Source organism: Chenopodium album, chromosome 6, assembly GCF_948465745.1.
Source record: "Chenopodium album chromosome 6, dcCheAlbu1.1, whole genome shotgun sequence".
Lineage (NCBI taxonomy): Eukaryota > Viridiplantae > Streptophyta > Magnoliopsida > Caryophyllales > Amaranthaceae > Chenopodium > Chenopodium album.
Window position 1 is genome coordinate 30520764 of NC_137839.1, and position 72089 is coordinate 30592852.

The 72089-nt window shown below is 34.7% G+C and overlaps 1 protein-coding gene across 2 annotated transcripts; it reads left to right on the forward strand.

The window, feature by feature from the left end:
* The first annotated feature begins 8553 nt into the window (after positions 1-8553).
* LOC145635997 (obg-like ATPase 1) lies at positions 8554-49600 on the forward strand. Of its 2 annotated transcripts, none has more exons than XM_081687428.1 (13): positions 8554-8685; positions 8893-9008; positions 9596-9763; positions 18375-18498; positions 20655-20746; positions 27505-27603; positions 28053-28166; positions 29073-29137; positions 34571-34687; positions 40434-40509; positions 46954-47046; positions 48256-48306; positions 49189-49600. In XM_081687428.1, the coding sequence occupies exons 2-13, from the start codon at positions 8922-8924 to the stop codon at positions 49285-49287; spliced, it is 1185 nt and encodes a 394-aa protein (XP_081543554.1). In that variant the 5' UTR covers positions 8554-8685; positions 8893-8921; the 3' UTR covers positions 49288-49600. The 2 variants fall into 2 exon arrangements, with proteins under 2 accessions (XP_081543554.1, XP_081543553.1); XM_081687427.1 differs by having other exon boundaries at positions 8900-9008.
* The last annotated feature ends 22489 nt before the right edge of the window (positions 49601-72089 follow it).

The window sequence follows — 72089 nt, forward strand, 5'->3', positions numbered from 1 at the left end:
GGATTTTAATTCCGTCGGAAATTAAATATTCCGACGGAATTTTCCGTCGGAAAGTGTATTTATACCGACAGATTTTTGTTTCGTCGTAAATTTCCGACGGAATGTTAAAATCCGTCGGAAATAAACGACGGAATAAAAATCCGTCGAAAATTCCGAAGTTTACGACGGAATTTCGTGTCCGTCGGAACAATTCCGTCGGAAATCAGCCTTTTTCTAGTAGTGAGTGTGAGCCTTATTTGACCAAGAGTAGAAGGCTCCTTTGCTCTTGACCTCAGTGAGGTCCAAATCATCAACCAAACTATGGAAATCTCTAGTCTCATAATCAGTAACATCAGTACCATGAAGCCTGTCTGAAGTATTAAGAACAGAGTTAAAGTCACCAGCATAGAGCCATGGAGAATGCTGAATAGAGATGTTCCTAATCCCTTCCCACATAGGAAGCCTATCATGAATAGAATGAAGCCCATAGATAAAAGTGAGATGAATTTGAGTAGAAAGATCCTTAGATGTATAAACTGCTCATGAATCTTTAAGACATTGACAGTTACTCTATCTGCATTCCAACCAAGCCAAATCCTCCCTTTAGGAGAATGATCATAATTCCACACCCAAAGCCAAGAAGAACCAAACTTCTTTTGGTAATTGAAAACATTTTTTTATTTGACTTTTGTTTCAAGTAGGCCAATAACATCAACTGAATGAGAATGAAGCAACCTCTTTACAGAGGCAACTTTGCCAGGGTCATTCAGGCCCCTGACATTGCAGATAGAGTAAATCATGACACCAAAGGGGGATTAACCTCACCCCCGCTTGGATTTATAGTGAAACCACCTGCACCATCCATTTCATTTGCAAATAAAGCAACAAAAGCATTAGAGGTAGAAGCAGGCTGATTAACCCTAGTTTGCTGACTTTTGGTCTTCCTTCCAACTATTCTCCACCCCTCATCTGAGTTTTGAGAAGTATGAACCTGTGGAGTGATAACAGATTGCCCATGAACAGAAGCGTCAACATCAACAACAGGAGCAGGAGCCTGACTAGGCTTAGCAACCCAGACTTGCTGCTGAGGAGCTGTAGTCACTGACTGCTTAGGAGCTGCAGTCACTGATTGCTTAGGAACTGTTGGAGATTTGACAGAACAGTCATGGACCAATTTATTGCACTTAGAGCAAAAGGGTGGGGTCCATTCATAAACTACCTTAAGTTCCAGAGTTTCCTTCGAGGGGCTTTCCACAAATACAGATTTAGGCAATGGCTTGGTAACATCAATTTCTATTAGAACTCTAGCAAAGGAAACTCTTAGTTGTCTTGTAGTACATTCATCAGAACAAATTGGTATACCAAGCAAGCTACCAATACGACTAAGAGTTTCAGGACCCCAGCAATTTAAAGGTAAGTTTGGGAACTTAACCCATAATGGAACAGTTCTCAAAATCTCACCACCAAAATCAAATTTAGAACTCCAAGGCTTAATGATTGTTGGTTTCCCCGTGAACATATGTGGACCAGAGTAAAGAATAGTATCCTTATCACTAACTGAGCAACAATTAATGATAAAATACCCATCGTCATGCCAAAATATGTCTAGTTTTTTCACATCATTCCATTGTTGAGCTATAAAACGATGAACAGCAACAATAGTAGGATAATGACCAACAACATAGAAAACTAAAGCATTAGACCATTTCTTATTACCTTCCATAAGTTCAGAATCCTGCAGCTGAGCTACCTATTTCCCATTTTGAACCACCGGGGCAACATAGGACAGGGGAGCTCCCTTAGCAGTCAACTTCCCAGAGAATGAACTAGGTCGATCTTCACCATCCTTGTGTAAGTTCTGTTTCGGGGGAGGTATAGAGTGAGAATCGGGAACAGTTGGTTCAGATCGATGAGCAGCAGCTCCAGCATCCAATGGAACAGTAAACCCAGAAACCCTAGGTACTGTTTTATTGGAAATCGAAGATGCTGGTCTAGAAATGGCTTCAGCAAATAGTGCAATAGTTTCAGCATCACTCCGGGGAATAGAACCACAAGATGGATTGACCAGTGCCGGCGACGGAGTGACAAGCTCATCTACCTCCTGAATCGGGCTTGGAACAAAAGTAGAACCTGAGTTTCGCAAATTCTGCAAAATTGTATCTAAAACTGGATCAGTAGAATTCCTATGTTGTACTAATTGAGGTGTAGAATTGTTCTGCTTCTTCTTCTTAGCCATCGGAGATCAAGATTGATGAAGAAACTGATCAAAATCGAAGAACCATGGAGAAGAGAGAGAAGGGAGAAAGTCAACGAAAGTCAAACCTCCTTTTCGAATCAAAAACCTTTATTCGAATGATTCAAATTGAAGGTTTTGCTTTTGGGTGTTAAGACTAATGTAATAACTATATAGTATGCTATATATGTAAATAGGTAGCAATCTACAATATCAAATATTAGTTATATGAAAAATCAGCAACTATGTATATATTATGCTTGAAGATGTAACCGATGTTTTTAGTTATATAAAAATATATAATCGGATTATAGTATATCATTTTCCACTTGAAATAAATATATGTATCATGTAGTTATTCAGATGTGTGGAACAAAAAAGAAAAGTAAAATCCACCAAAAACAATTTATAACCATTATTATATATATATATATAAAAGGGAAACCTAACAACAACAAGGCCTTATTTTAAATTGGTCATTTCATAGGTTTACATTGAAACTAAATCAATGTCAAACACAATAGGGATTCCTATTCTATATTTAATCAAAGCACCTACATCTACTTGAACATTATAGAAATCAATGAACTGACTAACACCATTTCTAATGGAACATTTACTGATAGCTCTTTGTTTCTTCAAGACTTTCAGCTGCACATTGAAATGTGTATCGGCAAGCTAAAGAATGACATCGGTAGTCTCAGGGAAATCAATGAAATGCCATTTAGCAAAATCGAATGGAACATTTTGTCGATGAAAATAAAACACAAAGTCAAATAATTATGCTGAGAGAAAGAAGAATAGAATGAAAAAAAAATACAAAACAAACTTGAAGATAGTTAACAAAAATCATACTATAATTCCTTGATCAACATAAGCTTTGGTAAAAGTGAATAAGAAATGATGTTCACGACAAGCAGCTACAAGCTTGGCAAGGCAAGCATTAGTTTCGACCATTTTAGATGAGAGCCTTTCAATAGCAGGTTTCCTCCCACGCCTTTTACCTGAAGTACCCGAACTTCCACCATATCCATTTTCCTCAGCTCTCTTACTTCCCCTAGGTCTGCGGATTTCAACATAAAATGAGCTATCCCCTAAATAAGTAAATATTAAAGCATCACCAGCATATATACCATTATCCTCTATAAAATCAGACCACGCAGCATTAAGATATGTTCCCCATCCACTACCACACTCTTCATGCACTAAAGTAACAAACATGACTTGTCATTATCATCCACTGACAACTCTATGTTAAAAAAAAACCATCATCCAGGACATCCCTGAAGCCATCTAGAATACGTTATTTAGAAGCACACAAGAAACACACACCACAATACAAGCACAAAATCAAAATCCAAAATCAAAATTCCAAAAACTAATCATCAACAAAAAAGAATTAAATAGCACAAATTAGCAATAACAATACAACTACAAAAAAAACAAAAACAGAAACAAGAATGCATACCAATTTTTCATGTTGCTGAATATCATTTTCATATAGAATGGTAAACGAAAGAGAGATTTTGTCCATGGAAATTTCTAATGTCAGAATACTTAGAACTCGAAACAAATGAATTAAAATGTAAGTATATGTAATAGCTTAACTTAAAATACTTCATACCCTTCACAAAATTATTCAATATATAAGCTAAGTCAAAACTTTGAAACTACAACACCATTAATTAAATTCAAGTCTGAACTAAAACTAACACTTCTACAAGTAACCTTCACAATACAAACGTAACTTCAAATTCCATTTCACCAATAATAACAACAATAAAAACATAAAGTCAAGTAAATGCCATAATAGTCAACTAAATTTTCATTTAACTTTCAATAATATAAATAAATGCCATAATCTGTATTCATGGACAAATTGTGATGTGAGATAGAATTAAATAGCAATTACAACATTCATACAGAGAAGAGCAGAAAGACTTCTTGTCAGCACATTCACACAAAACAATCTAAACCAATATTATCTTCTAAAACTAAGAGTTCTGCACCCGAATTAGAAATCAAGGGCTACCAAAATCAACTCTTTTAAATTATCTACACACTCATCAAACCACTGATGTGTAAAGCAAATTAACTTTACAAATTTGGATCCTTTTTCAAACAGTCTCTTGCATTGATTAGGCCTCACACTCTAATTATCAAGCATTCATTTTTAGCATTACCTATCAACAAAACTTTTCATTAAGCTTAACACTCTAAACTCCTTGTCTAACTTATAGCTTCTGACTACTGCAATCAGACAACGGAAAGAGGAGCCTAAGTTGAAGATATTGACACCTTTGACAAGTTATTTTAAAGACAACTAAACAGTAATGTTTTAAATGTCATAAAAACAACCTAAATGTTTGAAATGCTTTTAATATTTCACTAAGTTTTTTTTCCTGATTTGTGCATGAATTTAGATTACTGTCCTATATGTGATTTTACTCATATTTTCTAGCCTTAAACTCTGAAAACTAGCAAACTAACAAGCCACAGTATATACCATTCAAACATAAATTTTCTGATATTATACTCTCTAAACACCTTGATATTCAGCACTTCCAAGTTATTACTCGTCACTAACCAACTCTGCCATCTATCTTCCCCTAGATATCTTAATTGCATTCTAAATTATCACTATATCCCTCCCTCTCTCTATCTTAGAACCTCTTTTTTCTCTTAAATCATCACTACATCCCTCCCTTACTTTATCTCACAACCTTTTTTTCCCTCCTTTATACATTTCTTTTTCTTTAAATCACTATATTATACATTTCTTTCTTTGTAGATCTCAAAAAACTCAATATGGACAGAAAGACAAATACATCAATATAGGTAGTGAAAATTTTTAAAATGAAATATTTGATTAATAAATGTAGAAAAATCTCAAACAAAACTAAAAACAATAAACATCAAGTCATGTAAAACTTAAGCTTTACAAAACTATATAAACAAAAATACCAAAATCATTAAAAATCTTAAATTTATTAAATCATCAGATATAACAAGTTCAACACTCATGCCTACAATATTAATACATCAAGAATCAGTACTCAGTTGTAAATTTATATATAAAACAATAGGATTCCGCTGCAAAAGCTCAATTACAGCACCTTCATCAATCTGAACTTCGTACTCATCGATCATTGCATCAACTCTATCCTTAATAAAACATTGCACCATTCTTCCATCGTAAGTCTTTATCTTCAATTTGGCTTTGAACTCTGTATGATAAAGTCGCGTCACAACATCAGTCGTTTTCCTAAGTCTACGAAAATGCTCTCTAGCAAAATCTAATGGAACATTCTGCATCACACAAACGTGTCATTGAAAAAAAAAATATGATTGACTAAAACATAAGCAAACTACATTATAAATTCAATTGTCCAAACAACACATACAATAATTCCATTTGAATGGTAGCACTCGGAAAATACAAAATGAAAATCTGCCCCTTCACAGCTAACTGACATACTATTTGCCCAAGCATTCACCTCAATCATCGAAGACGACGAACCTTGAATCAGAGGCTTTCGCCCACGTTTTTTTTACCATCCTTACCCAAAAAGACCACAAGACCAGAAAAAATATATAGAAGTATTCAATTTATATCCAAAATTTCAACTAACAATACAAGAGTTTAAGCATGAGTCAAACATGCAATTAATTATAATAACATCTCCAACATAATTATTTGACTTATGAACTCATGGAACCTGATCACACTCATCTAAAGGCATAAATGTAAGAGTTTTTGATTCAAACTTTGTAGATTGATATGAAACTTAATCAAAAGACCTGAAATTTAGAAAAAGACCCATTTTTTTCAAAGGCTGACATTCTATACCTAGCATCAAGTTCCATGGATCCAGCATTAAAAGTCAGACAAAAACATGCTACAAATATTAACCTTTCAAAGCTTTTATAACTTAGTTTCTCTAAAAGCATGTATAGCATTAGACAACCTTTGAATTGTGTCACCACTAAAATTTCTGATCCAATACTTAAGAGTGCTCAAATAGTCTAAAACTATTAAAGCTTCTACCACTCCGCCACAATAGTTAAGTTAGACCTCATTTTTTATTCCCTCGACACTCTCATCAGTATTTTCAAGATAGTTAATCACAACATAAATTTGCTTGAAATGCAAAATGATCCTAATAAGCCATACAAGTTCAAAACAACAAATCTTTTGGAAGAAAAACAATAGCATTCCATGACAAAACCAATAACACATCTCAAAATACTATCACAGCACACAATGTTACAAAAGATACATATATTATTTTTAAAACAAAGAAACAGAACAAAACAGAACTCCAAAAACAATAATCTGAATATTAACCATATTTCATTTACTTAGAATTTTCAATTACAACCTACTACCTAATAAAGCTATATAGATTTACATCTAATAAACTAAAAAGATACTAACAACTTCAAACTAATACAAAAAACTATAATCTAAACTTCAAAAGCTTGCCAAAAAAAACCCCTAAACAAACTACTACCCGAACTACTAGGGCGAGGGAAACTTGAATACTTTCGAGTCTACATCGGAATCCCCGGGAGAGTAATGATATATGTTATCTCCAAAATCATCCTCGGAATCTACATTAAACTCCCCAGGATCCACTTCTTGTCCCTCATCATCATCATCCCCTGCCTCTTCTTCAAACACTTCCCCTTGAACCTGCTCTTCTTGAGGCTCACCCTCCTCGTCCTCTTCATCTTCTTCTTCCTCGTCTTGTGCCTCATCCTCATCTCCTTCCTCATCTTCCTCCTCCTCATCTTCCTCATCTTCTTCCTGTTGCTCTTCTACTTCAGGCCGAACTTCCTCATGAACCACTGGTGGTTCCTGTGGTTCCTGATGAACCACCAAAGCAGCCTGATCAGCACCTTCCCCTTGCACCTCCTCAGAAACTCGACAAGGAACCTCTGCAATAAACTGAACATCCTCATCATCCGAGGAAATCTCTATGTCAACAACCCCACCCTCGACATTAACCACCACACCAGACGTCTCTCCTGCGACACCCACGAACCTAGACGCCTTTGACTTAGAACCAAGTTCCACCTCACCATCACTACCACTAACAACTTCTATAACACCAACACAGTCACTATCAACCCTAACCCTCTTATGCCCTGATCTTTTTTTTTTTTTTCAAAATCCTTAAGCTGAGACATCTCAGCCTCCAACTCAGCCAACTCCCGCCGTAAAATATCACATCTCTTGATCAACCTCTGTACGGACATGCAAAATCATGGCTAAGGAATCTTCGAGTTCAGCTTTCCTCCGCAAACGACTTGAAATACGAATTCTCATGTTCGCTTGAAACATCAGGAAACTTTGACGAGGAACCACCATTAAAATCAACCATTTTCAGAGGAACTCAAAGGGTGTCTCTTTGAGATTGTTTTTAGGAAGAAGAATTTCACAAAGAAAACCGCTTAAAAAAAGAAATAAATAGCAAAATGAAACCCTTATGTCAATTTCGTGTCTCTTCATCTGCAATTTGCAACAGTGAATTAGTGCCATTGAAAATCGTAATGCATGTTTCTTCTTATTCTGTTTGTAATAACACTGCAAACGTACTACACAATAATAAGAATGAGAGCATTCTAAAAATATATGTACAATCTAATTAGTACAAAATTAGCGTACTACAAAAATATCGTGCCGAAAAATCACTCGGTAACATAGACTTCTAAGTTTGAATGGTTCACTCAAAATTTTAAACTTTTTTCGTCTTTAAAAAAAAGGCACGAAAGTTTCCACTTACAACTAGCAAAACATTTACACACACTTTAAAATCACTCGATTTTTTTTTGTTTTTTTGATTTTTATTAAAGTAATCATAACTGATACGCACAACTTACTTACACAATACAAAGTATATATTTAACCAATACATCAAAATATCAGTATTGTAAGATTGTAATACCACTTATTTTTATAAAAAAACATACTTTATTTCATTATACAATACAAATTATTCCTACGTTTAAAGGAAAACACTAAATTCTCAAAGTATATACATAAATTAAAACTAAGAAAAACGATCAACAATATCAACACCCGATATTAACACTATCGCGTGCCTTGCGCGCGATGGGACAACTAGTATACTAAAAACTTGTAGGGGCCAATCAACAAAATAAGGGCCGCTGGTTTGGGCTACAGGGGTCGGGTTTCCGCCAGCCCCCCTTTAGCTCCGCCCCTGATTTTAAATGTTTATCCAACGTCTCGAGGGCGTTCGTTAACAAACTTAAAAATATAGTTTTATCACTAAAATACGATTTAATTCAATTTGGTTAGGATTCGAATCAAGCTGTACAGCCCTAGTTTTAGGGGTTTAAAGCATCATAAAACATTCACATTCTGCAGCTTAAACGTTTTTCACTCTCTACCCTCCATTATACTCTTAGCGCCTCCGACGAACCAATCTACATTCTGCAACTTCGAGGTTATTCACTCCCTCCCCTCTTCTTCTTCTTCTCTCTTGCTCTATGTTGAAATCACTTTTGGTGTATCGATTAGTCAAAGCGATAACATATGAAGTTTACTCTGGTCACAAATTCGATATTGCTTTAACTTGACAAAATTATACGCACAAAATCATATTTGACAAATATATTATACTATCGTTATATATTGAATAGGTTGCTCTTAGTTTTCAGTTGCTATCCCATTGGAAGGAAGATGCCTCCAAAGTCCGCCAAATCGAAAGATGCCCCAGCCGAGCGACCCATTCTTGGCCGATTTTCTTCTCACCTTAAGATGGGAATTGTGAGACTTTTTTTTTCGTGTTCTTTATCGCCATTTTTTAACTTGCTTATTAATTATCTTCAATTGCATCTCTGATTCTCTTCTTGCTGTATTCGATTCATTCCTGATGCTTCTTATTATTCTTTTTATTTTCAATGAAGTTTTTTATTTTTTTTATTTTTTTTATTTTTTATTCTTTTATATGTTCTCGCTGTTGTTAATCTTTTCCACTGTAATTATGCTGTTTTTATTTTAAGGATTTTGATGCCCTTTTCAGATTTTATTAGCTGATTTTTAGTATTAATGTGACTTTGTATATAAAAACTAATTTCTTAAATTCTGAATTAAAGGATTTTCTGGATGGTTTCAAAATACTTAATGTAATTGATGGTGATTTAGTCGGCTGATGCAATGGTTTAAGTTCATGCGAAAATATAAGATATTTATCACCAAGATTCCCCTGCTGAGTTAGAACTGCTGATAGAGTTCGCTTTAATCTGATTTCGTAACATTGTATACTTTATAGATCTTTATGTCATTGTATGCTGGTTAGTTATTATCTTTTCATGGTTGTATTGCTGATGATATTGTTGATTTATTGTTTTTAGGTTGGGCTGCCAAATGTTGGCAAGTCGACTCTTTTCAATACGCTTACAAAACTGGCAATTCCAGCCGAAAATTTTCCATTTTGTACCATTGAACCTAATGAAGCCCGTGTTAATATTCCCGATGAACGATTTGATTGGCTTGTGCAATTGTTCAAGCCTAAGAGTGAGGTTTGTGGATAAAATGCTGTTCCCTGTAGGTTTTATTTTATGTTATGACCTTATTTATTGCTCTTTTTTATTCTTTTGACGTTTTTTATGATAATTTGCAATAATGGCCTATATGGTAAGAAGCCACATCAGGGTTGGATGTGTGAAGTTTCTCCTTGTGCTATTATGGGCAAGTTTACAAACATTATACCATACTGAGTTACTTGTTAGGGCATTTTTTGATCACGGGTAATACATTAAGGGAGTTTAAAAAGTCAAATTAAAAAAATGTAGGTGTGTCGAGGTGGTGATTAAGGGGATGAGGTTGTGGCCTAGGGAATAAGGTAGTGTTAGTATGTAGGAGAGGGAAGGAAGTTAGTAATTATTAGGGTAATAGTTTTCCATTCTCTTCTTTCTCATTACACTTTCATTACTCCATCCTCCTTACAATCAGATCTTATGACCTTTATTATATTTTGTTTGAAAATTTTCAACTTATAATACATTATCTTTAATCCCAGCAAACCTTTATATTTAGTTGAGTGATCCATATACCCTTGGTCAATTGTTAAGGCTTTTTAATTTTCAATTTTTTTTCCTCTCATTTTAAGAATTACCAAGTTCCATCATTAATGTAAAGTTAACTAATTTAATGTCTCTAAGATGTATCTTAGCAAATCTTTTATGCGGTCATTTTTGTTTATTCTTTTTAAAATCATGACTTTAACTTTTACCTCCTTTAAAGCACAATTTTGATTCAACTACTTTAAATAATTATTTATTTTATTTACCACCTTAAAAAATGGAAACTTTTGATTTTGCCACCTGGTAACATCTTCATGGTAACATCTTCATGGACGGAAAATGTTAATTGGTGGTAAAAACAAATGGTTTAAGGTAGTAATAACATTTAAAACATGTAAAGAGAGGGAGAAAGTATGACAAGGAGTAATTATTGTGGAGCTGGAGGGTAAAGATTTTATAAGAGATGTCGTAAATAAAATAAAACAAAGTGTGTAGAACATGAAAGAATGGCCTAAAACAAAAAGAATGTAGGGAGCACTACCTTAACTATTTTTCTTTGAATTTGCCACCACTTTATAGTTTATTAGACAAATTGTAAGTAGTGACAATATCTTAACTTTACTCTCTCTTGACACATTCCCCATTTTTGCTCGTCCTACAATACTTGAAACATTACTAAAAATGGAATGAGACCACTAATAAAAAATATTTTCCCACATTTTCTTTCTCCTCTCCTACTCCACTCCCACTCCACTCCCTCTCCACTTTGTTGTTTTCTTACTATATAAAAATACAAAAGAGAATCTTTTATACAATAAATAAATATATTAAATGGATCCACTTGTAGTTTTCTTAAACTAAGTGTCCACCCCAATGTCCCTATTATTATGAGACGGACGTAGTATCATTTTTAAGGTGGTAAAATACAAAAATATTTATAATAATAATAATGGGTAATAACACATCAAAAATTATAATAATAACTAGTTTTGTGCCCCGGCGATGCCCGGGTTGTTTATTGAATTGTAAGATAAATTTTTATTCTATATGTCAAATTTTAAAATATATCATTGATACAAAATTAGTTACAAAATGTTCAATTTAATACATTAAAAAAAATAGCAAAAAATAAATAAAATAAAATAAAATAAATGTTCAAAGCACGTTGGGTTGACCCGAACCCAAAACTTTGGGGAAGGGTTGAACATTTTTTGATTCGTAATCTGATTTGACCTAATCTGAGATGACTCATGACTCGACCCTAATTGTCAGGTCTACAGAGTAATAAAATTCTACTTCGTATTAGATTGTAAAGTATATTATTTTATCATAAAATTCTATCCAAATAGAATTCTAAGCTAATTTTTTTATTTTACAAAATCTATTTAAATCTATGTAACGTGGCACGACACTTGGCAAAAAGTTGAAACGCCAAGTGTCGTTGTCCCGTGACGTGGCTAAAAGTTTAGCTTTATATATCAGTTATATGATTTGTACCTCTGAAATATTGGTATTTTATTGAAAATAAAACTCTAAACTAACAATTCTATCCTAAAATTCTATCCAAATAGAATCCTAAACTAATTTTTTATTGATGAACTCTATTTAAATCTATTCAACGTAGCGCGACACTTTGCGAAAAGTTAGAACGTGAAGTGTCGCTGCCTCTTGTCCCGGCTAAAAGTTTAGCTTTATATATTTCTTTATGTAAACTATCCAACGTGACACGACACTTGGCTAAATTTAGAACGCCAAGTGTCGCTATCTCGGACTGGCTAAAAGTTTAGCTTTATATATTTAACGACACTAACTTACACTAAGAAGATAGCTTTATAAAATCATTGATTCAAAATCTCGTTGGGTTGACCCGAACACAAAACTTTGGGTAAGGGTTGAATATTTCTTGGCCCATAACCTAAAGTGACCCGATCCTAATTGATAGGTTTACATAGTAATGATTATTAAGTATATTATTTTAAATAATTAGTATATCTATTACCTCCAATTTTTTTTAGTTGCAACTTTAAAATTATTTATAGCTCACAAATAATACCCCAAAGTTGCAACTTAAAAAAAATTGGAGGTAGTATTATAAATGGATGTTTTACATGTTGAACTACTTCTTTTGCTCCAAAAAATATTATGATATTAAAAATAAATTTATATAATAATTTTGAGAGTTATAATCTAAATTAACATATTTTTTGAATAAAATTATAATTCAATTTGCACATCTTAAATATTGGTATTTATGGAAAATAAAAGTCTAAATTAACAATTTTATCCTAAAATTCTATCCCAATTTGATTGAATAGAATTCTAAACTTATTTATTTATTTTTTATCTTAGGAAATCTATCTAAATCTATACAACGTGGCGCGACACTTAGCGAAAAGTTGGAATGCTAAGTGTCACTGTCTCATGGCCCGGCGAAAAGTTACAAAATATATTTTTCAAATGTATGGAATATATTCCTAATTTAATACGAATAGTGAAAGTTTTCTAATTTTCATTTGTTGAATTATAAATAGGAAAATATGTAATGAATGAGAAGTGCATATATCAATAAAATTAGTGATAATTGTGGAGAAAATAGGAAGAGAAATTAGTACTATTTATTGCTTTACCCAAAATACCAATCACTTTTTAAGAATTACCAAAAATTCTATTGATAAAAATTGCATATTTGAAAACTAAAGATCAAGACAAAATGACTATGTATTAAAAAATTACTCTTAGACTCCATTTCCATTAGAAATCTCTAAAGATTTTAAATGAGACAATTCAGGCAAACAAAAGAAAATAGAGAAAGTATAACTATTTGCATAAACTCTAAAATGTACCAATATTATTATTAGCCATTTACATGCCCACTATATAATTTAAATTGTCCCAAAAGTTGATCAATTTCTAACTAATTTTGTATTAGAGATATATTTTGAAATTTGACGTATAGATTTAAAATTTATCTCAAAATCTAATAAACAACCTGGACATCGCACGATCCTTACTGTTTGTATGATTTCACTATAGCTAATTTTTTTTTAATTTTCTTATCAATCATGTACAAATCTGTAAGCGTTTTAGAAACATCACTTTTTTTTTCAAAGAGATAAGAAATCTTGGCCCGAGTAAACCATGTTCAACAAAGAACTTATAATTATCTTTAATATATTTCAACCAAACACTCTGAACACCAGCATGTTCATTACATCACACAGTCTCTGAATATTGCCCCAATCAGTACTAATGTCAATATATAAATTGTTTATGTTACTTGAACTTAACAGGGTGCGATGCCCGGGTTGTTTATTGAATTTTAAGATAAATTTTTAATCTATATATAAATTTTTAAAATAATATATCATTGATACAAAATTAGTTAGGAATTGATGTGATTTTGTTACGATTTGCTATCTAGTAGGCATGTAATGACTAATATTCTAATAATAATGTTGACGAAAATGTTCGATTTAATTTAATACAATTAAAAAAAATAAAAAATTGAACTTGGCTCTTTACATAGTAATAAAATTCTATTAGATTGTGAAGTATATTATTTTAACCGATGAGTATAGATTATAAATGTATGTATTTCGCATTAAATTACTTCTTTCACTCCAAAAAATATAATGATATAAAAAATAAATTTATATGATAATTTAATCTTCAAATGTTTGACTTTAACATCATAATAGTTTTGTGCCCTCGGAGATGCTCGGTTGTTTATTAAGTTTTAAGATAATTTTTTTAATCTATATATCAATTTAAAAATATATCATTGACACAAAATTAGTTAGCAATTGATATGCTTTTGTGACGATTTGCTATCTAGTAGGCATGTAATGAATAATAATAATGTTGGTGAAAATGTTCGATTAAATACATGAAAAAAAAATAACAAAAAAATAAATGTTCAAAGCCCTTTGGATTGACCCAAACCCAAAGCTGTAACCTGAAGTGATCGGATTAGAGATGACTTATAATCCGACTCTAATTCTACAAAGTAATAAAATTCTATTAGATTGTGATGTATATTATTTTAACCGATTAGTATATATTATAAATGTATGTTTTACGCTTTGAACTTCTTCTTTCGCTCCAAAAAATATTATGATATAAAAAATAAATTTTAATGATAATTTTTAGAAATTATAATCTAATAATTCTTTAAATAAAATTATATTCAATTTGTATATGTGCAATATTGTATTTTATGTAAAATAAAACTCTAAAATAACAATTTTATCTTAAAATTCTATCCATATAGAATTCTATACTAACTTTTTTTAATCTTATAAAGTCTATTTAAATTTATCCAACGTGGCGTGACACTTGCGAAAAGTTAGAACGTCAAGTGTCGCTGTCTCGTGACCTGACTAAAAGTTTAGCTTTATATATTAGTTATATGATAATAGTTTATTATATCACTTTATACTTTGATAGCTAAATGTTATAATTTTAATTAACCACTAGATAATATTTTAGTACACGGGTCTGCTTATCTATCAATCGTACTACATCATAATAATCTCGTAAATAGGTCTTTTATCAGTCAATTATAGAATACTTTATATGATCTTATTTTTATGGATAATACTTTCGTACATAGGTCGTCCATTGGTCAATCAATCATAGAATTGTTAATTTGATCTTATTTTTATGGATAATACTTTCGTACATAGGTCGTCTATTGGTCAATCAATCATAGAGTAGTTAATTTGATTTTATTCTTTAGGGATAATATTGTCGTACATAGGTCGTATAATGAAAAAAATCATTCACAGAATAGTTAATTTGATCTAATTCCTTAAAGATTATACTTTATTATCGTGTGGAGCTCATCTATTAATCAATCAATCATATAATATATACTACGTAGTTAATTTGATTTTATTCTTTAGGGATAATATTATCGTACATAGATCGTATAATGAACAATCATTCATAGAATAGTTAATTTGATCTAATTCCTTAGTGATTATACTTTATTATCGTACGGAGGTCATCTATTAATCAATCAATCATATGATATATAGTTGATTTGATTTTTATTCTTTACGGATAATAATTTTGTACTTAAGTCATCAATTGATCAATCAATCATAAAATAGTTAATTTGATCTTATTCTTTAGAGATAACACTCAACTTTCGTTCATAGTCGTCTAGTGATCAATCAATGATAGAATAGTTAATTTGATTTTATTCTGCATAATACTTTACTTTCGTATGTACATAAGTCGTCTATTGATCAATTAATCATAGGGTATAATAATATTTAATTTATATATACTTTGATCTTATTCTTTAGGGATCATAATTTAAAACTTTGTATTTTGATAGTCGGTTTAGGATTTAAATGTAACTTCTAACAAGTTTGATTTAGAGTTTAGGGTATAGGGTTTCTAACTTAATTCTTTATTAATTATGATTCATAACTATACTCCCATACTGTGATGCTAGTTTCTTATAATATTTGATACTTCAATAAGTGTGCTTATGTTTATATTTTGATTAATTATAGAGCGATTTCCATGAATAATGTAAGAAGATAACAAAATTTCATAAATACGCTACATTTTAATAAAATTCCCGACGTACCGTCCACGTCAGTAAGTGTAATTATTATTATTATTATTTTGCCAAATTAATAACAAAACAACTAATTGAATTAACGGTTTCACGTAATGTAAAACCGCTAATTAATTTAGTGGTTTATGTACTGTAATATTGATTGGCTTGCTCGAGTAAGTGGGTGAAAAAATAACCCGCTAATTTAATTAGAGGTTTCAAGCTGTTAATTTTTTTTTTAAAAAAAATCATGTTTACAAAAGATGACGTGGACCAGTGTTACCCGGAACGCGGGACGATAGCGCGTTCCCCGTACCGGAACGTCCGTACCCAAACGCGGTACTGACGCTTTCCAGTTCGCGGTGGTTCGCGATCTAGTTCGTCGACGACGGAGAACCCAGTTGTATTACGATCTAAGTTGTAGTCTAAGAGTGACAATTGGGTTGTCATTTGTTTATAATTTCGGGTATAATTGGAAGTTTAAAAGACTTTCAAGGTTTCATCAATGGAGGAAGGAGATGAAGAATCGTGGAATGGAAGAGTGATAAGACTAATAACTGATAAGAAAACAAGTCTAATAAAGATTGTGGACCCCTATGTCCTAATGTCCCCTTCTCTTATTTTTTTTTTTCTTTTTTAATTGTCTACACAAGTACACGGTAACTTTTTTTGTACTGTACTACAAGGCCTACAGTCGTATAGCCATGGGAATTGAGCAATACATTAAATGCAATTTCCAGCTTTATCTTTTTTTTATTTTTTTATTTTTATTTTTTTTAATGTATATATAATTAATTTATGGTAAATAGTGGAGAGTATCAATTATAAAATTATAAATTACAAAGCACTTATAAAACAAATGACCATACGTTCCGGGAACTCTAAAGGCTACATTCCACGTTCTTGCATCTGCACCAAGTTCCGGAACGTCCCGCATTCCATGTAACATTGACGTGGACAGTAAGTCGGGAATTTTATTTAAATGTATCGTATTTATGGAATTTTATTCTTTTCTAACATTATCTAGGGAAATCACTCTTAATTATTTATTCATCTTCATACATAATTAATTAATAGAGAAAATTGATCAATAATTCTTTATCAAGTATTATTATTGTAGTATGTATTTTATCTTCGTAATATTTACTACTATAGTATTAGCTTTAATTTGTATATTCCTAAAAAAATATTAATTTGTAAGACTACACAATTATCCATGCCTTCTTTCCCAATGACGCAACCAAATACTATAAAAAAGTAAAGCTACAAGCTTAGAGCTGTACACACTAGTACATTGCACAAAGCCAATTTATGTACGATGTTTGGTATTCGACTATTCAATAGTACAAGTTACATTACTAAAGTACAGACTATTAAGTATTAAAATTACTAATCTCTTAAAAAAAGTAGTACCACTACTACCATTACATAACATTATTCTTTCAAAAAAAAAAAAAAACATTAAACAATTAAATATAACAAGAAAAGATAAAAAGATAGGGTCCACACTCCACAATTTTTTTCCCGTGCATGTACCTTTTCATCTTCTTCCTTCTATCCTTTCTTATCTTCCTCCATTAATATAAATCTTAAAAGCTTCGATTAAACTTGAAATTGTAGACAAAATACAGTTGCTAGTCCTTGCTACTCAAGAAAATTGAAGTTTCTTGCACCCACAAACGGGTACTCCATCAACGACGTTCCAGATCGCGCACCACAACGAACCGGGAAGAGTCCGTACCGCGTTTTGGGACATACGACCTGGTACGGGGAACGCGCTCTGCTGTCCCGCGTTCCGTGTAACGTTGGTCTAGGGACTAGGGATGAATAATTATAGTTCTGAAAAGCCATATTAGAACCGACTATATGATGTGAGCAAGCATTGCCAACTCAACAATAATTTATTGTTCCACCATAGTTGCATCAAATTGATGAAAAACCCATAACAAAAATAAAAGTATAGGAGGAGGAGGATCTTGTTGGTGTTAAATCCTTATAATTAGGTATAACCTCATTCCATTTACTAATATTCTTCCTCTGTTTTTTTTTGTTGGCACGTTTAGCTCTTGGCACTATTCACATATTCTACTTTTACTAGCTTTAGTGATTTATATGTATGTTTAATATAGTCATTTGAAAACTTGTAGAATTGTCTCAATGTATATTTTTATAGCATCAAATTTTTAATTTTTTTACTTATTAAATGAAATATTAATTGTTGAACTCATTTGTTGGTAAATGTGAATTAAGAAATGAGGAAGTACTTCAGGAGTGCTTTTTAAACTAGATTTTAATCAATCATTGAGAAATTATATTATCTCTTTTGATTTAGTAGCTATAATACTTGATTATTTCTTTAGGAATTTGGCATTTAGCTATATTCATTGTTTGTTTTCTCTCTTTTCTCTTGCTCTCTATCTCACACACACACGCAATTTCACTTCGTAATGATTAGCTTAAAATTTTATACATTTGTTTCTTTTTCTTTTTTCCCTTTTATTGTGTTTCAATGTTCCCTATTTTGGTGTTGTTTAGGTATCAGCATTTTTGGAAATTCATGACATAGCCGGACTTGTTCGAGGTGCCCATCAAGGAGAAGGGTTGGGAAACAATTTCTTATCCCATATTCGTGCGGTGGATGGAATTTTTCATGTTCTACGTAAGATGTTAAGATTTTACACCTATATATGGAACAAGCATTGTGATGCTAGTATGAAGTCAAAGAGTATTTATGTATATATATATATATATATATATATATATATATATATATATATTCCAACGATGTTAGGTTATGCGTTATCCCTATATTGAACTAGCGCTCTAGAACGTACTATATATCATCATGATATAGGGAATTTATCCTTTTGCTTCTGTTTTAGGTATTTGTCAGTCAAAATACTCTAAAGGGTGATTTGTTGCTTTATAAGATGCATCTGTAACCGTGATCCCTGTAATAAAATATGGCTCCCATATTGTTTCCACACTTTCCAGTACATGTTGCTGACTGTTCCTTCCCATGATATATGATGTCCTGTGAGCACCCAAAAAAAAAAAAAAAGAAGTCATCACTTAAGTGCTAAAAACACTTGAAACTCTTTCTGAGACAGCCTTTGGATGCTTTGGAGGTGATTTCCAGTTTCCCATTGCCCTCCTTATTTCTTAAGTAAGGCCTTTTATGGACGTGATTTATTCGACTAAAATGGGGTTCCTAGTTTTTGGGGTTGTAATCCTCGTCTTGGAGAATTGGCTTTGGCTGTTTTATTGCGAAGTTTGGTCTGAGCTATATGATCTTCATAGGAATTATCAGTACACTGTTGGCAGAACCTGTTGCTTCCTACAGGATTCCAATCTTGTCCCTAGTTAGTTCTCTAAGTGGGTATCTAAGAGAAAAATGCCTTTTTAACTCCTTTTTAAAAGAACAGATCGATTGTTATTTTGATTTCTACCCCTAAAGGCCCTAACTAATGTAACCATCTACCCTTAATCATGTGACTGTTTGGTAGTTTTTCTTTTTTCTTTTGTTCGGGAATATTTGTTTTAGGGAAAATATCCTTGACTTCCTTGGGAATTTAGTTTTTATGGATTATTGACCTTCTCATTCCGTAACTTCTCTGACGTGAGAGTATGAGTGGAAGTTAATACCTCCAGTGTTTTTTCTTGTAGATCCTTCTGATAAACCTGTAAAGCTTCATGTCTTCCTCGCTTTCTTTATCCTTTATTTGATTAGAAGGCTTAAACTATAATGAACATTTAGGTTTTGTTTGGATTGCCGCATTGGATAAGCTGAAACCATTTGACTGGTTCATCTGACATATTCTCTTGTATCTCCTCCGTTAGATCCTTATTAATGTTGCATATTGTATTCTTATTATTAGCAGCTGGGTTGTGAAGAAGGCTAGAACCTTAAAGTAGGCCAAGGGTTCTGTTTTTAACGTTATGATTTTTGCACTTTATTAGCTAGAATAGTAAAATCTTGCAAAACTACAATCCTTCGAAGGCACTATGATGTATATAGAGTTTTTGCATTGTTTAAGGTATTATTTTACGTTAGAGGCGAATTTCTTTTTAATCCATCAAACATGCTTTTCTGCCTCCAGATTCTCTGCCCAGTTAGGTGGTAGTAAGGATCAGAAGTTTGGTGGTAGTAAGGATCAGAAGACTGTATAAGACTATAATTATGTTTGATGGGGATATAACAAATTAACAAGGCATGCCCACATAGTTAACTATAGAGCCATCGGGTAGGCTCTCATATCTCCTGTGGGATTGCATGTTCATCCTATGATCACATCCTTCACATGTTAAAAGTTATCTTGTATTTTCTTGTTCGGATTAGCAGCAGGATTAGGATGGTGTTCTTATCCTCTTTTTGCTACGCTTATACTTTCTCCATTTGTTTTTAGTTGATATATTTCCTTAGTCACATTTACCAATCCATAAATTCAATCATTACTCTTTAATAACAAAGATTGAAAAAGTTGATATTTTGAAATTATTTATCAAGGTGAATCTAACAAGACCTCGTGTGACTATGCTTTTCATTCTGAAGTCACAACCGTCTCAACTAAAGCAACAAAAAAAGTATATAATTACCAAGTGTATTCATTTCCCTAAGTACAAAATTATTTTTAGTTTAGTTCAAAATAATGAAGCTTTGTAGTGACCAATTATACCTACTTATAAATGCAAGTTTATGATATATGAATACTAATCAATCTTCAGTATGTGGAGAGAGATTATAGAGGCATCAAACCTATAGTAGGGTGCCAAACTCAATTTCCTAACTGGTTGTTGGTTTTATTTTGTTGTTAGGTGCATTCGATGATCCTGATATAATTCATGTTGATGATATTGTGGATCCTGTGAGAGACTTGGAGACCATAAGCGAAGAACTAAGGCTGAAGGTATATTTTCTCAATCTTATCCGTCTTTTGTTGGTATTTTTGTTTGCTTTTGATTAAATTGGTTTTTGAGCTTCAAAGCTTCAATTCAATGCTTTTTAGGCATTTGGAAGCACTTTGCTTTTTATTACTGCATCTTATGTGAATTTTTTATGCATGCACTTTCTTGTTTTTGTTGCCTTTAAAAGAATGATGTCAAATCTAACTGTTGTGTACTATAGAAATATGAGCTATAATTTTTAACTCAGGAAGGGGAAGGATGTTATTCTCTAATAATATTTGATGTTGGCTGTTATGGATTTGTTTGAGCTATTGAACATGTATGCATTGGTAAACATATGGTTATGCCTAAACAGAGAGGATGAAAATGAGTCAATGGAATATTGGTCGATGGAATGTAAAGTTAATCATAAATAATTAACACAATATTTAATACTCTAAATATATGAGATCTCTTTAACTCAACTTGGGGTATCTCTTTTGCAATATGGAACGGAGGGAGTATAATTAAAGATGTCAATGGTATAAAATGTACATTGGCTAGCATGAAAACTCCAATGTCGCAATTTAAAAAAAAAAGGGATCAGACTAGCAGACCATATAATATTAGTTAGCTAAGATCAATATATATTGTAGATATAATATTCTAATTATTTGGCAAATCTGAGCATATATATTTTTTATTTTTTATTTGCTTTAGTTTATTTGTTTTTATTTGTAACATGACTTGCCTATTTGTGTTGAAGATTTTGGGCTTCGATTGTAATTTTTTGTGGACAATTTAGGAATTTTAGATGGACATTACTCCCTTCCCCCCTTCATTTATACTTCTTTTATTGATATTAGTTGTATTAATTCTCATTTCTCTAATCTTTAATTTCAATCACGTAATTCTTATTAATAAATATGTTTGAAATTTATTGATTTGATATTCTGAAAGAGTATACACATAGAAGAATTAACTATGCGTTTCTTTAATCAAGCCAGGCTATATGAACCAAAAGTGATTATTCTGTAGTCATTCACAAAAATCTTCCTCCTCTATCCCTTACAATCTAATATTTCATTTTCATGCAAATTCATATGCTTCATATCCTTCCTAACTTCTTCCAATCAAGTTAATTTCGGTCTCCCTCTACCATCTGTAACCTCTCCGTGATCCCACTCTTTCACTCTTTGTACCAGTACACCCAACACAAGCAATTTTGTACCAGTACACCCAACACACTACTTTCTTGCGAATAACTTCGTTTCTAATTCTATCTCTTAGAAAAAACCACACATCCACCTTACTTCATCTACATCTTTTAAATGTGCTTCTTAGAAGCTCACATTTTGTACCATAACATTGGTTTTATAGTATTTTCCTTCATTTGTAAAGGAATGCTTTGGTCACATAACACACCTTAATCCTTAATCCTGACGGCCACGTCTTGATCAATGTCACCATTCTTCTATCGACCCAAGTTATTTAAAAGTTACTCATGGTCAAATCCTTTCGGTCCAACTTCACTACCTCATCTCTTGTACCCCTCTTAAAGTATGAATCATTATTTTTTTTTTTTTTTGTTTTTTGTCTAAATAGTGTAAAAGTTAAATTGTTACAACTATTATAAACTTAGATATTATTATAGAGATTATAGTAATTGCAATTGTAAGTGACGTTGTTACATTTTTGTGTCTATTTGTTACTCATTTTGTTTGTGGATACTTGCAATAGTTGCCTCTTTTGTCCATTTCTAAATACTTACAAAACTACCTTTTTTGCATGTACTACTATTGTTTTTATTGTTTCTCTCACTAACCCTCACATGCATTACTTTTTTATATTCACTTCTCCAAAAACAATTAAAAATACCCCCATTAACCTTGCATGCACAATTCATTATTCATATTCATAATATACCTACGATTCTTCTTGACATTGTGTGTACACTCAAGTGTTGGCTAGTATTCAAGAATGGGGAGTAGAGATGGCAATGGATCGGATTTGGATCGGGTTCACCCGCATCCATCCATTATCCTAATTGCTCCATCCACATCCATCCGTCATCCGCTTCACCCACCATCCATATCCGTCCGTCCATCATCCGCGGATGAAACGGGTGGAGCGGATGACAAATGGATGAGTACTAAAATGAAAAAAAACTCACATAAACTTTAATTTTCGGTTATTTATATAATAATTTTTTTAATTTATTAATAAAAAAGAAACAATAACAACATATTGTTTGAAAAATTAATTTGCAACAAAAAAAGACCAGTAATTTTCTTGCACATTCTATATTTTATTAGTAAAATTCTTTGATTAAAAATTTAATATATGTTAAACGTATGGGTGGATGGTTAGTGGGTGAAAAAAATATCATCCACATCCAATCCGATCCATCATCCGCTTCATCCGCACGCGCTTCTCATCCATTTAATTCGGGTTTTCGTCCATTTATTTTAAGCGGGTTAGCGGATATCCACTTAATATTGCCATCTCTAATGGGGAGTGTATGATGTAATGTGTAGGACTATCGATTGGGGACATTTTATGATTTATAATTGTTTGAACACATTTATGCTGTGTTAAATTAAGGGAAATGCGCATGTTAAGGTGGATGTGTGGAAACACTTTAAGAGATAGAATCAGAAATGAGGTTATTCGCAAGAAAGTAGGTGTGGCGGGCATTGTAGATAAATTAAGGGAAAATCGTCTGCGTTGGTTTGGACATGTAAGACGGAGACCCGAGGGTGCACCGGTGCGAAGAGTGGAAGAGTGGGACCATGGAGGGATTAAACGAGGAAGAGGGAGACCAAAGATGACTTGGTTGGAAGGAGTGAGGAAGGATATGAAGTGCATGGATTTACGTGAGGATGAAGTTTTGGATCGTAAGGGATGGAGGAGAAAGATTTATGTTGATGACTACACGGAATAATCAAATTTGGTTCATGTTAGCCGACCCCACTTTTGGGATTAAGGCTTTGATTGATTGATTGATTGATTGATTGATATCCTGACACTCTCCTCCACTAAGAGTATCGCGTGTCGAATTGACATGACGCTCGATACGCTTGGGTTGAGGCGTCGACTCGCGTACCGTAGAAGTGTCTTTGGAGTGTCAGGATCCTTATAAAAATCGACTTAGATAAAAGTTCAATGTTGAAGATGAATTGAAAAATCTAACGGAATACTTTGTTTATTTATTTTATTTTTATAAATGGGGTACTGTAGTTGGGTGTGGTGTGTGACAACTGGACTTCACTTTTATTTGAAGTCAATCGAACCCCACCAGCTACTCAACATTTTTTTTTTTTTTTTTTTTTTTTTTTTTTTTTTTTTTTTTTTTTTTTGTTTGTTTTGTTTGTTTCACGCGACTCCACACTTTTTTCCCCCTTTTCAATTACTAGCACAAAGAACCAGAGGAAGGTTAATATCAAAAAATTGGATAGTTTAACTTTTTTTTTTCATGTCATTTTTTTATAATACTAGAATTTTTTTTCAAAAATTTTCCATACTTTATATACAAGCCGTGTCTAAAAAATTAGTCAAGACGCTTGTTTTTGACCATATCCCCGTATCTGCTATTTTTGGATCCATAAGTTCTTAGTGTTCCTTAATTTTAACAACCTTTTTCTTCTTTTTTTTTTTTTGTTGTGGTTTTTGTTGGGAGCATTTAAAGCCCATAAATGTTTGATTGTTTTTTTTCCTTAAGAAACATACACGTTGATGTGAATTTAAATCCCTTAACCCAATAAAGAATCTAAAATCATACGCGTAACACAAACCTTCCGAATTCCCTTAGAAAATCGAACAAGTTAAGAACAACGAACCGGATGACTTGTAATCCGACCACTCTTGGAACGAATTGAAGACTACTCAAATTACTTTAACTACTCCTAGAACTAAGTTATTTGATGAACAAATCTTTGACTACTCCTAGAACTAAGTATTTTGATGAACAAATCTTAGACTACTCCTAGAACTAAGAATTGCACGTTCTAATTATCAAAACAACTCCTTGAATTGAAAACTGGCAAAGAAAAGTTTAAACACCCCCTCCTAGGAGGGGACCGATGATCGGCCACCTGTGGGACCGACTCCCGACCAGGAAGAACCAAAAAGACTGAGCTGAGGGAAGCCCCATAAGTCACTGAAACGACGGCAGGCAATGAAGGGCTGAGCCCGGATCTCATTAGCTTGTCCCAACCGGAGGGACTAGAAGGGGGAAATAAATAGCCAGGCGCCAGAGAACCAAGCTCGCTCTCACTACTTATGGATAGACGTGGGTAGGATAATAGGCTGGCCTCCCGTTGAAGAAAAAACACTCTTGACGAGCCTTGACCGGGCCCTCGCCCCCCCCGGGGCCCAGATAAAGAATAGCGAGCTCGTACATTCAAAGTTTAAAAAGCTTTAAATTCAAGGAATTCAAAGAAACTGTTTAACAAAACCTTGAATTTAAAGAAACCTTCCTTATCGAAGGAGGCAGGAAAGGAACGTTTCCCCCCAAAACCCCCTCGGGGGGATGTTTACGAGGAATCATTAAGTTGATTTACAAAATGTCTTAAGATTAGGATTTTGTAAATTAACTAAGAGACCATAGAAACGAAGCGTACTTCCCTTGAGGATAACCCTCCACACTATCTAAACGGAAGTTTTAGTGCAGGAGACATGTAAGCCGCCCAAAAGGCGGTTCCTCGGGTTGGTGGAGGACAGGCTAGGCTAGGCTGTGGAATCGCCAGGGCCTCTAGTAAAATAGTGGCGAAACTTAACCGTTTCGTCAGTTCGACCGGTATTCATGCATGTACGTGGAGGAAGAAGGCTATGGTTGCGTGAGGAAATTCAGAAATAGCCATTATAGGCTACTTTGCGAAGGAGCACGCGTACAAGTTCTTCTGTTCGGGCTTAGCAAAATGAAGTGAACCGGACTGGCCTTTCCATGATGGTAAAAAAAATAAAGAAAAGAAAGTTAAACAAATTGTATTGAATTTAATCTGTTTTTAGTGCTGTCCACCTTTTGGCTTTTTACTATCTTGCCCTTAATGATAACTTCTGATCTTAGCTTCCTCCCCAAGCCAAAGTGTGACTCAGCAAGTCTTATCCCCTTCCCCATCTTTTCAGCCCATATGTCCAGAACCTTCTTGGAATCTTGGATAAACCCCCGTACTTCACCACCGTCACCGGCCAGATGGGGCGAACGATCGCCGGTGTTTTCATGCACAGATTCCCCGGGCCCACCTCCAGACCCACTCGCACCAGACCCGCCTTTCATGATGCCACCTCTGCCTCTGTTCCTGCCACCACTAGAGGTGGCTGTACCACCATACCCATCTTTTCCGGTCAGGGATTTAGGGACATCACCAGATCTACTACCATCAGCACCGCCTTTCTCAAAAAATTCTTTTATCCCACTACTGTCAAACACCTCGACCTCAGCTCTTCGTACGGTCCAGAAGACAACCCACCCTTCACGAGCTTCGCCGTTGACTTCACCTTGACCGCCACCAGCAAATCCACCAGAGAAATCACCACCTCTTCTTGTGTGACCCTTGGTGATGACGAATCGATTTCAGCCGCCCCTTGGCCATCGCCGCTTCTTCCGCCGTCGTGGTTGCATACTTCAGCATCTTCTCCCTTCCCAAAAACTCCCCCACCACTATAGAGGTTGTCAGCAAGCTGCCCCGTCTCACCAAAACCCCCTCCAAAACCACTTCCGAACGTGATCGCTCCTCCACCTAAATCACCAGCTAGTTTCTTTCCGGAACTACTTTCCTCAAGTTCATTTTGAACACCACCAGTAAGCCCCTGATGTTCACCACCAAAATTGTCGTTAGGATTGGCGCCTTCAATTGTCGGCATCTCCATCTTACGGTGCTCCCAGTTACCTCTGTTGTCGTGGTGGTCGTTATGGTGGCCGTTGAAACCTCCAGCTCCCTGCGGCGGCTTGTTGAAGGCCACCGTGTTCCGCGGCTGCTCATTGAAGATCGCCGTGTTCCGCGGCTGCTCCACCTCTTCCTGCCTGTCGCGGGTGGCCCCGGTTGCTTACTAAGAGCCTCGATGGCCCTTCGAATGTCTTCCATCATTCTGTCCTGTTTGCTCGTTGTCATGGCCATTTGTTGGGTTACCTCGTTTCGAAAATGATCCATTCTCCCTTCTAAACCTTGTCTGACTTTATCAATGGCCTCTTCCTGCTTCTTTAACAAGGTTTGCTGAAGTGAGTTTTCTCCCTCTCCCAGCTTCTCGAAAATTTCTTCCACTCGTTCCTCTAACGCGGCTACTCGTTCCACAGTGATTGTCGGGGTTGCCGGAGCCATGGCTGCTGTGATACCAACTGCAACGAACTAGCGTGGTGTGTATAAATTAAATGAACGGAAGGTTGTTTTGGATAGATAAAGCTTAAAGCTTGCGTACATCGTTAATGGCTTTAGGCCATCACTCTCCAAGAACTCTCTAAAATAATAACATTCTGCCTACTGTTTCCTTCTCTCCTCTTCCTATTTATACTAAGGCTAACAACTACAAACCTAATAATACTAGACTACCCATATTGCCCATACTACAATTGATAACTACTAACATACTAAACTACCCATAATACCCTCCCCTAAGTCAGTTCATTACACATCACTTTTTACACTGCTTAGTATTGGATAATCGAGCAAGAGTTTCAAAGGAGGCATATTTTAGCATGTATAACTGCTGAAAAATTTATTATTCAAATCCAACAAGATGAATTCTATTTTTGTTACTGACATCATATGCTATCTTATGACAGGATATTGAATTCGTGGAAAGAAAGATTGAGGATCTTGAGAAAAGCATGAAGAGGAGCACTGACAAGCAGATAAAATTGGAGCATGAAATCTGTATGAAGGTGTCAGACTTTCCTTACTTTAGTCATACTGTTTCTTAATGTTATTAGTCAGTATGTTGCATTGTGCTAAATTGACTTTGTTTCTTATGAGTTATATCCTTGTAAGGATATGTTTGTTTAGAGAAATATATGGTTAGCAAACTCACCACAATTTAATTAGAGGCGAAGGATGTGGATCTTCCTAACTGAAATAATTGCCTGTGTAGTGTTTGCAATATTTTTTATATGCTTTTGGAACCTATCTTCTTCATGTCACTCTTTCCCTTCTCTGGAAGGAAGATTGTGAAACTGTTTTGCCAAATCTTTGCTCTTAAATATTATGTTTCTGTACTAGCGTCAAGTGCATTCTCTGTTGCCATCTCATATGCTACCTAGCTCTACTGAAGCACAATTTCTGTGTATGTATGGGAAGGTATGAGAATATATTCATTGTGCAATTGGTTTTACAGATTAAAGCATGGCTTCTTGAAGGGAAAGATATTCGTTTAGGGGACTGGAAAATTGCTGATGTTGAGGTCCTGAATACTTTTCAGTTGCTTACTGCAAAGCCTGTTGTTTATTTGGTAAGTAATTTTTTTTTTGCCATAGAAAGTAAGATCTAAATAGCTGTACTATTGGCTCAAAAAAAAAAAAAAAAAAAAATTCTGAACTCAGCTGGCTACACTTCTGCGTTCACTTGTCGAGAAAGTAGCAAAAAAAAAAAAAAAAAATGCTCTCAGTGCATTTATAATTCCTTGTTGATTCTTTTTCTCCACCCATAGAGTAAAATTTGGAATTTGGACTTTAAAACAGGTGATAATATACCTATGTGGGGTCACCCTAGTTGGTAAAGTGCTCATCTTTCATAAATCTTATGAGTTTTACATCCGGTTGGATAGGTTTAAAAATATATGATCATATGAAAATGAGTAGATCCATTATATATGGATGCAAAAGGCCAAGTGCATTGCACTACTCCCTTTTAATGATAAATTGGACTAGTGTCTTGTGCATTGAACTGTTTCTAGAAATGAGTTGAATTATGAGATTGTTAGGGGAGCTGATATTAAGGGTTGCCAGAATGTGCCCATTATTGATAATATCCTTTTTAAGTCTTGTCATTTATTTTTTGATTGCTATCACGTGGATCATCATTGGGAGCAAGCTTAGCAATTTTGATAATCTATAAATTAGGTTATTAATTTTGGAAGAAGGCATGGATGGATAGTGGTTCATGTGAAGTGTAATGGACGCTACATTATATCTGCGAATAGAATAGAAGAATGATGTTTTTTATATACATTTGAGTAGTGGTTTTTGTAAAGTTAACATAGTCTTTGTCATTCCGTGAAAATAAGCTATCCCCATTCCTATTTCTCCTCAGCAATTTTTGAAGCTTTGGTTTTAACAATTCTTTCTTACTCTCAAAAGCTTAATTTTGTTACTCTAGAAGTTTTTTTTTCCTTGGTGCTGACTATAATTATGGCCAGGTTAATATGACCGAGAAAGATTACCAAAGAAAAAAGAACAAGTTTCTCCCAAAAATTCATGCCTGGTATGTAGCATTATTTTGTTTTTGTGTTGTGCATCTTGCTTATTTTTGGCTATCTGTATTGGTAACATTGCTGTTATGCGTAGCAAACTATGTATGTAATCCAGACATGCAGTTTTTCTGTAGTCACGGCGACAAACTAAACATAATCTAAATTTCCAAATTTCATGGATGCGTGAATGATTAATATACTTGTAATTTCTTGTTTGAAATGTGTATCTATAACTTATTCTATTCTAGACTCATTCAATTTATAATAAATAAATTGAGGAGGCTGAAGATACATCAATCTTATTGGAGGATGAAGTATTGAACATTTAAAAGTGTAGGGCATTAGATTGTGGCGAGTAAATAACTTAATCGTTTTTAACATCTATAGATGCATGTCATAGGGATTAGCTCCTAACATTTCATACACCTTATTGTGAACTGTCTTTCACATTCCTTTATTTTGTGTCTTCTAGTTTTCTTTTTTTCTCTTGATTTTCTGAAAGTCTATTCGAGATTGTTAAATGTAATGTGTATCAAGAATTCATGGAAACTTCCATCCATTTGGTTACCGTCCTTTTCCTATGATTTTAGAAATAAATGTTTAAAACTTTGCTAGGAGATAGGGTTTGAGTCGGGTTTGGATCCGAGGCCAGGCAAAGAAAATTCTAAATCAAGGACACTAGGGAAATTTTATTTCAAAAACAATTTACAATAGTTATGTTATGGAATGAAATTGATTTTATTTAGTTCTTCCATTCTCAATTAATTGCAACAATCAAGATTTAACACTTTTGCTAGGAACTGATATAGCTTACTGGACTAACAATGGTAGCAAATTAAGAAGAAAATGATGATTATATTCCTATAATGAGAATTACAGTAAATCGAATGATAATTCCACTTTCGAGAGGTGGATTATCTCATAAGTATGAGCTTTCGAGAGACTCACTCTCTACTCTCTCTCAGCAACAAACCACTTATATTCAATATGTCCTCTTTCATCCTAATGAGACCTATTTATAGAAAATCCCTCCAAACAATTCTCTAGCTTATTCCCCAAGTAACTACTAATAGACTATGACTAACATGCCCTCCCCTAAATATTGATTCCTTACATTACATTCACGCACTATCATGTGTCAATCTAATGTGATTTATAGTCAAGTGAGGTCATGCTAGCTCATCAAGCAACTCGTCTATGAAGGGTATAGGGTATTTTTCGGGCACGGTTTCTTTGGTGAGGGCCCTATAATCAATGCAAAATATCCACAAACCATCTTTTTTTTAACAAGGAGGACCGGGCATGAGAAAGGACATCAAGAAGGCTTGATGATGCTTGCCTCTTAACATTTCTCGAATGAGTCTTTTGGTCTCATCCTTTTGTATTTGGGGATAACGGTAAGGGCGTACACTCATCGGATCACTTCCCCCCCTTGAGTACAGTTTGGTGCTCATGTCCACGGTGGGGAGGCACCCTGTGGCAGGTTGAAAACCTCCCGAAACTACTCAAGTGTGGCTGCCAGGAATTTCGGCACTTTAACCCCTACTTCCTCCTTATCTCCCTCCAATTGTGCCATCTCCACCAACACCCCTTGTTTCTCGCTAACTAAGGTGTGAACCATAGCCTTAAGAGAGATCTGAGCTCTCTCCAATGTTGGGTCACCCGTGAGAATGACCGGTATACCACCAATTGTGAACCTCATAACAAGGGTTTTCCAGTTTGTGGTGACGGAACCAAGCTTTTCAAGCCATCAAATGTCTAAGATGACATCAGAGGGGTAGAAAGTCTTCGACAATGGTAACCCCACCCTCAACTTCACAACTCAACTTCACCTTGACACCTTGGCATACTCCATTCTCCCTAGTTGTTTCACCATTGCTGAGTGCCACCCCAAACGGCCCGCTGTTGGTGGTTGGTAATTTGGTTTTGTTTACCGCCACAGAGATTAAATTATGCATGGCTTCGGGATCCACCATAACTATCACCTCCTCACCATCGATTTTGCCCCGCATTTTCATAGTTTTAGGATTAGTTAATCCCACCACGGAACACAAGGAAACCTCCATCGATGCCTCTTCCTCTTCCTCACCTTCTCCGCCATCAATTTCCACCCCAATGCCCTCGTTGGCCACCATAACACGCTCATCTCTCCTTTTGCAATGGTGGTTGACACCCATCTTTCATCACCTCCGAAGCACAACCCCTTTGCTCTTTTCTCCTGTAATTCCGCCTCAGACGCCGAGGTGCAGTGGAATTGGTTGGTAGAGCTGATAGTTTGACTACTGACTCAGTGAGCCTTGAGAGGATTGTTGTTCTGGTTTGGCCAACTTATGATGGTGTGGGTTGGCTAGTGGTTCCATACACTACCCGCCTTCGAAGTCGAAGTTGATGGGCCTATGGAAGTACTGGGTTAGGCTAGCCATCCTCCAAAATCCACTCCCTCCTCTCTTCATGTGATTTACCCGATTTCTCCCCTCCACTTGACCGCCTGATTCGTCGGATCTAGCAATCGGACCTCTTCCTTTATATCCTCCCTCAAACCATTTATAAATTGCCCAAGAATCACGTTATATGAGATATCCTCCAAAGGTGCAACCAACACAATAAACGTTTGTCGGTACTCAAAGCCATTGGTCATGCACCTGAACTCGTGCAACACCCTCTTTGAGTTCCTCCCATGACCGCACCGGTCTTCTCTTGTTCTCCCACCGTACCATTTCCGGGCGGCTCAGTCCATGGCTACAACTGTCGCCTCCATTTTCTCCTTCTCACACAACCCATAGAACTCGAAAAACATCCGTGCCCTCAAAATCCAATTATCTGGATCGTCCCCGTTGAACACCGACATCTCCAACTTCCTATGCTTCCACCGTCCTTTAAAGCCCTTGTTTCCCTATTCTTCTTCATTCCCATCTTGGTTCCATCGATTGTTGTTTTGGTTTCCTAAAGCCTCTGCCTTCTCAAAGAGGGTGACCTTGGACGCCCATTCTTGTTGGAACTTGAGTTGCTCCACCTTTTCAATATTCCTCTCAGTTGTGAGTGCGAAATCGGTCTAACCACCCTTCCAACTTCTGTACATCCTTTTCCGCCTTTCAACCGCTCCAACGGGTTACCCAGTTGTTGTTAAACCTCCTCTAGCCTCGCTTCAGCCGTGTCGCAGCGTTGGGTGGTTGTTCGAGTCATAGCTTCTTCCTAATTCTTTTTTTCATATGGTGGTTTCCGGCGTCGGCAGTCACAGGACCACCGCTCGACCGCTCTGATACCACTGTGAGAGACTCGACCCCCACTTACACTGAGAACAAAAATAAGCAACGAAAACAGAGCAAATAAGGCTGCTAGCTATGGAGTTTCATTCATGAAAGGAATAGATAAAAGGTAGCTTAAGCCTACCAATCTCCAAGACAGTATCTTTAGGATACAAAGCTCAATTCAAATCAGTCTAATCTCATACCCTTTTTCTTGCCCTAACCTCTTAATTTATACACAAGGATTACAAAGTAGTACTAGCTGTCCTTAATTTCTTGTCTTCATTCTCTACCAATGCATTGCCATGGTTCTACTACCAAAATTGCTTTTGCCCTCCGCTTCCTCTATTTATTCTTGTCTTCTTGCGCCACCTCATTTGTTGATGTTGTAATTGGTTGGACAATCTTACCCCTCCTTTGGTTCGGCTTGATGATAGGTGGCTTAGCAAGCCCAACTGCTTGGTCAATTACATGTGTTTGTTTTTGATAAATGAGAGGATTAAATTACGAGCTTCTGTATGATTCGAATGCCTTATTTATTGGTCAATAAACATGATTATAGATCATTAAGAGGGAATAGGTTTGATGCCAAATCAGTGCAAACTTTTATAGATACCTTGTAATTCAAAATTCTATACTTTTGAAGTTCTTATGAAACATACTACTGGGAGATTTTCATGAGAAAATAAGTTGCTTGGGTAATAATTGTTTCATCCTGAAGGCAAGTATTTAAAGATTCTGGATCATTTATACTAAAGCATCTTGATGTATTACTTTCTGCGAAAATTGGTTCATAATTCAGGAATACATTAACTTTTCACCAAACTCTTGCGGTCATAGTATAAAAATGCGGCCGATACGTCGCGATTCGGCCGATATGTACCAAAATTCAACCCTACCGATCCGAGTTTTTCCGTTTTGATGCGGTGTTTTTCAAAATGCCGAGATTTTAGCCGATTTGACCGATACAAACTAAATTTCGCCCGCATTGAACCGATATTATCTCACGGCTGGCTAATTTTCAGCGAAGTACTTGCTTAAGAAAGGTAAAGAAAGGGAAAAATGAAAATAATGGAGAAACCTCCATGAAAATCTAGAGTTCTCTTCCTGAACACGAAGAGGAGAAAGAAGAGTGAGCTGGCAGGGTTTATTTATTTAAATAAATTAACAAAGTGGGTAGGTGGGGATAGTGGGGCATGTTGTTTTTAGAAAAGTTAAACATCCTCACGCGGGTTAGTAAGATGCCAAGTTTTCAATTTAGTACTACTTTCGTATATTGTATTTGTATACTACGCTGTGTACTACTCCTAACTTTTAAAAGTGAAATTTGACTGTCATTTGGGAAAAAAGCCTTAAATTAAATTGATTAATTATAAAATTTAAATATTAAATAAAATAAAATTTTAAAATATAGTTTTTGGTTTAAATAAATTTCAAACAAAATTTTTCCGTTACAACCGCGACCCAACCCGCGACTAACACATCAATCCCGTTCCCGTTACCGTGATACCGCGGCCGTTTCCACAATCGCGACCGATACCACATTTTTATTCTATGCTTGAAGTATCGTTATTATAGTAGATCTTATATTTCATGGTTTTAAATTACTTTATTAAGATATAGCCTTAGTGACATGGCCCTACTCATATCTTAAGTTTGGAAGTCAAGACGGGAACCTTAACTAATTGGAAGCTCGATAATACCTCTCTTAGTTAGGGCATATGGTGTTGGTCATTTTTGCAGCTTTTTCCTCATCATATGTTTCATTATTAGTATGTTTTTTGTTACTTGCAACTTGTCTTATTTTGCTAATGCATAACTTTAATCGTTTATATCAAATTATAAAAATTAGATTTTAATAAAGCAGACGTTGAAACGAATCTAATAAGATTCCATATAACTATATTAGTTCATTTATCCTAACCGGAAGATGAAGCTGGGATGACTAAACGAATCTCCGAGATTTTTGGAGTGCTGGGCCTGCTGGTCATTCAAGTGCATATGCTCTTTGATTAAATTTATTCCTTACTCTTTCTGTAAATGTGATTTTGGTTGGTCTTATTATTGTGTTGTGCAAGGGTGTCTGTGCATACATGCATAAGCCACATATTTGGTGATCGAGTTCTTGTTTGTGTTTGCATGAACTCATGCACTTAAATTTATAAATTTATTCACTTTCATTGTTGTTGCGGCAACCAGGGTGCAAGAACATGGAGGTGAACCAATTATCCCGTTCAGTGGCATTTTTGAGAAAAATCTTTGTGACATGCCAGAAGATGAAGCTGCTAAATACTGTGAAACAAACATGGTTCAGAGGTTAGTTTTAGTACTGTGTCCCCCTCATTTAAATAATAGAGAAACAAATTGGTTAAATGTGCAATAGTAATTGATGTAGTTATTGCCAGAAATTATTGCTATTGTTCTATTGATTTAAGTGTATGACGATTGCATGTAAATTTGGATTTTTGATGGGAACGTGAAAATAATAAGGTGTTTTATAATTAATTTTTAGAAATGTAATTAGTGTTCATAAAAATACTAATATTTGGATTTACAATGATAGTGATAGCAACGACTTAAATAATATTTTAAAGTTATTTTTTATAAAATGAATGTTAATTGTAGGGCAAACAATATACTTCGTAGTTTGTTTTAATATTTCATAACATGATCGATTAGTGAGAAAGGGAAATCCAATTTGTATCCTAGCACCTCTTTCTTAGATTTGTTTCCCATTTTCTATCTCAGAAAATCTTGCGTGGACCTGATCCACAATAATATGGACCTAAGATTTATACACACGTAGCTGACATATATTCAATATAAAGCCCCTAATTTTAATATAGTAACCTTATTTTAAACATGGTAACCTTTTTTAATACTTGTGTTTTCCTCATTTCTTTCATGTTTTCCTGATCCCAAGCATTTTTATTGTTCTCCCACTATTTAACAATCAAAAATAAACTATATGGTATTACAGTGTTACTAAAGTATCGTATAACTGTGCTACTAAAGCATCTCTCTTACTTCCTTGCTTTCCTTATCCCCTCATCTCTCTTCCATCTTCTATTGTTTTGTAATTTTATAAAAAATCTCATCGTAGTTGATCCATTTCCTCGAGCTATGTTCGTAGAAATGATAGGAACAACTCCACCGACAAATCCAATGACCAAAATGTTAGCTCCCTGTTCAACAGTTTCATGGCATCCTTTGTTAGCTTTCCACCAACATGGTCACATTCAAGACCTTCCAAATTGCCTTTAATACACACTAAACAACTACCTCCCAGCTGCTATGACAATGGCACCACATACCTTTCCTACTTGAACTTATGAAACACCATTTACCCTTGCTGCTCTAAGCACTAAATTCGCAAGGCGATATTAGCACAATTACCTAGAAAATCATAAAGAATTTTAGTATAGAGGGCATTGCAAGAGACCAGCCTAGGTCTCAGGTTCGTTTCACATATGCTAGAAGGAAGCCCAAGCAAGGAGCGGATAAGGGAGAGTGAGCTAGATTTGTGAGTTGGAAGTTAGTTACAGGGAGGGGTAAATCAGTAATTAAGGGAATAAGTTTGTTAGTCCTTGTTTGGTGTGCTGAGTTTGTTTTTGCTGCTTGTTAGTTATTTTTGGGTATTTAAGGGGAAGTTGTGTATAGGGAATGTATCTAGAAAATCATTGTGGAATTCATTCCTTGGGAGAGCATCCTTTCCTCTCTAAAGAAGGGAGTTGTATTGTGGTTTCACTGTCTTGCAATACAATCTATCTGGGTTTGCTATTTTTCTCTCTCTGTATTGTTGCTTGCTCTGTTTTTCTAACCCAATTCCTAGCAGGCATATACAAAATACTACTCCACTCTTTAGTCATATAAGGTTAAAGCTAGGAAATCAAATATAGAGCTCCAAAAATTAGTGTCACAACACACAATCATCAAATTTAGGTGAACTCCACTCTCCACTCTTTAGACTATACCTTCATTAAGCTATGAAATTGGCTGGAAAATTTCAAGCAATTAGAACAATAATACTCTATCATAATAAGTTAAAAGGTATAATTAGGCAAATTGCAAATCATATAGGAAAAAGAGATATTATTACAAATCTTGCTATGTTTATTACAGCCAATATTGTACTATCCCAATGCTTATAAGATTCAGATTAGCATCCAAAATTATTATGCCATCAATAGCAAATTAAAGGGTTCTAAGCAAGCCGATTGTCTTCCTGTATTTTTTCCAGTTTTTCCTACACAAACTCTTGCAAACTTCGCGTTATTTTTGTCTATGCTTAGAAAATAACATACGAAGTATATATATATATATATATATATATACATACATACAACCATCCAATAAGAAAATTAAGAGAACATGCAAGCTTACAACAAGCACATAAATCATTGCTTATAAACAAAAGATGGATGCATCTCTGTCCTCTAACCTCAGTAGCTAAGATTCTACTTTCTCAACCAGGCAGTTCCACTAGATGATAACTATACTCCACTTAAATTGAAGAAGTCATTATTTAAACCCAATATAATCCAATAAATGTGAATTGCTAAAGCATTTCGGATCTACTAATGGATATTTGAAAATTTTCTAGAACCAAATAAATGCTACTTTTATATAACCAAGGTAAGGCTTTTGTTACTTGGAAAAGAAGGATGTTTCCACATAACAATCAAGAACTATGCAGGTCAGATGATACCAACTAACCATGTGGTCTGTAAGGTGTTTGTTGTCTAGATGTTTCTGCAAAGATTTTTGCGTATGAAACCTTGATTTTCTATTACTTGATAGAAAGGGGAATACCAACATACTTAATAGAAAGGGTTAAAAAACCAGTAATTAACTTTGTTAGGGGAAATCCCTAACACCTGCAGATCAATAACAGGACTAATATATATGCTTGTTAAAAAATTTACAAAAAACAGCATTCGGACTTGTTTCTTTTAAGTAGAAAATACACAGAGACTAGTCGACTGTACAACTAAAACATATTATACAGTAACTACAGAGTAAGCTAACTTCAACTAAACTAAGCTGAGCATTGTGCAGCCAGCAGGTGTGCATTAGCCATTACGTATAATAATGCCTCAACAACCTAATTATTACCAATTCAAGCCAACAAAGCTTATCATTAAAAACAATTCACCTAAAGAAAAATATCTTCATAATCACCAAACGCAACTACAAAATTTTCAAATTCATTACATCAATCCAAATAATTATGACAGTTCACAAAGCATGCAAATAATTATGACAGTTCACAAAGCATGCATAAAACTGTAAACGATTTTCTGAGTTGGGTCAAGTCTTGTCCCACTTACTCACTTAGACTCACCCTCTTGAATTGGCTAGTATACACAGGTCCTTCCTAATTAAACCCTATGCCAGAACACCACAACTTTGTGCCCCCTTAAAGCACATGAACTGCCAAAAAAATAAAGGGAAGCTTTGATAACATCACTGATTACAAGTATTAGTTATTGAATTCAATTAAAGGACCCGTACAATCTCTGATAACATCACTAATTACAAGTATTGGCTTAATATTCCACAATAGAATAACACCAAATTAAATATACTGACAATTAAATTGACAGCCTAAGAAAGGGGAGGGAGAGTTGTGAGGAAGCAGATGGAGAGAGAAGAATGAAGGGATTTGAGGCCGGTGGTGCTGGGAGGTGTCGACAAAATAATTAGAGCAGGCAAATGCCAATGCGTGCTATAGCAATTCAGCAAAAATAAATGACGTCCATCCATTAATGATTAGAGGGTAAAAATTGGAATGTAATCGAAGAAGTCAAGAGTTTGAAATATGAACGCCCAACTCCAAGTTATTTCTATTTCGTATTTTTAAATCAATGCCTACTGTATAGAAGAGCTTTGTTGTGTCCTAATAAATAATCCATCCCAGATATCCCCCCTTGATAAGATGAATTTTCGAAAGCACATTTTAAGCTCTTGACTATTTCCTTTTGTAATTTAAATTCACACAAACTCAATCAAACAAACAAACAATGTCGTAAGATTGGAAAGTGCTACCACAAAAAAATTGATATATTTGACAAAATTGCCTTTGATTTCCCACAAACAACGCAACACAAGTTCCCAAATATCATATTCTAAAACCACAAAATACATATAAGACATAGAAGTTATGACTGGAAGATCAAAACTATAGCTACCGAAAATGATAGGTCCTGATCCTACATACATTATTCGAATTCAAGATCTGTAATAGAAGATTTGAGCCCAATCAAATTGCTTAAAATATGGTATATTAATGAAAACCTCCATAAAAAGAATTAGTAATGCATCATTAGTTAACACATTCAGATCAAGAGGTGAATAATAGAGTCAAAAGAACCAAAGTAAATGCTTCTAACATAAGTATTACTGAGGCATTTACTATTTTTACCAACAATGCAATTATCCAAAAGTCTATCTCACTACCATACTTTCCAATTTCACAAATCTAATTTCAAAATAGCATGTATGACATAATATTAACGAATTGAAATAACAACATAATCCATTGAAGAAAAAAAAAGGACAAGAAAGTACCGCCAAATTTTTTTGCAAAGAAATTAGAATTTCCAACCTTAAAAATCACTATAAAAGTCATATCTTTCGAAGAAATCCCAGATCTTCCCATAAAATCAAATTCAAAACCAGAATACCAACATTATTACCTCATATTAAAGTGATTGTAATCAAAATTCCCGAAATTATCGCTATATAAATCCATTAGTAAATAACAACCTACAAGCCATTTCAAGCAAATATTGATTCAAATTTTTCATTCTATAATAACAAAATCGTTTCATTTGCAAAATGAACTTCACAATCTACGAAATTAGCCGAGAATGCAATTCACTAATCCATGAGACCATCAACAAAAGTAATTACTAATCCAAAGTATACTTGTTTTTTATTATTCTTATTCTTAGTATTTTTTTATTTTTATTTATTTATTTTTGGGTAAGTAAACAGTAAAACCAGATTATTAAACAAGCGAGATAGAAAGTGAACCTGTAGATCTTCAGGAAGGTACTTATGCTTTATAGAAAGGTCCATAGCAGGCAAAAGACACTGATTAGGAGCGTCAACAATCTCACGAGGAAGCCGATTTAGGGCTTCTTTGATATCACGATGTTCCATTGGACCATAACAACCATCAAATCTCAAACCTAAAATTAAATTAAATAAAAAAACACAAAATCAATCACAAAAATTAGGTCAAAGTCAATCAAAAAAGAGGAGAGAGAAAGAGGAACCAAACCGTATTTGCGAAGACTGTGGTCGACGGAACTCTTGTGCATAGCAGCCATGACATTCTTCTTAGGATTAAGAAGAGCCTCTGACAATGAAGATGAACTAGTATCAATCGCCATTTGTGTAGGTTTGCTAAGCTAATTACCTAACTACCTCTTTATAATAATGAAGGATTTTTCTTGTTCATGAAATTCACCCAATTCTGCAAAACCATCACACTAATTGTCACCTAGGGTGCATTGAGCAAAAGGGGTAGGAAATTGAAGTAATTCCATCCCCTTGTCTATACTGTCAATTACTTGTAAATAGTTGTGAAATTAAACCAAACCCTAGATTGTCAAATTGATATTCCATGATTATTAAAAAAAAAAAGCTAAAGATCATACCTCGGCTTCAATGAAAAACATGGAATACGTTTTAACTGGAAAAAATGGAGGGAGGAGAGATGAGTGGAGAGAGAGAAAATGAAGTGAGAAAGGAGATATGGAGTCTGAGTGAGAAAATCGGTTCAAAGGAGAGAGAAAGCAAATGGAAGAAATGAATGGTTGAGCATGAAAAGGGGAAAAGCAAGAATGATGAATAATTGTTGAAGACCAAGTCAATCAACAGGAAATAACAAAAAGAAAAAAAAAAGGAATGGCATAAACGTCACTACACTGTAGAATTGAAACAGTAACACGTGGGATTTAAAAGGGTAGAGATTATTGTTATTGTTATTTTTATTATTAATAATCTGTAGTAGAAGTGGTAATTTTAAGAATGATCATTTGGTCTGTTGCAGTGCTATTCCAAAGATTATTAAGACTGGGTTCACGGCTATTAATCTGATTTACTTCTTTACTGCAGGCCCAGATGAGGTAACCATCTTCTATCCACATATTACTTTATATGATACATTTACAGCTTGTGACTATCTTGTTTTGGACGCTGGCTAGTTGTATATAATTATAACCTATAATGCATTTCCTGTAATAATACGAGTCTTAAGAAGTTGGCATAATAATCATATTAGGTTGAGAAATTTTCATGTATTTTCATTTTGTCATGTTTGAAAATGTATACTCTACCGATTTAATTATGTGGTTAAAAAAACAATCTTGATTCTTAAAAATTTAATTTTAAAAAATAAATAAAAAGTTTAATTAAAATCTATTTTCCTTCTTTGTATATCTTTTTCTTCTCTATTTATTAGATTGAAATAATAATTAGTACTTTTAATCGAATATAATAAATATCATAAATTGAATTTGTTTTACAGTACTTTTTAAAACAAATTATATGATGTAAAATTTACAAAATTATTTAACGTGCATAAATAGTTGTAAATCATTTTCAGACGAACAAAATAAAAGGGACAACAGAGAAAAGAAAGTGGAGCTAAAAATAAGGGATGGAGAGAGTATACATACATATTAAAACCATGACACATCCTCGACGTGTATTTCTCCCTCCACTCTGCCCTATACTACATTATATTTCCATTGATTACGAGGACTCATAACATTTTCAATTACCCTTTTAAAGTTTTCTTTAGTCTTTCTCTACCCCTCGCGATCTCAACACATTGCCACTTGGTCACTTTGTCGGGCTTCTTACTAGAGCCTCACTTGATCTCCGTTTCACATGGCCAAACCACCTTGTGCGATAATCCCTCATCTTGTATTCAATTGATGTAACCCTACTTTCTTCCTTATTATCTCATTCCTTAGCCGAATATTTCTTCATGGCAACACATCTATTGCAACTTACGCATCTTTGCTTGTTTGAGACATTGAGACACTGCCTTCTATCTCTGATAATGTTCGACCTCATCTTATGCATGTAACAATGCTTTAGAACATTTCTATTTAGTATATTTTACGTTTTAATCTCTCATACATGCCATGATCGCATAAAAACCTCGTAGCACTTTTCCACTTTAACCAACCTCCTTTGATCATGTGTGATCTTCATCTAATTCTCTACCCCTTTGATTAATAAATCATAGATATTGGAAAACCTTGTAAAATCATCCCATCTAAGGTGATCACCCTTACCTTCCTGTTTCTCAATTCACTAATGTACATTCTAAATACCCCATCTTACTTCTGTTACTTTCACGCCACGAGATTCCAAAGTCCGTCTCCTCAATTCCAACTTACTTTCCACGCTTTCTTTCGTCTCATTAACTAACACAATATCATAAGCAAACATCATGCATCATGTTATATAATCTTGAAATAAAACATCATGCAAAAGTAAAGGAGCAAAGTGTAAAACCTTGATGAACTCCAATTATCACAGGTTTTCCAAACAACGGGCTGCATACTTGCGCTAGCTCTCTTATAGATATCAATACATTTCCGTGGAATGCTTTTGGTACGACGGTCACGTGTCTACCTAAAATAAACCTAACTAAAACCTCCTAAAATGTAGTAGGGTAAACTAGGGTCGATCCCACGGGGAATTGGTTATCAAATTGTCACTTGGGTAAGTTAGAAACTCTGTTTTGAAGTTATAATGATATGATCTAATACATAAACTATGGAATAGAAAACGAATAAAGTACTAATAAAATTGAGATACTAAAAAAAACAAAATCAAGAATAATGAGATAGGGAATCGGGAGGCATACATTAGTATTGGATTGTTAATCGATCATCGAGCCGTATAAAACATTTATACCTTAACGTTAACCACAAAACATCCCTTAATTGCAAATAAACCAAACAAGCTCTTGATATATTGTCTAGCTAAATAATAATCTAGAACAAGCTTTCTAGACTCGATTAAATAGCAGCATTAATCTTGGTTTTAATAAGCGCGGGGAAATGGGCTTTAGCTAGGTGAGGCTCAGTCACCTTACTCACCTACGAAAGGGGCGCGCCTCGTGCGCCTCAAAGTGCCTTTGATAAGGTGTGCCTTTGCGCCTCAAGGAAAATAACTAAAATTTAAGTTATAAATTGAAGAATGATGGACATGTTTTCAAATTCAGACTACCTTAGCTTTAAATATATCATTATTTAATTTATTAAGAATCTTTTCAATTGGTATTAAGTGCTATCAAAGTAAAAAATAATTTGAAATAAATATATAAATACATGCGCCTTGCATACAAAAGGCGCGCGCGGCCTTTGCCTTGCGCCTAGGCTGCAAGGACCATTTGCGCCTTGGTGCACCTTGCGCTTTTTAAAACTAAGGCATTAATTGCAAGGGATTAATTAACTTAAGCCACAAATCTCACAAGCTCGGACTTGTGCAACTCAATGGGTTGATAATCTTAGGTATTGTAACAAGCTTTAGTCACCTATTAAACACCTAATTGCTACAAAGTGAAATTAACAAGGACAATTATGTACCCTGGGTTAAAAGTCCTAGCAATCAAACTAGTAAATTACATTAAAGATGGCTAGTCTAAAATATAAATCATATGACAAAACAGATTACCAACTCAACCAAGATGTAAATGTTATATCCTCAAAAATCACATCATTCATCCCCGCACAACATAATAATCCTGCATTTAATATATCTCCCTATCCACTAATAACTAATAATCTAGCGTGACATATGTGGACAATTATATAACTCATATGATTAAGAGAGAGAAAATAAAAAATTGAGACTGAACAACTTTGTAGATCATCCAAAAATAATCAAATTGCAATTATTCTAAACTGCTTAATCTAATAAACACAATATATTTTTTGTTTTGCCAACTTTCTTCATTATAAAAAAAATCTTGGCGAAAGAAACTTAGCAAATTCTACTACTTTGTCAAACGAAATCGTTAACGGAAGTTATACACACAAAGCTATAAGCTACCTATTAAATTAAGAGTACCAATTTTTAGAGTTGAACTTTGGGGAATCAACCATGAACAATAAGCAGATTCATCTATTCCTTCTTCCCTCCTTCCTCTGCTAGCTCCAGTTTGTTCCCTCAGTACAACTCTTCCCCTCAAATATATTCCTCAAATTTATAGTTAACATAAGCCTCAAAATCATCCCCAAGTTAAACCCACAAAAATACGAACTGAATTACCAAAGAGCTCCCCTAACAGAAAGATAAGAAGCCTTTTACTCATCTTAGCTCCTCCGAGTATTTTGCTCCCATCCTCAGATTCTATCTCTATCTTTTCTTGCTTTATAATTTGATTCCCGCGAAAATCGGTGGAGGTTTTACTTTGCGGCTTACCCGCAGGAAAGAGAGATGTTCATGAGCTACCTTTCCTCTTTTGTTTTAGCTAGTAAGCAGTTGATGTACTCCAAGGCCTACACTTGGCTATATGCAATATAACATTATTAGGTTAATACACATGTGAGTTGATTAGGCTTGTCACCTTTGCTTCGTTTAATCCGAGCGGTAATACAATATCACTTTGATATCGTAATCTTCCTTTCTACAAACAAATAAATCAAATAGTAGTAACTCGTGTCTCGGGAAGAAAAACTGCTTAATAAAAATTTAAATCATTAAAAGTCAATATAAATCATGAGAATAAATAAAATAATGTACTTTTATGACCCTATCAGCTTTCCTTGTTAAAGCCCAACAAAGTATCTCCCTTAATACCTTATAATAGGAGTATCTCATATAATACCTTATAATAGGTTTTCTCTTCAAATCAATAAAATTCATATGTAGATTCTTCCTATTCCAATAAAATGGATTGTTTCCATAGTCGATTTTCCCATAAAGCCAATTAGTTTTTCAAGATCTCATGCTTCTCCTTAACTTTTGTTTGATCACCTCCTCTCAAAGTTTCATAGTATGACTCATTAGTTTAACCCCTCGATAGGTGGCATGGACATCACTATTGTTCTTAACTTCTTATACAAAGGTATTTAAGTACTATCCTCCAAACATTTCTTACTACAAATAAATTAATTGGACTTATTTCCCCTACTCCTCAAAGACACTAGGTGAGAGTTCCTTTTTCTGAAAAAAAGTGTTCATTATAGTAGTCATATGCCAATGCAAAATTCATCATTTCTAACTTCATTCCTATCTTCATAACCAAAATCTCCATGAATGCTTTCAAACCCACCCTTAGCCCACGTGTCCATCTTGTGCCACCACTTATTCAAAATCTTCCTTAATTTGATTAGTATTTCTAGACACTTACACCAGATGAAGATACCTTCTCCATCTCTGCGGCTCTGCCCTTATCCTTTTCCGAGTACCAAAGCTTATAACCCCATGGAAATCTACTTGGTCTCTTGTAGTCACGTTATGTTAATTGTTTGCTTCATAACCTCTGCTATTTCTACCAGCCTTTCAACCAACCTTTCGATGAAAATCCAATATTCCATGTCCCAAAACGCATCCTACCACTCTTACTATTTCCATGAACTAGCTTCTTTACTTGTTTTAGTTTGTCATACATGAAGCTTTGCGTACTTGGCACCACCTTTGGATGCTGGGATGTCAGATCACTTATAAGTCTATGAAGTGCAACACATTGCTGAGTGGGGAACACCCCCATGATATCCAAATTTCGATTCATGTCCATTCGATGTGGCTTAGATTGAGACCGGTAATGAATGCCTCTAAGTGACACTCAAAGGACGATTTAAAAGTTATTTTATTCAATCGATGCATATGAATATTTAAATATAAAAAAAAAAACTAAAATTATAAATTATTCTAGAAAAATCTATTTGAATTTTTCTTATACACGCGTATTAATTTTTAGTTGTCACTAAATGAGGCGCAACACTTGACGAATGCCAAATGTCAATGTCTCGTTGCATAGCCTAACGTTCAATTTTATGTTTACTTTGCATTTGTTATGTGATTAGTGAACTTTCCTATTGAACTATTGATATTAAGCCTTGACATGTTAGTACTATAAAAATGTAACACGTACGAGAATAAGAATGTTACAATGTAAGAATTTGTGATGTAAGTTAGCCACTTAGCCCTAACATGTAAGAATACACTTCACTAGAATAAAAATGTTACAATGTTTGCAACACCCTATTATTGGAAAGTTTTTTCTTTTGGTGAAAGTTGTAGTATTACCCTTATCTAACGCTCATCACCCGCTTAATTATGCACCTAACAATTTTAAATGTGTTAAATCACATGAGACCCACTTTGCTTGCATATCGGGAAAAAGTGTGTTGAAAGTATTAAAAAAACGGTGAAAGTATATACATTAAAAAAGCTGATCGATCACATTGTTATGGTGATAGTTTGTAACAAATGAATATAACAGAACATTGCTAGCGCAAAGGAAAAAGTTCACATTAATGATTTTAGGCGTTGTGTACATTTTGAAAACTATTTTGTAAAAATAATATCACCAAATCTATCATAGTATGGGTGGGTAACATAATTGGTGAACAAGAAATAATTACTCAGACATGCTTGTCGATGCATAAGATTGACCGTCAATATCTTTTATTATATACTTATATAAGCTATAAAAAGTTTATATTAAAAAACTAACATTAAATTAGATCCAACAACATCTTACATGACTACATTGACTTTCATATAATAGTTAAAAAAGATGGTCAAAGGGAGATGTGTGAATAATGCAAAAAATCAAAACGTTGCGAGTAATTTGGGATGGGAGAAGTAGTATTTTGACATTATTATTTGTTTTCTGTTTCTCTTCGGTTAGTTTTTCAATATTATCCGGATTTGAATAAGTTTAACTAATTTTTGATTCAAAATGTGACATATATCATATGATTTTGTAAAACAAAAAACCAGAAAACAGAAAACCATGGGGATGCCAAACCAACGCGACGGTTAAAAAAGCATTATAATGCAACGTGATTGATGTTCATATGTCATGATGATAATCGATAATGGAGTTTCAGTTAAAGGGAATCCAAAACCCGTTACATAACGATATTTTTGAGTTACTGGTTTTTAATTCCGTGCTTAACACTAAGGCCTTTAATATTCACCTTATAGAGCCAAATTTATTATATTCTGTTTGTACTTTGAAGTTACTGATTTTTATTGATTTTAATTTTTTTTTTTTACTAAACTGACTTATTTTGGTTGAACTTAAATTATTTTTACTAGACTGTGATTATTATTTAAAAAGTGAAGAGAACGAGCTTTATTTCGAACTACAATGATGTGGCAAATTACTTTTGCTATGATTTGTTCTTTCTACTTCCTGACTTTAGATGTATATGGTGTACAAACATTTTATGAACTTTCATTTTAATTGATTTTTAAGAAATAACTCCTTTTATTTTTTTTTTTATTTTATTATTTTATTTTTTATTTTTTTTTGTGTAAAAAACAGCTTTGATTTATTCTCATTCCAATTATTGGACTGAATATCATTTCAGGTAAAGTGTTGGCAAATTAGAAGGCAATCAAAGGCTCCTCAAGCTGCGGGGGCAATCCATACTGATTTTGAGAGAGGATTTATTTGTGCTGAGGTAACTCTTTTATGCAGTTCTTAACTTGCATGATGGACTATGAAGTCTGATAATCCTTGTGCCTTGTATATTACCATATCCCAAAAGTTTGAATAGCAAAACTCTAAAATCTGGGACATGTACTCGAAAAGGTAGCAAAAATTACTAATTTGGCTGAACCCTAAAAATCAGGATAATGTTTCAAGTGGGAAAGTGCAAGCATAAATAGTGTTTGGGCATACCCTAAGATAAAACTCTCAAAACTTCCAGTATTATGTGAAATGTAATTTTTATACTTTTATTCCTTTCTCTGCTTTGAATTTTAAAGTTGGTGGTTTATTTTAGATTTGTTTCTGTTACATGTTCTCTTTTTAGGCTAGAGGCTGATAGTTGAGTGTTTTTTTTTTTTTTTTTTTTTTTGGACTATATTAAGCGCTTGGTTTCCCTTTTGATTAAGCACAAAAGTAGTATGACTTGCATCATATTGTACTTCCACTGTTATTTCTACTTCAACTTGTAGGGGATTCAAGGTATCATAGGATCCCATAGGAGATAGAGATATATATAAAAAGGGATTACATGTGCGAATAAGAAAACATATACAGAGTATATAGTTGGAACATCTATAGATGGAAACAAGTGAATTTCGGAAATCCTAAAACTGCACCAGTGACTAAATGTCTAAGCTACCAACTTTCACTTGCTTTTCTTTTGGAGTAAAGCTTAGAAATCTACTGATTAGGCCTTTTTTCCCTTAAATTATTAATAAAAAGGTGGGCAACTAGCATTCTGCTCAAATCTCATAGATATGCATCTCCTACTAATTTTTCAGGATTCAAGAGATTGTCACCTAGTAAAATGAACGTAGTTGAATTATCTTTTTATGAGCATCTCTGCCTCCTCTCTTGCAAAAAGAACTTCACCTATCTTCATTAGCTTAAATGTTGCTCCAATTATGTTGTCATCATGGAATTCTGTTCCTTTAACAATTGAAAGTGTAAGTTAAGAAACATTTCCTGAATAAAGAGGTTCCTTCATGTAGGGTACATTTAGTATAAACCATGGCCAAAGCCATTGTTTTAGTCTTTCCTTGTAGGTGTTAGTTCTTTTTTGTTTTGTCCCCCCCCCCCCCCCCTCCCTTCTCCCCTCCCCTTTTTCTCTTTCACTGCAAATATGGGAGACTTTGGCATGACTTTTCAATTAAGTGATTATGTATTTTGCTGTATTCAGGTCATGAAATTTGAGGATCTAAAGGAACTTGGTAGTGAGTCAGCTGTAAAGGTATAAGCACTACTTGCATTACTATGCTTGGGGACTGTGGATCTTGAACGTAGATGTTATGTTATATATATTTTATATTATTTTTCAGTTTCACCCTTGACATCAATGTCAGTCATGTAGATTTTAGAGCTCTATTCTAAGATTCTGATGTGGGGTCCAGTTAAACTCTGGAAGTTGCATGTGATAAGATACAATTTGGCTGAGTTTTGAAGTCATTATCTTGCTATCTGCTGAGTTCCTTGGGTCTTAAAAACTGAATAGAATTCATGATCAGTATCCAAAGTGGTTGAAAAACTATTGTGAAGGTTTTCTTCTGTTGAGTCTTTTTCACGGCTCGATTGAAAATTTGACAGGTCAATGATTTTTTACCATATTTTAGAATATGGTATTGATGATATTGGTCTCGGGCTTTTGCCTCAGATGGAAAGTTGATTTTTATTCTTGTTTTTGTATCACAATTTTATTTATTCACAAGTGAAGATATGCATTATCTATAAATTTTCACCAATTAACTAGGTGATTTTAGCATTGCTAGCTAACATTATTTTATTAATGTGTTCAGTGATGTAGAGCCACTTTAATTTCTGAAATATTCTAAGGTTTTCTAATTTTCTAAGCTTCAGAACTGTCATCTATGTTTTTGTTGTCAACATGTCCTGAGCTTTTCATCAAGCAATATATGTAATTGCAGTTATAAATCTTAAAATGGATGTTGGGACTTTCTTCATGCTCATCATGTAGCTGTGTTTTGGGGGTTCAACTCCTATCTTGTCCTACAGATGAATATTTACTTTGTATTTTGCTGTAGGCAGCTCTATCTACTCCCTTGTTGGATTTCTTTTCCTTGTAGTTTAATGCCTCGAATTTGTTGGTATGGTACAGGCCTCCGGGAAGTATAGACAGGAGGGTAAGACATACGTGGTTCAAGATGGTGATATAATCTTTTTCAAGTTCAATGTTTCTGGTGGCGGAAAGAAGTAAGCTGTGATTGCTATAATCTTTAGAGAGAAGAGAGAATGTGCGAATCACTTGGTTGTGATACAAACTGGTTTATCATGGCACTAATTTGTTTATGCAACAAATCCTGATATGCATAAGTAAAATTACCTGGCACATTATAGGTTTTTTTTTTTTTTTTTTTTTTTTTTTTTTTTTTTTTTTTTTTTAATTGTTCACGATCTGTTCATTTTACTACCTATGCTGAGGTGGGCGGATTTGCTTTGTGACATAAATTATTAGAAGACAAATTATTGTTTCTGAATGGAAATGGTTTGAGAAGATTGTGGCCATAGAAGTCTGTTAGTGTCTGATTTTGATCAATTACTGGTTTCAAGTTTGCGATTATGGTTTCCATGTGCAAATTTTGATCAATATCAGGTATAACTAAATTTTCTCTGGCTACTATCGTGGACCACAATTAACATTTTTCTATTTGTTCAGGGTTGGAAGGTTTATTGGCCAAATATAATACTCCCTCCCTCATCTTTTATTTATTTATTTATATATATATATATACTCTCTCTGTGTTTTAATAAGTATTACACTTATCAAATATGGTCGTGTTTTAATAAGAGTTGCACTTCCTTTTTTGGCAAAAAAACTACTAATTACTACGTATATCTTTTTCCTCTCATGGTCTCCACCCAAACCCACTTTATTGTTTTTATTATATATTTCCTCTCACATTCATATTTTCAATAAATTATTAACCCCATTAATCTTTTACAATTTTTTAATACTCCAACTACCCCACTTAACTCTTATTTTATTTAAGTCAATTATTAAAACACGGAGAGTATTTTTTTTATGAAGAGGTACAACTTTAACCATCAATTATTAGATAATAGTAAAAAATTATAACAATAACAATATATTACATGACCATGTTTATAAACTATATAGTAATAAAAAAATTAAGTTAAAATATATGAATAATGCAAAATCAAATTAGAGAATAAATATTTTATATCACCTTTTTTTTTGTTCTTTTTTTTTTTATTATTAATTTTTTTTTTATTATTATTATTTTTTTTTTATGAAAGAGAGGGGCAAGCCTCGAGACAAAAAGAAACAAACTAAAACAAAAAACAAAACAAAGCATCGTAAAAGAATAAACAACCAAAACTAAGTAATGCATGATCTGTTCACTCGGTTAAATAAAAAAAGGCAGAAAGAACATTTAGATGTTCAATGCAAGTATTTGACAAGGAACATGTTTGTATTTAACAATGAACATGCATTATTAAAGAACATAAAAACATTACAAAAAGTACGCGTTTTATGAAAAATACACGTTAACGAAAAAATCTTTACCAAAGATATCATTTCCCAAAAAATAATTCTATCTCTCCCAAAATTCAACTTTCCAAGATTTTTTTTAGTTCTCCCTCTCTAAATTATTTTCAACTAAAAAAATTCAAGATTTCATTTTCAAATTAAATTTCAAATTCAAAATAATATAGATTTAAAGAACATAACTTATATGAAGAGCATATAATTTATACGCGAAGAACACATGAATCAAATTCAAAGAACATACAATAATAATAATAAAAAAAGATATATGATGAAAAAAAAAATTGTGCGTCACTCATTACCTCAAAAAACATATGAGCCAAATTCAAAAAACATACTTTATATTATTGAAACCCCAAAAACATGTTTAATCAACATATATTAAAGAATATAAGTATAAAAGATCATATTATCAAACATAAACTAAGGCTTTAACTCCTCTAATAAAATAGTAGGGATGACAACAGGTCGGATTTGAACCGGGTTTAAATGGACCCGAATTAGATCCGTTTTCCTACATTAGATCCAAACTCGGCTCGGATCTGTCGGGTCTGGAAAGTGGAGACCCAGTTTCAGATCTGACGGGTCCAACTGATCCGGGTCCGGGTCTAATACGTTTTGAATTTTTTTGCAATAAATGTAATGTTCGGGCTATAAAATGTATTTCAAACTTCTCTCGGGGGTTTATTAAGATCAATCTAAATTAAAGTTATACAACTTATCCAAAACTACAAAGCAACCAGCTTATACACTTTAATTCTCTTTTGAATATATATATATATATATATATATATATATATATAAACAATGGAAAAAGTACAATGTTATAAATGAGCAAGCAAAAACAACGATAATGTATCCGATATGAACATCCAAAATTTATCTTCATCACTACTAACATCCTCAACATTTTTTTTTATAAGAACATCATCAACATTTTAACACAGAAACAAACAGTTTTATTATTTATTTATTTTTTTATAGAAAAATTATAAAAACGAGTAAAGAGATTCGGGTCTGGGTGTTTGATCTTGATCCAAATCCCTTTTTTCCTGCAGGAACTCGACTTGTTGGGTCTAAAATTTGAAGACCCATATCCGTGAAAAAAGGATCTGGATTCATGGATCCGGGTTTGGTCAAGATCCACTGCCATCCCTATATATTAGCATGAAGATCCCTTGGGACTACTTCAAAAATGACCATCTTTTACTTGGCGTGAACATTATAGACCAATCAACTGCTCGATAAGCTTATCTATAGCAATGACTAATAGTCACCTTCTACCCTTGACGAGACATTATCTATGTGCTTTTTCGGATAATGTGAATATATTCAATTCTGGACCATTTTCCACATTTTTTTTGTTACGGAATAAAATTGCCGAGATGCTTACTGTAGACACCCATTTGTGTCTCCCCAAAACCAAACCCAGTGATGAATACCTTTCACGTCGAACCATGATCGAATGAAGTGAAAGTGTGAAAAGTCTAGTGTTGCGGTTAGTTTTTGTTAAGATTCTTTCTTTCTGTTTTCGAAAACCCACTCTATTTTATGAAAACGTCCATTCTAGTTTAGTTTGGTCCATGATAAGGGTCCAATAATGGTGTAGTTGGATGGGGCTTGAAAAGACCTTTCCAACGATATATTATAAGCCCAATTCCGATGGATAATGAGGAAGTTATGGCCAAAATACTAAACTGGGCCCAAACCGGATTTTGCCTACGACCCAATGATCATGAGGAGGGTCCAAAGGTTTAATCCTATTCCTAAACTAATTAGGATTGATTAGAATCTTCTATAAGTTTCTAAAATATCTTAATTATCCTTTTTTGAAAAGATAAGATTAAGGAATTTGATTTAAATATATAAACTTTCCTTTTTTATAAAACTTTCCTTTTTTTTAAAGTCCTAATTCTATTCGGATATGAACATGTTCAAAGACAGTCAGATATTATTTTCGTGCCTCATATTTTTTATCCAAATTTTATATGGTTGGATAGATCTTGAAATTATCTTTCCAATGATATATTATAATAATAATTCCGAGCTATAACGGAAATGATATGAATAAGATATCAAACTCTATCAAAAACTGACACCGTCTCACTATTTCGTTCATATCTTTTATTCTACAACATATTTTAATCTGATTCCAATTGAGTTAGAAAGTACACTTCAAGATCTTTCCAACGACATCTTATTCATCTTATTCCGATTCCTGGATCAAAAGATATGATAAAAACAAAATCCGCAAAAACTGCTGTCTACGAGTTTTATTTCGATTCGAATTTGGATTCTTTTCTTAAATTCTTCGACCCTCTTTTTTCCTATAAATAGAGGTAATATCTCCCCTTTTTCAATCACCAACTCTCATTAAGGTTTTCTTGATTATTCTCTCTCTTTTCTAAACTTTATTTTCACATACAAAATTCCGCATTCACAAGATCTAGAAACACCTAGCCATATTCAAAGTTGCCTTCGCCCTAGACGTGAAAGGTTTTAATTTATGAGGGTTTGGTCCCAAATCCCTATTTCAATTATTTAATTTAACTGTTTTGATTATTATTTTCCTTAAAGTTACTAACGTGTGTATTTTGTTATTAGAAAGAGGTACGAGGCATCAAAGTAAGTACTTTAATTGATTTGATTGATTTTATGATGTAGAAATCATGTTTAGATTGTTATTATGATTCCTAGTATCATGTCTAGGGTATTTTTAATATTAAATATGATTGCTATGATGCCTTTTATTCTCTTCCTAATTATATTTATTCATGTTAGTATCATGTTAGGGCTAAAGATTTGTTTTTTATCGCTTAGTGACATGCTAGGGTTTGTTATTAATCTTGTTAGTATCATGCCTAGGATCTTGCTATTTTTATTATGCTTTAATATTAACATGAACATGATTATGATTATAATTGTTATAATTTATTATTATTTTGATGATGATTATTTTATTTATGATTATTATTATTATTATTATGATATGATTATTATTATTCTTCATGATTATTATTGATTATGTTGCTTGATACATTATTTATTCTTTGTTGCTTGATCACCTTTTTATGCATGTTAAAGGGAATTTGTACTTGTAATCACGCTTAATAAGATAATTAATAATCTTGTTAGGGTTAATTTTGATTATAAGTCAAGTGATCGCCAATAATAGATTTATTTGTGCATTAAATTCAACCAACATAGATAAACAGGTTTAGGGTAAATCTATTGATTGTATGTTAGTCAGAAAGCGCACATGAATACGAGAAGAATAAAGTAGAGGCCTATTATTAGGGCAGGTTCAATCTCTTTTAGGTTGGATTTGTACCATCATCCCCGAACCCTTATTTGGTTCATAACCGTATGGAGTTGACGATCTCTTGGATCGTTAAGGGGTGTAACCTTCACCTCGTGATGGTTTACAAGTTCCTTAAAAACTTGTTGGCGACTCTTTTGCTCTATCTTCTTCCCTTTTGGACGCCACCGTACTTTAGTGTATGATCACAGTGGGGTTCGAGCTAGTGGGATTAAAGGCTTGAAATTATTCCCTACAGATTTTGGCGACTCCACTGGGGAGGATTTCTATTTTAATTCCTGAATTTGTTTCGGCAATGATCTAGAATGAGTGGATGAGACTCGAAAAGTTCTAAGTATTTCATGTGCGTAATTTTGATTAACATTATTGTCATATGCATAAAAAGGTTCTCATTGGAAAGACCATCCGTAATGAGTAAAAAATATAGGATTTTACACATAGGAAATTTGAGAAATGTCTTTCACAACTAGGACTGAAATAACACCACGCGAAACTGGAAGATTTTATCGAGCACAGAAAGCTGTTGAGGCATGTGGGAAGTAGCGTCAGGGGCCAGAGCTTGGCGCCAAACTTTTAGCCGTAGCGCCAGACGCCAGTATTGGCGCCAGGCGCTACAGTTAAAAGTTGGCGCCAGTCTCTTTTTGCTAGCGCCAATTTCCCCCAACACCGAGCCAGAAATATGCGTTCTAATTTCGACCGGTTTTTCGTATTGTTTGCTCGATCCTACTTCCTGATTGAATTTTTTCTCACTTTTCTGAAACCCATATGTGTTCTACATATGGACATAACCCTCTGGAAATTCATGCTCCATCTACCCGATTGAACGCTCCGTGCAACAAAGGGTACATCCGAGATGTTGAATTCACCAAACCATGGAAGCGAGTTTTTTTTCTAAAACTCGCGGTGTCCCATCCACTCGCGCCAACCCTTCACGGTTAGGCTTCCGCGCGGTGCATCCGGACAATTAAGCATGGACCCTCTATTGACTAACCCATATTCCGAACTTTAGAGAACTAGATCCATGGTTAGGTTGCAAACTCATTGCATCATATTGTGCCTACTTGACTAATTGTGCATTATTTGTTGTGCGTACTCTATGTGATTTTTCCTAACCATCTGTTTGACTTGTGTTAAGACTAAATAAACTGATTAATGACTAAAGGACTTTGTTTAATTAATTAATTAATTAATTTGAACTAATAAATAAACATAAAATCGAGTCATAGTTCCTTTAAGTCAATCCGGATTTTTATTCCCGTATACTGCACAAACGTCAACTTGTTTTGGTCATATCTGGAGTTCTCTAAAGAACTACGAGTCGTACAACCTATGGATCTGTAGCCCCGAGTTTTATCTTTAATTCGGAGTTGGTTTCATCCCAATCAGAGTCCCAGATAAAAAGTTATGACTAAAATACCAGTCTGTCCAATTTAATACATATACGTGAAGTCTTAACTTAGTCTTTGCTTGAGTCTAGTCACATAGTCTAGCCCCATGGTCATGACAAAAGTCTCAACATGTCACCTACACTCACTAGTCTTAGCACACACTTTGAGCACACATCACCATGGCCATGTCTTAGGTTCATGCATGAGTCGGTCTTTTCCGTCGTTTAAGTTGGGAGTACATTATATTCCTAATTCTTCATATCCCTCCACCTAAATCTTCTTCACATTCTTCCATCTTTCTTCACTTCCTCCATCCATTGCATGTTGAATAAAGTTTGAGTCAAATAATTAACAATCAGTACCCCCAAATTCCTTTTCCACGGTACTTGGTCGAGGAGAGAAGGGCGATTAATCAAGGACAACCTCTTTATTCAAGTCTCGCTTTTTGATAAACCGATTCGTCAAAAGAGGAAGGCTAAGAAGATAATGGCAACTCAAGAAGAAGTAAATGATCTTAAGAACCAACTGGCTACTGTGACTGAGACACTGAAACTTCTCGCACTTAGGGTCGATGACCCCGTGAAGCAACAACAGATGAACCTCATGCAAGAGAGTCTAAGCAAGCTATCTAGTGACTATAAATTTCAGGGCATGAGTTCGCAAGGGGTCTCGCTGGACAAAGAACTTCTTCCGCATAAGTTCAACGCCACTGACATCCCTAAATTCAAGGCAACAGATAACCCTTACTTCCATCTAAGAGCTTTTGAAACTATAATAAGCATTAAGGGTATCAATAAGAAGGTTTTTCCCTCTCTGTTCCCACTATCTCTTGAAACCGTTTGCCAACAATGGTACTTCTCCCTCGACAAGGAGAAAACCTCTACCTGGGAATTGATAGTAAACACTTTCGTTGATAGATATAAGTGCAACATCCAAGACGAAACAGACCACAGACAACTTGAGATGTTAAAACAAAAGGAAAACGAAGGGTTCACTTCTTTCTTCAATAAATGGAGGGAAACTTCTGCTAATATGGTCAAGGCTCCTACCGAAAAAGAATCTGTGAGGATGTTTATCAAGAATCTCCAAGGGAAGTATTCAAAGCACTTAAAGTACCAACACGACTTGAATACTTTCAAAGCTGTTTATAATATAGGCATTGACATTGAAGATGACCTTCTGAAAGATAATAGTGCGAGAGGAAAGAAGAGCGACCATCCTTCTTCTTCCTCTAATGAGGTACATGCTACAAACACCTCTAAACCACGAATCCAAAGATCAAAAAGGGTGTTCACTCCACTTGGTATGAGTTATGAAACGGCTTTCGAGAAGCTACATCACAAAGGACTAGTCATGCCCATAGGGCCCATCAAAGATCCGGTTCCAGAAGCTAGGCCACCTAAGTGGGACCCTAATAAGCACTGCAAATATCATCAAGGAAAGGGTCACGACACTGAAGAGTGTTGGAAACTCAAAGAAGCTATTCAAGATCTGATCGATGGCAATGAAACTTCCGAGATTCTAGCCATCGAAGATGACCAAGCATCCTTTGATCCATCACTTCTTATCACACCCGTAGGAGAGCCCGTGGTCGAGACGGCTTATATGACCTCTCTCGATGAAGTGGCCATAATTGAGGAGGATGAAAGTCTTTTCTTAGATAATACCAAGGAAGATTCGTCAAGTCTAAAAGAGGAAATTCGAAAACTGCAAGATGTCATTGCCATGCTCTTGAATGTGGTAGAAGTATTAGCAAATCGGGTGATGGCCATCGAACAAAATTCTCGCCAAGAGTTTAATGAAGAACTCAATGCTCCTAAGCCACAGGAAAAACGGACCATTGTAGAATACACACCAATAGGAATGACTTACAATGAAGCTTTTGACTGTCTTCACGATCAAAGTCTCATTCACTCCATTGGTCCCAGTCAAGACCCTCCATCTGAAAAACGTTCTCCTAATTGGGATCCAAATTCCTATTGTCGATACCATAAAGGTCGCGGTCACACTACTGAAAAGTGTCTCGCCCTCAAGGATCGTGTTCAAGACTTCATTGATTCAAATCTCCTTCATGTTCCTCCGCGCGACAAGAAGGCCAAGATTAGTAACAATGGTAACAGTGGCTGTAAAGGGAAGAAGAACGACTATCCTTATTCTTCCGAAAACACCTACTCTAGTAATAGTGTTGGTACTTTCGACCTTAGTGAGATCCTAGCCATGGGTAATCGAAAGCAACCGAAAAAGGAATTTACCCCTATTGGAACTAGCTACGATGATGCTTTCAATCGACTTCATGCCAAGGGAATAATTACTCCCATAGGACCTATTAAAGATCCCCCACTTAAGAAAAGATTGCCTAGTTGGAATCCAGACGAACACTGCAAGTACCACCAAGGTAGGGGTCATACTACCGAGAGCTGTTGGAAGCTAAAGGAGGCCATCCAACATTTGATTGATAACAACAAGCTTCCCATACCTCCAGTTAACAAGAAGAGCGAGTAATGATAAGGGAAGCAACACAAGACAAGAGACGAGCTTCAACGACAAGATTTTATGACCTCTTTTTCTATTTCTTTTTCATTTTACCCCTTCCCCAATAAGTCTAGCATAGGCACCTTTTATTTTCTTTTAGATTAATTTTGTAGATTTTTCCTTTTTCCCTTTTTAATAAAATGAGCATTTATTTCCTTGCATATGATCATTTCATTACATTGCATTCAAAAAAAAAAAAAAAAAAAAAAACCATGTCGAATTAAGCACAAGGTATACTAATGATTTGAGGCACCCCTTGTAGCCACATCATATCTCCTTTCGCCCTTCAATTATACAATCCTTTCTTCATAAACCACTTTGAGCTTCGTCTAACGATAGACCTTTCTTTTTTCAACCTACATCTACCTAACCTTGGGATGAGATGGTGTGTAACTTATGCAATTTTAAGAAGGCTTGAGTAATTCAAAAGATTAAAATAGCAAAAATAGAAAAAAAAATAAATAAAAGTGTACAAAAGGGTAAGTGTTCCAATGTCTTTGATGTGAAAATATCTTCGATAAGAACACATCTCAGATTGCGTCTCTTATCGAGTGCTCGGTACCGTGCCTGAGAAACATGAATGCCAAGTGAGTGATAGACCGCATGATCGGGATTGCCCACACTTATAAAAATGAAATAAATGCTAAAGAAAAAGAAAGAGCTAAAAAAAAAAAGTAGAAAACCTCAAGCATAAAAATACAAATATTCAAAAGCAAGGTTGCACACCTTGGGGGCTTATCTAGGGTCTTGAGCCTTTATCCCCTTCTTCTTCAAACCTTTAGCCTAACCACGTTACAACCCTTAAAAAGACCTTTTTTGAGGTATACACACTTGTGCGAGGTTCGGCTAGAGCTACGTTCGGCCTGATTCCTAACGGATACGTAGGCAACCTCACATTGAGTTGCGGCCGTAATAAACATGCATTCATATTCACATTCACACACTTACACCATGATCATATCAAGGGATCCCATGTGCTCATCCCTATTCATTTAGAGCTAGACTTGGGGGCTTGATCCCTACATCATTAGCTTACCTAGCCTAAGAGTCACCACCATTTGACTCTTTTCAATAATATATTTTTCCACACACTTAGCTCTTGCGGCCTAACTTTAGTGTCACTTTCACACACTGCACAGATACAGGACCAAATATACTTCCCTTAGGAACCCTTTGTCATGAAACCTTAATACAACGCTGAAGCATACCTTATCATATCAACATCAATCATAATTGTCACTGCATCACGAAGTATGAAGTGCTTAGCCTCCGTGCCTAAGTTACCCTAATACTTTCATCATGGAGTCAACAGTTGAGATAGCCTAGGATGGATTAATCCTTGCACCTTGAGAGATAGTATCAAATGACATTTGACTAAGCTCATTCAACATGCACCTTCAAACACTTCGATTCTTTTTTTTTTTCACGTCTTTCTTTTTCGGGAGAAAGTCGGTACCCTCCACATAAATGACGGAAATTTTTTGCATTTTTCGAGTCGCACGATCACATTACAATGCACACACGAGTCATGTACACATTGAGTCATGTCGTGCCATATCACTTTGATTTGAGTCTAACACATGTGTCATTACACTTCGAGTCGAGTCAACCTCGAGTCAGTCAATCATATCGAGTCAAGTTTATACCTTGAGTCGTGTCAAGCCGATGAGTCAACCCTTAGGTCAACCCTAACATAATTAAAGAAATTGGCGAAGTTCTATAGTTAAAAATCAATACAGGTGCAGCAGAACAGGGAAGACCTTACTCCAGCGCCTGGCGCCAGAAATATTTCAGCAACGACAGAGCTCGAAAGGTGATTTTGACTTCATACAACAATTTCATGTTCCTTGGTACGCCAGTTAGCCCCTATAAGCAATTTGACATGATTAAGTAGTCAGTTTGATTACAATCGCAATAAGTGATCGACCTGATGAAAGATCGTCTCACTTAGCTTAAAGCGCCTAATCACGGAGACACCGACATACTGGTTTTAGCGGAATAAAGTTCAGGCGAGCTTTAGAGATCGACAAACGTTGGTCTTCGGAAATTTTTTTCTTCAATACATTATCGCAACAAACGTTCAAGTACTAAAGCTCTATTGTTCAGAGACGCGTGAACATTTCCATCAAGCTCTTTTGCTCCAGAAACGCGTGGGCATATCATTCAAAAGCTCTTTTTCTCCAGAGACGCGTGGACATTTCCTACAAGCTCTTTTGCTCAGAGACGCGTGGGCATCCTATTATCAAGCTCTTTGTTCAGAGACGCGTGAACATATCAAAAAGAAGCTCTTTGTTCAGAGACGAGTGAACATCGAAACAGCAAGGTGGCGTTCCCTGGATTATGGAGAGTTGTCACAAACAGCTGAAGATTGTTTCAAGAGAAGCAATCTTCGATAGTATTCCCTTGGACGCGGAATATTATCAATGCGGATGAGGATTGTTTCGAGAGAAATAATCTTCGATAGTATCCCCTAGGATGTGGAATATTAGCATTGCAGAGGAGGATAGTTTCAGGCGAAGCAATCTTCTAATTTGGAAGCAGTTACGGGCGTAGCGGTTTTCAAGCGGGATGGCATTCTCTAGCTTGCAGGAGGTCATCAAAACAGTAAAGCACCAACAATCGGTTACTTTCAGAGACGTGTGCTCGACGGTGCAAGATACGCGTTTCTTAAATCTTTTATCTGTTTAACTAACGCTAGTTTTGCAGGTATCGGCGTTATAAGATTGATTTAGGATCGCAGAACGTTCTGAATCATTCTCCGTCCCTATCGATACTTTGACTTTTGTTTTCGAAACATGCGTTTCTCCAAACTCAGTCAAAGTGGGGGCTTCTGTAGACACCCATTTGTGTCTCCCCAAAACCAAACCCAGTGATGAATACCTTTCACGTCGAACCATGATCGAATGAGGTGAAAGTGTGAAAAGTCTAGTGTTGCGGTTAGTTTTTGTTAAGATTCTTTCTTTCTGTTTTCGAAAACCCACTCTTTTTTATGAAAACGTCCATTCCAGTTTAGTTTGGTCCATGATAAGGGTCCAATAATGGTGTAGTTGGATGGGGCTTGAAAAGACCTTTCCAACGATATATTATAAGCCCAATTCCGATGGATAATGAGGAAGTTATGGCCAAAATACTAAACTGGGCCCAAACCGGATTTTGCCTACGACCCAATGATCATGAGGAGGGTCCAAAGGTTTAATCCTATTCCTAAACTAATTAGGATTGATTAGAATCTTCTATAAGTTTCTAAAATATCTTAATTATCCTTTTTTGAAAAGATAAGATTAAGAAATTTGATTTAAATATAAACTTTCCTTTTTTTATAAAACTTTCCTTTTTTTAAAGTCCTAATTCTATTCGGATTTGAACATGTTCAAAGACAGTCAGATATTATTTTCGTGCCTCATATTTTTTATCCAAATTTTATATGGTTGGATAGATCTTGAAATTATCTTTCCAATGATATATTATAATAATAATTCCGAGCTATAACGGAAAAGATATGAATAAGATATCAAACTCTATCCAAAACTGACACCGTCTCACTAATTTGTTCATATCTTTTATTCTACAACATATTTTAATCTGATTTCAATTGGGTTAGAAAGTAGACTTCAAGATATTTCCAACGACATCTTATTCATCTTATTCCGATTCCTGGATCAAAAGATATGATAAAAACAAAATCCGCAAAAACAGCTGTCTACGAGTTTTATTTCGATTCGAATTTGGATTCTTTTCTTAAATTCTTCGACCCTCTTTTTTCCTATAAATAGAGGTAATATCTCCCCTTTTTCAATCACCAACTCTCATCAAGGTTTTCTTGATTATTCTCTCTCTTTTCTAAACTTTGTTTTCACATACAAAATTCCGCATTCACAAGATCTAGAAACACCTAGCCATATTCGAAGTTGCCTTCGCCCTAGACGTGAAAGGTTTTAATTTCTGAGGGTTTGGTCCCAAATCCCTATTTCAATTATTTAATTTAATTATTTTGATTATTATTTTCCTTGAAGTTACTAACGTGTGTATTTTGTTATTAGAAAGAGGTACGAGGCATCAAAGTAAGTACTTTAATTGATTTGATTGATTTTATGATGTAGAAATCATGTTTAGATTGTTATTATGATTCCTAGTATCATGTCTAGGGTATTTTTAATATTAAATATGATTGCTATGATGCCTTTTATTCTCTTCCTAATTATATTTATTCATGTTAGTATCATGTTAGGGCTAAAGATTTGTTTTTTATCGCTTAGTGACATGCTAGGGTTTGTTATTAATCTTGTTAGTATCATGCCTAGGATCTTGCTATTTTTATTATGCTTTAATATTAACATGAACATGATTATGATTATAATTGTTATAATTTATTATTATTTTGATGATGATTATTTTATTTATGATTATTATTATTATTATTATGATATGATTATTATTATTCTTCATGATTATTATTGATTATGTTGCTTGATACATTATTTATTCTTTGTTGCTTGATCACCTTTTTATGCATGTTAAAGGGAATTTGTACTTGTAATCACGCTTAATAAGATAATTAATAATCTTGTTAGGGTTAATTTTGATTATAAGTCAAGTGATCGCCAATAATAGATTTATTTGTGCATTAAATTCAACCAACATAGATAAACAGGTTTAGGGTAAATCTATTGATTGTATGTTAGTCAGAAAGCGCACATGAATACGAGAAGAATAAAGTAGAGGCCTATTATTAGGGCAGGTTCAATCTCTTTTAGGTTGGATTTGTACCATCATCCCCGAACCCTTATTTGGTTCATGACCGTATGGAGTTGACGATCTCTTGGATTGTTAAGGGGTGTAACCTTCACCTCGTGATGGTTTACAAGTTCCTTAAAAACTTGTTGGCGACTCTTTTGCTCTATCTTCTTCCCTTTTGGACGCCACCGTACTTTAGTGTATGATCACAGTGGGGTTCGAGCTAGTGGGATAAAGGCTTGAAATTATTCCCTACACTTACTGTAGACCCTAATACACTCTAAGAGTCCATTTGAGTGGGTAAAACCATCTAATATGCCTTTAAACAGTCAATTTACTCGTTTACAACTTGCACAGATATCATAAACTCAAGCTTACCACGGACATTTATGACGGCATTATATGACCTCGGGATGTTTCCACTATTATCTTATGACTTTTCGCCACCAGGTCATAAAACCTTCAATTTTAGAAAATTTTGACTTTTTCGGACTGGAAATAAAATTGTCGAGATGTTACCGTGGACCATAATACCTTATGAGTGTCCAATTGGGTGGATGGAAACATCCAATTTACCCATTTTCAAACACGCCTCTTGTATTGACTATAAGCTTTCACGGGGCACCTTTATGTAGCCGAATAGGGTCATATATGGGTCGAAACAATATTATATGACCTCGACATGCATCTCGTAGTGTTCTGTGAATTTCTGACACCGGGTCTCGACACCTCTTAAATTGCTCTGATTTCATGTACTATCACTAGTAGAAAAATAGCAATTACCCCGGTCTAAGGCACCAGTTTCAACCGGTTTCTATGTGGGGGGTGCCAATTACCCCCCCTTTTTTGCACCGGTTCAAAACCGGTGCCTTTAATTATTTTGGCCACAGGTTAACCGGTACCTAAAATAATCTCCCGCGTCAATTTTTTTTGGCGGCAGCTAGTTTTGGAACCGGTTAACCCCTTTTCACTCAATATTTTATTTTATTTATTTATTTATTTATTTTTCCATTTTTCGTGCAATAATATTTTTTAAAAAAAACACCCTGTTTCCAACAATAATATTAACCTGTAATTCCAGCAATAATATTAAATAAAATAATTAATAATATTATTATTATAATTACTAATAATAATAATATTATTAAATATTATAATAAGATACAAATAATATTAAAAACAAGAATTCATATATATATATAGATATAAATATTCCTAAACGCAATACAATAAAAAAAAGTGTTATATATATATATATATATATATACATATATATATATATATATATATATATATATATATATATATATATATATACACACACACACACAAATGATAGTAAGTAAATAATGAATAATAATATAGTTCAAAAGTTAACATAAATTTACAATTAAAATGCCATTTACATGTTGAAGGTGATAAAAGACGCCAACATGTCACGAACTTCATTAACCTCCTTGAATGTCAACGGACCATCCTTTTGGACCTTGCAAAACTTAAAATACAAAAAAATTATGTAAGAATTAATTAGATAGGCAAAACAATATGTATTTTATCAAATATGACCTATATGACTTCTATTTAGCCCATTTCCAACATTTCTTATCAAATGAAATATTTCTTTCTCATAACATGTCAATGTCACCTAGTTTTATGTGTCTTAGCCCTAAAATTGAATCAAAAAACATTTTATCAAAGTTTAAGACGCTTTTTACTCAAAATGGCCCGAACATGGCCTACATGACTTTACTTTGCCCATTTCCTACATTTCTTATTAAATGGACTTTATTTATCTCATAACATGTCAATATATCTAGTTATAGGTGTATAAGGAAAGAAATCACATCAAAAGAGCAAATTAACACAAAATGGCCCAAATATGGCCCATATGACTTCTACTCAACCCATTTTTTACCTTTCTTGTCAAATGACCTTTTTATTCTCATAACATGTCAATGTTGGGTAATATTAACTATCTAAGGCTAGAAATCACATCAATATAGCATTTCATTAAGTTTAACAACGCATTTTACTCAAAATGGCCCAAATATGGCCTATTTGACTTCTATTTAGCCCATTTCCTACATTTCTTATCAAATGAACTATTTCTTTCTTATAAAATGTCAATGTAACCTATTTTTATTTGTCTAAGCCCTAAAATTGAATCAAAAGAGCATTTTATTAAGGTTTAAGACGCTTTTTACTCAAAATGGCCCGAATATGGCCTATATGACTTTACTTTGCCCATTTCCTACATTTCTTATAAAATGAAATTTATTTATCTCATAAAATGTCAATATTATCTAGTTATAGGTGTATAAGGAAAGAAATCACATCAAAAGAGCATATTAACACAAAATGACCCAAATATGGCCAATATGACTTCTATCAGCCCATATTTTACCTTTCTTGTCAAATGACCTTTTTATTTCTCATAACATGTCAATGTTGGGTAATATTAGGTATCTAAGGCTAGAAATCACATCAATATAGCATTTCATTAAGTTTAACACCGCATTTCACTCAAAATGGCCCAAATATGGCCTATTTGACTTCTATTTAGCCCATTTCCTACATTTCTTATCAAATGAACTATTTCTTTCACATAACATGTCAATGTCACCTAGTTTTATGTGTCTAAGCCCTAAAATTGAATCAAAAGAGCATTTTATTAAGGTTTAAGACGCTTTTTACTCAAAATGGCCCAAATATGGCCTATATGACTTTACTTTGCCCATTTCCTACATTTCTTATTAAATGAACTTTATTTATCTCATAACATGTCAATATTATCTAGTTATAGGTGTATAAGGAAAGAAATCACATCAAAAGAGCTTAATAACACAAATGGCCCAAATATGGCCCATATGACTTCTATTCAGCCCATTTTTTTACCTTTCTTGTCAAATGACCTTTTTATTTCTCATAACATGTCAATGTTGGGTAATATTAGGTGTCTAAGGCTAGAAATTACATCAATATAGCATTTCATTAAGTTTTTGGACTTACCTCATCAAGCTGTTGACTGTCCGTACAATGAGTCACTATGTCAAGCATGAATTTCATCACATACAAAGCACAATCAAGTCCATTTTCTTGTTGTGCGCACTAGCATATGACAAACAAATCACATTAGTGAAACATGCAAAGGAAATTAGCAAATATATACTAACATAGATTTTGAAGATAATCACAATATCATGTAAATTACCAACGGTGACTTCCATATTGGACCCTGTGGAGCACGACAATGTAGCTTCTTCATAACACTATAGTAAATAAATTACATTCAAATTTGATTAGTCGTATGACTAATAAATTAGTTATTATTAGCAATAATCATCACTCAGTAGCTATATATATTTACTTTTGCAATATAGAATTCACGAGCCACTTCTCCGATGATCGAGCTGAATCAAGGTGATAAATTGTGTTATTGGAATTACAAATCACCATGAGGCTCCAATGCTCCCTACATAATTTCACAATAGACAAGAAAATTAATATTTAGGAGTCAACATATAATGAGGCCAAATCGATTGAATTTGACATGGTTAGACTTACTCTTTATAACATGGGGTGAATATGAACTTGTCTCCCGCACGCGCTGATTCCCTGATACTTTGCTCAACATAGTACAACACGTCATGGGGGTTGCCTATGATTCTAGTAGTGGATAACTGCTCGGGGCATAACCACCCAACTTTACAAGGAGAATCAGTTTCAGTTAAGTGCTCCTGTAGTGCTCTGTGTGCATGAACATTGAATAATTAATCACATGTAGGATAATCACCATAAATTTGAATAACTTGAAAAAAGTGTAGATTATGTAGGCATTGAATTACCTCATGAATGTTTAAATGAGGGAAATGTTAAGCTTTACACCACGTAGAAATTCCTTCACATCTTCTTTGCTGATCCATGCAACTGCATCCTCATCATAGTGGAACATTGCCTTAGGAAGTGCAACTTCCATGGGATCGACCAAAATGAAAAGCACGGTTGTGAAGAAAGGTCATGTCAACAGAGAGCGATTGAAGAACAATGTCTTCAACTAGTGGAGTAGGTTGCATGGGTGAACCTTTCGAAGAGTGCAACTTCGACGCTTGTTCACTCTTGGACCTTTGTTCACTTAGCTTCTTCTTAGGTTGATCAATGCTTTTAGGCTTCTCCACCCTCTTTCTCTTTGAAGTTTTGCTTCCATGCAAAATTTGAAATAGTTTGAGAAAGAATAAGTTTATAAGTTGATAAATGAAGAAAATAGGCATATTATAAGTTATTTTGGCTAAAAATGGTTTTATTTTGATGAAATGGACCCATTAACTTAGAAATTAGCTACTTTTATGTAATTACAACTCAAAATCACTTATAAATATGTAATTATGAAATGGTTTGAGAAAGAATAAGTTTATAAGTTGAGAAATGAAGAAAATAGGCAAGTGAGAAGCCATTTCGACTTAAAATGGCTTTATTTTGATGAACTGGACCCAAAAACTTAGAACTTAGCTTATTTTATGTCATTTCAAGTCACAATCACTTATAAATACTCCCTCTGTCCCCGAATGATAGTCACTTTTGGGTGAAAATCACGGGAATTAAGGAGAAATAAATAAAGTACATGGGAACTAAAATCCAATCATTTGCAAAACAAAAAGAAGAGAGAGAAACTGATTGTCATTAAAAAGGGAGACAACTCATTCAATTAAGGCACAAGTACAAATGCAAATATGAGGGTATTTTGGGAAGCACAGATAATACATAAAGAAAATGAGGGTATATAGGTCATTTTGTGTTATTGTAAGGGACCTAAAATTGTGAAATGTGACTAACATTTTGGGTGTCCAAAAATGGAAATAGTGACTATCATTCGGGGACAAAGGGAGTATGTAATTATGAGATGGTTTTAGAAATAATAAGTTTATAAGTTGAGAAATGAAGAAAATAGGCAAGTGAGAAGCCATTTCGGCTCAAAATGACTTTATTTTGATGAAATGGGCCCAACAAAATGGCTTTATTTTGATGAAATGGGCCCAAAAACATAGAACTTTGCTTGTTTTATGTAATTTCAACTCACAATCACTTATAAATATGTAATTATGAGATGGTTTCAGAATGAATAAGTTTATAAGTTGAGAAATGAAGAAAATAGGCAAGTGAGAAGCCATTTCGGATGGCTTTATTTTGATGAAATGGGCCCAAAAACTTAGAACTTTGCTTCTTTTATGTAATTTCAACTCACAATCACTTATAAATATGTAATTATGAGATAATGGTTTGAGATTGAATAAGTTTATAAGTTGAGAAATGAAGAAAATAGGCAAGTGAGTAGCCATTTCGGCTCAATATGGCTTTATTTTGATGAAATGGACCCAAAAACTTAGAAATTAGCTTCTTTTACGTCATTTCAACTCACATTAACTTATAAATATGTAATTATGAGATGGTTTGAGAAAGAATACGTTCATAAGTTGAGAAATGAAGAAAATAGGCATGTGAGAAGCCATTTCGGCTCTAAATGGGTTTATTTTGATGAAATGGACCCAAAAACTTAGGACTTTGCTTCTTTTATGTCATTTTAAGTCACAATCACTTATAAATATGTAATTATGAGATGGTTTGAAAAAGAATAAGTTCATAAGTTGAGAATTGAAGAAAATAGGCAAGTGAGAAGCCGTTTTGGAAAGAAATTGCTTTATTTTGATGAAATGGAGCAAAAAACTTATAAATTAGCTTCTTTTATGTCATTTCAAGTGACATTCACTTATAATTATGTAATTATGATATGGTTTGAGAAATAATAAGTTCATAAGTTGAGAAATGAAGAAAATAGGCTTGTGAAAAGCGATTCCGCCGAGTGAGTTCAGAAAAAAAAAATATGGCTCAAAATATTTTTTAAAAAAATACGCAACTTCCGCCGAGGCCGAAACACCCAAGGGAGCCACCCTGCTGCCGAAACAGCGAAGGCAGCCCGTGCCGAGGCCACAGCAGCCCAGCCAGCAGCAGCCCCGACAGCCTGCTGCCTGGCCTGCAGCAGCCCTGACAGCTACTGCCTGGCCTGCAGCAGCCCCGACAGCTAGGTGATTCCGATGCTGGAGCAGCCCCGGCAGCGCCTGCCGAGTCCGGAGCTGGCTGGGCAGCGGCTCTCGAGGCCGGAGCAGCGTAGGGAGCACCAGCCGAGGCCGCCGCTGCCTCGGCATTTGAGATGGGGGTTGGGGAGTCGTGCTATTTCGCCGATTTTATTTTCAGAGGTGTAGTTAGAGAGTGCCTAACGGTTATTTAACACTAAAAAAAATTGAGAAATAAATAATTTACCTCCTTAATCAACCTGACCCACGCACGTGGCCAATCAACGAAGCTACCTATAGCTTGCCAAAGCTTTGTTATCTCAACCTCCTCTATCGGTACGGGTAGTGGGATGTCTTCGAACCCCTCAACCACCGAAGTGATCCCAACCGAGTAATGATGTGGCCCCGCCGTAGCACCGGTCGTCACTTGGGCACTACCATACGCCACGAAACTCAACTCCATACTATTTGCATGCTCCGGGGCTAGAAGTGCACACCGGGTGTCCTCCTACACAAGTACAAAAAGAAGATAGTTAAATAGGTCTTTTACTACACCATAGATAATATAACGAAATTCATTAAGGTAGAGGGTTACAAATCACCTGTAACTATGGATATTCATGCGGTGTTGGATTATCAAGCTCCCTCGAGTCCGCATGTGTAGGAGTAGGAACCTGCAACAGTACATTAATCATGCCACCTCAGATCTCAATTAACTCAGTATTTTAAAACTTTTAATAACCCAATTGAAATTACCTCAGGTGGCACATCTTCACCACGTATCTCATCTCCTCCATGTCTATCACCTTCTCCTTGTCCTTTTGGTTGAGAACATGAGTCGACTGGTGTACTCACAAGGAACGACAAAGTTGGTAAGTTCATTTGCTTCGCCCAAGCATTGAATTCACCTACTAAATCGTTGCGTACTTGTTCCTTAATTGATGCCACCTTGGCATCCAACTCCCTCGGTGAGTTAACACTGGCTCGAGATCTACCCGATTTTGTGTATTCTAGACCCATCACCTTTTTCCATCCAAGCAATGACCCTCCCGAACCTACTACTCGTCCTGGATGGTATGGTCTTCCCAAAGCCATGGTGAAAGGGTCATTCTAAACACTTGGTTCAAATTTGCCCTCCACCAGCTTTGGAGTGTGATCAAGCTGTAGCAAAAGGAAAAAAGATGTCAGTAAGACAGTTAATAGTTTGTATAGTGATTTTGAATCAAAAGTGACTTAAAATTCAACAGTTCATAGGTAACTTACAAGCTTATATACCAATTTTTTGGTTTCCGGATCCTTGATGACCCATTTTTCGGTTTCCTTATCAAACGTATGGAGAGAACAAAAGAAATCACCAGCACGACTCACCAAAGTAGTGATCGTGGAACTAGAGGGTTCCTTTGATGCCACTAGAAGCGATTTAGGGTATAAACCCTTATCGATCCACTCAGGTCTCTTTTCAGCAAATGTCTTAGGCCCCATACGATGGACGTACTCCTTCATCTCTGCATTCTTTTTATTTTGCTCTCGAAGTTCCTACATAAAACAAATGTTAGTATCATTGCTACAAAAAGAGTCAAGCTATTATTCAATTGAGATCAGATTTACACAAACTTACAATGGATTTCTTTTGAGTCTTCATTCTAACGAACTCTTCCTAGTCTTCTTTTGACACGGTCGGCCATTTTTGCCACGGGAGAAGGTCATCCTCATCAGCTTTCTTCTTCTTCTTGTAGATCCATCCATTAGTCAAGTTGGTCTTAAAGCCTCTGAATCTTTCCGCTAATAAAGATTCAAGCACCCTTCTCTTCTCGGGATCATTAGGAATAGAAAACAGCCTCTACAAGCACAAATAAAAACCGATTATTAGTTTCTATTTACTAACAACCATAAGGTTAAGGTTTCTTAAATTGTCTAAATGTGCCAAAAACACACTTACCCTTGTATCATCCCAAAATGTTTGAATCAAACCCAGAGGTACTTGCCGCATTACAAGTGTAATGGGGATTTTCCGCGCACACATGTCAACCTGATTACCATATTGTCGACGCCATTTGGGCTCGGGTTGGCCGTTGTTCTCATACTCCATCACCATGGGACCGTTCGGTTTCTTAAAACTTCTCGTCGAACCCCTTCCCTTTCTTTGAGCCGGTGCCTTTACCCCCGCCTCCACCACCTGTGTTGTTTTGATCTTGTCCTTGGCCATGAGTTTTAGGAGTCGGGTTCTCACCAACAATCTCACATGCTGTATTTTCAATAGGCGGTGCACGTTCAGCTGAAATTTCAAATTCTTCAAGCCTACGCTCAAACTCATCTTGAGCCTGATCCCCTGGCCCACCCAAGTCATCCTCCTTGTACACATCATAAGGCTCATCCTCGTCCTCATCCTCGAACTCGTCCTCATACTCATCATCGTCAATGTCCTCTACACAATGAGGGTCATGATCGTCCTCCATGAGATATAAACACCTGTTAAATCAATCATAAAACAATATTAGTGTATAATAAAGTATGAGAGCAAATGAGTACACCTAGGCAATTTCAAACTACAAACATATTAAATATAATGAATATGGGTTGTTAGAATGAATAAATGTTAGTTCATACACAAAACATAGGAATTGGGTTAAGTAGAAGCTATTTAAGCCATTTTCACCTACTTATGGTCCTATAACCTTGTATATGCATGATAATGAGTACACTTAGGAAATTTCAAACTACAAACATGTTAAATATAATGAATATGAGTTCATAGAATGATTAAATGTTAGTTCATACACAAAACAAAGGAATTGGGTTAAGTAGAAGCTATTTAAGCCATTTTCACTTACTTATGGTCCTATAACCTTGTATATGCATGATAATGAGTACACTTAGGCAATTTCAAACTACAAACATGTTAAATATAATGAATATGAGTTCATAGAATGATTAAATGTTAGTTCATACATAAAACAAAGGAATTAGGTTAAGTAGAAGCTATTTAAGCCATTTTCACCTACTTATGGTCCTATAACCTTGTATATGCATGATAATGAGTACACTTAGGCAATTTCAAATTAGAAACATGTTAGTTTATATACAAAACAAAGGATTTGGGTCAAATACAAGCTCATTTATGTCATTTATGGTCATTTTCGCCTACTTATGCTCCTATGTACATGATAACTAAACTATATTTGCAATGAAACCATTACTAACTTTTAATCAAACTACCTCAATCTGAAATTCCTTCGTTGTGGTCTAATCGCATATAACCTGCTTCGTTGTCTATGTCATTTATTACAACAGGTCTAGGAACAGTAAAACGTGCAGAATCATCAAACGCATCATATTCTTCCTCATCCTCAACATCTCCAATGCTTAGGATTCTTCTTTTGCCAGCTAGCACTATAAACCATTTTGAATCGACTAGGTCAGTTACGTAGAACACTTGCTTAGCTTGAGATG

Coding starts and splice junctions, on each gene's coding strand:
- LOC145635997 (XM_081687428.1), top strand. CDS start 8,922: ATGCCTCCAAAGTCCGCCAAATCGAAAGATGCCCCAGCCGAGCGACCC. Junction 27,604..28,052: donor AGCATGAAATCTGTATGAAG/GTGTCAGACTTT, acceptor TTGGTTTTACAG/ATTAAAGCATGGCTTCTTGA. Junction 47,047..48,255: donor GAGGATTTATTTGTGCTGAG/GTAACTCTTTTA, acceptor TGCTGTATTCAG/GTCATGAAATTTGAGGATCT.